The sequence below is a fragment of the Nerophis lumbriciformis genome, linkage group LG10 (assembly GCF_033978685.3).
Source record: "Nerophis lumbriciformis linkage group LG10, RoL_Nlum_v2.1, whole genome shotgun sequence".
Taxonomy (NCBI): Eukaryota; Metazoa; Chordata; class Actinopteri; order Syngnathiformes; family Syngnathidae; genus Nerophis; species Nerophis lumbriciformis.
In genome coordinates, this window is record NC_084557.2 from 21,569,392 (window position 1) to 21,641,480 (window position 72,089).

Genomic DNA, 72,089 nt, shown 5'->3' on the forward strand with positions numbered 1-72,089 from the left:
CCGGCAACGCCAGAGTGGAAGAGAGTCCAGCCCCTGTCAAGAGAACTGGTTCCAGAGCCCTTGCTGTGCGTCGAAGTGAGTCCGACTATATCTAGCCGGAACTTCTCCACCTCACGCACTAGCTCAGGCTCCTTCCCCCCCAGCGAGGTGACGTTCCACGTCCCAAGAGCTAGCTTATGTAGCCGAGGATCGGACCGCCAAGTGCCCTGCCCTCGGCTGCCGCCCAGCTCACATTGCACCCGACCTCTATGGCCCCTGCTATGGGTGGTGAGCTCATTGGAGGGGGGACCCACGTTGCCTCTTCGGGCTGTGCCCGGCCGGGCCCCATGGGGACAGGCCCGGCCACCAGGCGCTCGCCATCGTGCCACACCTCCGGGCCTGGCTCCAGAGGAGGGCCCCGGTGACCCGCGTCCGGGCGGGTCACCGGGTCACCGGGGCCCGGGTTTTTTTATAATTGAATCACAAGTGATTCAATTATAAATAAAGATTTCTACACATAGAAGTAATCATCAACTTAAAGTGCCCTCTTTGGGGATTGTAATAGAGATCCACCTGGATTCATGAACTTAATTCTAAACATTTCTTCACAAAAAAAGGAATCTTTAACATCAATATTTATGGAACATGTCCACAAAAAATCTAGCTGTCAACACTGAATATTGCATTGTTGCATTTCTTTTCACAGTTCTTTTTGACAGACATTTAAAAAAAATCTCACGTACCCCTTGGCATACCTTCAAGTACCCCTGGGGGTACGCGTACCCCCATTTGAGAACCACTGCTCTACTGCATTCAAAGTTACATTGGGAGTAAACGAAAAAGTTTAGCTAGATATTGTTCGGGTGATTATCGTCCTTTTCGGACATGTTGAGTCTGTGCCCAAATGTAATCTGATATGCATGTCCGGAATCAAATAAACTGAACTGAAAGCCTGCTCAGTGGACTTGTGGTTAGAGTGTCCGCCCTGAGATCGGTAGGTCGTGAGTTCAACCCTGGCCGAGTCGTACCAAAGACTATAAAAATAGGACCCATTACCTTCCTGCTTGACACTCAGCATCAAGGGTTGGAATTGGGGGTTGAATCACCAAAATTATTCCTGAGCGCGGCCACCGCTGCTGCTCACTGCTCCCCTCACCTCCCAGGGGGTGAACAAGGGGATAGGTCAAATGAAGAGGTTCATTTCACTACACCTAGTGTGTGTGTGACTATCAGTGGTACTTTAACTTCTTTTAACTTTAACTTTATCGTGGGGTTATGTTAAACACCTTCACGATGCAGCGGTTGGTGAAGTTTTGACACAGTTGTTACTATTTCTTTGTAAGTGGTTGTGAATGCACTAAAAGACACGCCCCAAGCAGTTCAAAACAGTTTCCATTTCTGGGGCCCAAACGTCGTACGTGTCGCTTCAAGACTTGGAGAGACAAAAGGAAAGTCCGCTTAAAATAATGATCAACACAAAAAAAAATGCCGTTTATGAGTCATTGATTCATGACACTATTGTCCTTTTAATGTGCAGTTGGTTAAACTGTTATTATCATGCACAGACCTTCATCTTTAACTTGGTCGCATGTGAGCTCCTGGTGTTTGAAGACCACCATGTCGTCATGTATCCTGGAGATAAAGTCTTTATCCACTGACTGCAAACCTGACCTGATGGGTTCAAGGGACCCTGTGGTGCTCTAGTCTCATGTCTGCCTGGTTAATAATCCTAGTCATGTTTTTCCATGAAGGAAGTTGCATCTGTCATCATAAATCATCCTTCTTTTCCTTTCTTTTAGGGGCTTTTTGGGTTGCCTGGAGGTGTGTGTGTGTGTGTGTGTGTGTGTGTGTGTGTGTGTGTCTGCACCTGGTGTATTTTAATTTCAGAAATCGTTGTGGTGAAGGCATGCCCAGGATCTGTGACTCAACGTCTGCTGGAGCGCACTTTGCTTGCCAAGGGAGGACCTTGTGACTCATCATGATGTAAGTGTGTCAAAGGACTAACTGCTCATACAAGTACGTATACTTATACACTGAATTACATTCCCCAAAAAAAGTCTGATTCCTTATTATTTTTGGCCTGTGTTATGATTGAGTCCCTATAAACTGAGCCTTGCAACATGGGGCCATTTAATAATTCTGGTAATTTCAAGAACAATCCCAATTCAGCGAGTACATTGGTACCTTGGTTTTTTAATACCCCACTTTTCGTCAAATGAAAGGTCTCTGTGCTTGTTTAATTGAGTACAACTGCAAAATCCACCATGTGGCCATTGAAATTTGCGAGTGTCAACACTTTGATAAAGGTGACAAACACAACTGAATTTAAAAAATAACTTGTAGTTCGCAGGAAAAGTGAAGAATTTGAATATCTTTAAAGCTAACTACACATATTGCTAGAATACACATACGCCTAATATGAATGAAATGAATGAATGAATGAAATGAGTTTATTTCGGTCATCTAATCAACCATTTTGTGCGATCAATTTAACAGCACAGATGATACATATCAACAATCATACACATACACACACACAAAAACAAAAATAATGACCAAAAAAGGAATAGGCTGAAGCCAAGGCTTATATTTGCCTATCCTATACATTCACTGAAAATTAGATTGCCTGAAACATCAACGTTCAAAAAAATCAATGGGATAAAAGTAATCGTTGCTATATTTTATAATTTTCCATTATTTCACCTTTAAAGGCTTTCTTAAACCTTAACAAAGAACTACATGTCTTCAACTCATCACTGAGCTTGTTCCACCATTTAACTCCTAAAACTGAAATACATTTGTATTTTTTATTCGTTCTTGCTTTACATATTTAAAAAATCAATATCCCCCGTAAATTATAGTTTTCTCCACTTTATTTAAATAACCTAAGAATACAAGCTGGAAGGCTTTTGTTCTCTACTCGAAACACAATTTCTATTGTTTTTAAAAACTACAATATCTGGAAATGTTAACACATTAGAATTTATGAATAATGGATTGGTAGGTTCATAGTAGCACGCATTGTGTATTATTCTAATTACCCTTTTTTGAAGTTTAATTATTGGGTTTATGTTTGTTTTATAAACATTTCCCCAAACTTCAACACAATATGTTAGATATGGAAAAATAAAAGAATAATATAACATATGCAGACATTTCTTATTCAGCATGTGTCTTACTTTATAAAGAATAGCAATGGATTTGAATATTTTTCCCTTTATATATTCAATCTGCGGTTTCCAACATAATCTATGATCAATTATTATTCCCAAGAATTTAGTTTCATATACTCTATCAATTTCCACTTGATTTGTAATACAATGAGTATATTGATCATAACATCATATTTCTGCATTATTAGTACCTAATGATATTACATCATTACAGTACATGGTTAATTCTAAAATAACACAAAAAGAGACACACAATAGAGCCCTGACATGAGGCTGTCTGGTATTTGCGAGCGGCAATAATCATCAAGATAAGCCTGCGTAGGAGCAGTTACCATGGAAACCGTAGTCAGATGGGACATGGACAACCCAACTCCCTTTGAAACAGTTTTTCAGACTTTGTGGCGAAGGAGAAGACAGACATTTTGCGAGGAGCCAGCGGAAGCAGGATGTCTCCCTTTACCTGCTTGTGGCCATTAGGGAATTGTATTTCTCTGCTTCCAACAATCACACCGTAAAATAAACATAAGACGGTGAATCGGAAAATTGACAACGACTTGGTGAGCTTTATTAGAGAGTAAACCAATATGTGTAGGAGAAAAAGTTATCCTCCCTTCAATTTGTAGACCTGTATGATCTCTAAAGGCCGCAGCTGGACGACTTCACACCACTATATATATATATATATATATATATATATATATATATATATATATATATATATATATATATATATATATATATATATATATATATATATATATATGTATATGTATATATATATATACAGTATATATATGTATATGTATATATATGTATATGTATATATATATATATATATATATATATCCATCCGTCCATTTTCTACCGCTTATTCCCTTTGGGGTCGCAGGGGGTGCTGTATATATATGTATATATATATATATATATATATATATATATATATATATATATATATATATATATATATATATATATATATATATATGTATATGTGTATATATATGTATTTATATATATATATGTGTGTATATATACATATATATATATATATATATGTATGTGTGGGAAAAAAATCACAAGACTATTTCATCTCTACAGGCCTGTTTCATGAGGGGGGTACCCTCAATCGTCAGGAGATTGAGAAAATCTCCTGACGATTGAGGGTACCCCCCTCATGAAACAGGCCTGTAGAGATGAAATAGTCTTGTGATTTTTTTCCCACACATACATATATTGCGCTCTACTACGGTATCGAGCACTATTTTTTGGATAACCTTATTAAGACATATATATATATATATATATATATATAATCCATACATTTTGTCCTAATTGTCCCTCTCGGGGTATCGGAGGTGCTGGAGCCTATATATATATATATATATATATATATATATATATATATGTATATATATATATATATATATATATTTATATATATATATTTATATAGATAGATAGATAGATAGATAGGCCATTCTATCGAATTGGTTCGAAGTGAGGTTAGAAATTCTCAAAACTTTGTTGCCATATGTATTGTACAGTATCTGAAGTACACAATTATATAAAAAGAACTGTCAACTTGTATTTTGTATTTTCAGAACATTAAGCAATGTTTGTCCTCTCCCCAAATTTGTCACTACCGAATCGTAGCCTTCAAGTATGAATATTAAATATTATGTTACTTTGTTAATATCATGCTTACATACGTTGTGCAAAGATTATTTTCAAAAGTAATTATTAAGGTTTTTCACAATATTAGCCATAAAAATGAAAAACAATTTTTACCACATTTTCTTACTTCAATATATGAGATTCTTCAAAATTGACACGTAATCTTTCTTTTCAAAGTGCATAACACTGATGAGATTGGTTTCAGAGTTAATGATTTATGAAATTGAACATTCATTTAACCAATCAGTATCATAATATTTTAGTTGGTACTTTATTTTCTTTGTAAACACCCAGTGTTTCAATAGTGACCATTATTTTAGTTTGCATGATTGTATCATACTCCTTCAACCTTTTTGCTTAATATTTACTTGTAACATGCTTGATGTTGGAAATATTGCAAACACATATGTTGTGTGGTCAATAAAATGATTTATTTTTGGAGAAAACTGTTATTATCAGTTGAAAATAAGTACCCACATGGGTTCAGTATTCAGTGGCAGCATGGTGAAACAGTGGTTAGCGCTCGTGCCTCACAAAGAGAAGGTCCTAGGTTCCTGTGTGGGTTCTCTCCGGGTACTTCGGCTTCCTCCCACCTCCAAAGACATGCACCTGGGGATAGGTTGATTGGCATTACTAAATTGGCCCTAGTGTGTGGATGTGAGTGTGAATGTTGTCTGTCTATCTGTGTTGGCCCTGTGATGAGGTGGCGACTTGTCCAGGGTGTACCCCGCCTTACCCCCGAGTGCAGCTGGGATAGGCTCCAGCCCCCCCACGACCCCGAGAGGGACAAACGGTAAAAAGTTATTTTTAAATTATTTCAGAGAAGAAGAAAACATCATCACTTCATATTACTGTCAGGCGTCTGAAAACTAATGTGCATTACTTTGGCTCCGTTTACACTGCACACCAAACCAGATTGGATCATATTTGCAAGTCTAAACGCCCCAAAGTGCTTCAAATCTAATATTTTCATATCATATCGGGCCACATCAGAAGGTAGTTTGAATCTGATCTTTTCAAATGTGACTGCAGTTTAAACGGCAATGCAACCAGTTTGCGACTTTTTGCGTCATCTTTGGTGGAGCTACGTCATTCGTGTGTGCAGCACCATCACTTTCATTTTTTCAATGATTTTCTTCCTTCTCCTTCAGTTGTTTTCCATCTTCTGACTACTTCCTCTCCACAACAGCCACGGCACAAACCCACCAACACGCTGATCTGTGGCGTCCGTGTTTTCTCTTGTATTAGTGACTTCCTTGCTCATTTAAAGAATCCGGTCAACTTCTTTAGTTTTCACATAAATGATGCAGACACATTTGTTACTGGATACTTTCTAATACACTTCTGCCTTGAGGACTACAGTATGTGTCTGTAAGAACTATGCAGCTATAATTATTTAAAATACTCGCTTACATTGACGAATGTGTTGTTTTAGACTGCAATATTGTTCAATTAAGGACTCTTACAGCATTACATATGTCTAGCTTGTGTGCTATTGTGTGCTTAGCTGTTGTGTAGCCGCCTAGTAGCCTATAGTCAACCATGTTAACTTTTTTTAAATGACTTCACTAAAATACAGGACCAATTTTGTGTGCTTGTTGCAGGACATGTATATGTTAACTGGCTGCTTGGAGCACTTACATCAAATATTTTAGAAGCAAGTCGATATAATCCGATATTTCTCTTTTCCTGGTATCAGACCGATATCATTGTCAGATCTGGACACCTCTAAAAATGAGGTTTGTGTCTTTTTCATTCTAAAAAAACCTGTGTTTATGAAAAGTATGCATTTGATTCACTTATACTAAGATAAGGCAGTTGCTTATTTGACCAAACTGATATGGTGACATTATTTGTTGTAGGTAAATAGTAACAGTAGCACACAAACCGCATTGTGGGACTGCTGAATAGCAGCACTCATAAAACCAAAATGTGTCACTGCTTGTGTTCCTCGGGCCTGCGGGAAAGAACAACTGTTTCTTCAGATGTTCTTGTGCATTAAGGAGGTGTGTTCTTCTTCTGCTGGCCTTGATTTAACATCAGCTCTGCCTCTGCGTAGACTAAACTAAAGCCCCCGGGACATGCGGAGGATTGTAGTCATGACATTATAAGACAAAAGAGTAAACACGTCGCTGTCTTTACTCATTAGTTTTGCAGCCACATACACACACACACACACACACACACACACACACACACACACACACACACACACACACACACACACACACACACACACACACACACACACGCACGCACACACACACATTCTTGTATTTGTTACCTTGAGACCTGAGAAAAATGCCTACCTCTTTAGGACCACTCTTTCTAGATATATAAAGATTTGTATTTACAACATTAATATTATATACTGTACATACTATGCCAATATAAAAAAGCTTCTTGTGAAAAATGTGTTGGAATTTCACAAGAAAAAATTAGAATTTTGGCAGTATTATAATAAAAAGTTGTCATTTTACTCAACGCAAGTCCAAATTTTACAGAAAAACACAACATGTGTGCAATATTACGATAAAAGTTGGAATTTTACTCAATATCAGTCGCAATTTTACAAGAAAAAGCTTTAAATTTTGGCAATTGTATGAAAAGAGTCATAATTTTACTCGACAAAAGTCACAATTTTATAAGAAAACTTTAACATTTTGGCAATATTATAATAATAATCGGAATTTTACTTGGCAAAATTATGACAAAAGTCAAATTTGTCATATTTGCCAAAAATGTCACTATTTTACAAGAACAACAAAAGAATTGGCAATATTGTGATCAAAGTCAGAATTTTATATGATAAATGTCACCATTTTGCACTAAAAAGTAATAATTTTACATTAAAAAAGTGATAATTTTACGAGAAAATATTGCAATAACACAGAAACAGAAAGAATATGAGAAATTGTTCCCAATTTTATAAGAAAAAAGTCGACAGTGTGAGAAATAGACTGCTTTTAGTAAATTCTTTTTTTTAGGATTTTTTTGTCTGTAATTGGTTTTTAATCTTCATTATTTACTTCAAGTAAATGATATACATGTTTCTTTTTAAATACATTTTGGCCAAAGTGGGTGGATTTCAATTTCTTACACACACTTGTTATTTCATATGTTGACCCTTTAAAATCGACACACAGTCAATTTGAAAAATCCCTTCTTTTTGGGACCACCCTAATTTCGATAGATTTCACTACCAAGGGTGCTAATGAGACATTCTCTATTAGATGTAATGGTTTTCCGTATTGGGACCATGATTTATGTCCTAACTTGTTCACCCGTCCTCATATGTTGATGTCCCAAGAAGGGTATAAATACAAGAACACACACACACACACACACACACACACACACACACACACACACACACACACACAAACACACACACAAGGTGTGACACAACATCAAGTTCTTCGTTGTCATGTTGGGACATGAAGACGTTTCATGGTTTATTTTCAGTCACAACATGCAAAACAAACAGCTTTATTTAGCAGTTTCTTTTTTATTAGCGTCAAAGATGACTCTTACGGGTATCACCGTGTCAGAGCAGTGATTTACATACTCTTACTATTCTAGGACACACTATTTACATACACATTTTACATTAGAATAATAACTCACAGCACACAAACAAACACAAAATGTCACAAAAAGTATTCACAGTAGATCCCAAATAACACATAAGCACACCTGTGAAGTGAAAACCATTTCAGGTGACTACCTCTTGAAGCTCATTGAGAGAATGCCAAGAGTGGTCAAAGCAATAATCAGAGCAAATGGTGGCTATTTTGAAGAAACTAGAATGTAGAACATGTTTTCAGTTATTTCACCTTTTTTTGTTAAGTACATAACTCCACATGTGTTCATTCATAGTTTTGATGCCTTCAGTGACAATCTGCAATGTCAATAGTCATGAAAATGGCCTGTACTGTATGTACAGTAGGAATGGGATTAATATGGGCCCCATTCGTCGCAGTTTACCTGACACATGAAACCTGACAAATTAGTGCACTATCCACTTTAGTGTTGAATATCTTAAAATGTGTGTTGTGGCAATTCCAACTTTGACCACAGTGTCAGTTGCTATGTAGAGTGGCACTTTCCATCATTTTCAGCAGCCTGCGTTGCAAAATAATTAACCCCCACCTTCCTCTCATGCAAGATCCACCTAGGAATGGGGTCGTATTAATCTCTTTCCTACTGTAAACGCACAATCCAAATTAAGACCTAAATATAAGTGAACATTGTCTGATTGTATGACTATATACATGTACACTACATACAATAAAATGGAACATTTCTGTTACAGATTTTTTCAGATTCTGGAAGAAAAGTTCTGACTAAAAAAAAAATTGAAAACGTAAAGCCTTTAATGACCTTGACCAGATCTGGGCAAATTAAGGCCCGTTAGACTTTTCAATCTGGCCCGCTGGACATTCCCAAATAATTATTTTAGATCTTTAAGATGGAAACTGTAGCTGTTATAATGATGTGCAGTGATGTTTTCAAATTACCGTAAGTCTTGAACTATGCAAAGTAGTTCAATGGTTGGAATCTGCGCTTTTGCATGATATACTAGTTACTATGGTAATCTAATTAGTTACTATGGTAATCTGATTAGTTACTATGGTCATCTAAGTCACAGCAGCTCAGACGAGACACCAAGCAGTGTGGGTGGGGAGCGTTTCCACAGAGTGTTTCCAGAGCGGCCAGCCTGAAATGTGGGTGTCAGGGACAGACGCGGAAGGAGATGTTTAGTTTTAGTAGTTTTAGTTTAAAGTTCTAAAGCTTAGTGATGTATCAGATATATCAGACTGTAGGTGTTTTTTTTACCGTTCATATTTCGCTGTTTGTTGCATTTCGCTTGATTGTAAAATATGTTGATCGAGAACGGGTGTGATGTTCATATGTTGTCAATATTCAGTGTTTTATCGTTCATAGTTAATATTGTAAATCCCACATTCTTTATTTTCATGTACATTCGGGGTGTCTCATTCAGTAAAACAATTTAAAATTCCATTCCTTTTTTTAAGGCGGTCTGTCATAACGTTTTTAGCATTCAATCAGATATTATTGTGAGGTTTTGTATTAGTGTTCATAAAAGTAGATAAAACGGCCCCCAGACACATTTTTTTCTCCAAATTTGGCCCCCCAAGTCAAAATAATTGCCCATGCCTGCCTTAGAGGAACTTTTAACTTTACTAATTTGTTGTACAAGTGCAACAATTAGTATATACATGTTAGTAGTATTATATTAACATGTTTATTACTATTAACAGAGTCCTGGTGGTGCCTCCTGGGTAATGCAAACGACAGAGGCCAAGCTGGGACAAGCCTAGCAAGTCGATGGTGAATAAAACTTGCTCAAGAAAAGAGACGCACCAAATGGACTTGGACCAGACCTCTGGATGTGCACATATTAGAACAATGAATGCTGGGACTTACAGTATGTGCAGAGCGCAGCTACCTGTTTGCTCACCTGACTTTCTGCTCATTAAAATGCTGATACAGCATTTTTGTTGGAACATATCTGCTTCAACAATATCGTGCATTTCCCACCTAGTCCTTCAGTGATGTCCGACTTCAATGATTACCTCTCAAAATACCATCATTGGTGTCACCACATGACCATTGCTGGAGAAATACTATACAGGAACACATTTACGCACTACTGCGCATTGATTCACATCAACAGTGTACAAAACGAGTTATTTTCGGGCGCATTTAAAAATCAATAAACCTGCATCAGCAATTAAAACATGTCTTATGTGGTATTGTCAAAATTAAAATTGCAAAAAAACATATTAAACGTGAAAAAATTAAGAAATAAAATATTTGAACTCACAATTTGTAGCACCCATTCGACGCCATATAAGCCAGTGGTACTCCTCGTAGTCGGTTGATTCGAGTGGAAATAGCGAGCATTTCCACATTTCATCGCTCGAACAGCTGAGCTCGCTTCTGGGGTTTAGCCGACATCGTCTCACAAGATGTAGTTTCTCTTTAAATATCCCACATATATATATGTGGGCTTTGTACCGAGGATGTCGTTGTGGCTTGTGCAGCCCTTTGAGACACTTGTGATTTAGGGCTATATAAATAAAGATTGATTGATTGATTGATCCTTCTTGAAAATGGCCTTGCAAATATATATCTGCCACCTAATCAACGTTTTGTTCTCCTTCTTTGTGGGTCAACACTTCCCGCTTCCTGCTAAATTGCAACTTGTGATTGGATACTCAGTTTCATAACTGAGTATCCAATTACAGCCTCGTAAACATCAGGCTACCTCGATAGGCTACTGTCAACAACTTGTGATCTGATTGGCTATCGCAACTGTCTATCAACTGTATGTGTCCCCAACCTTTTTTGCACCAGGGACCGGTTTAATGTATGCATTATTTTCACAGACCTGCTCTCTACGTATGGCAGATAAAAACAGCAACAAAAAAAATAGCATGAAAATGTTGCCTTTGGCTACAATCTGGCACATTAACATTTTATATTGGCCCATGTACTATAACAAAGGAGTTGTAAAATACATCTATTAACAATCTTATTGGTGTGTTTAGTGGGACAGCTGAAAGTTAAGTTGGGGAAAATGCGGTAGTTTTTAAATCAATTACTGTTTCTGTGCCGCCCGGTAACAAATGCGTCACGGACTGGTGCCGGTCTCCGGACCAATGGTTAGGGACCACTGCGCTAACTCTGCTGATCTGCATCGCACCGCCGCGGCTCAACCAATCACAGGACGCGTAAATGTCACTTTCAACGTGAGGCCAGCTGGGAGGCCTTACTGACAACAACTCGTAATCTGATTGGCTATCGCAATTATCTATCAACTGTATGTGCCCGTTCACTTACAGTGCATAGACATATAAAACTCTAACCTAAAAACAACAGCACTGGAAGGAGCATAATATGACACGAAGAGAATATGATTAATTTTAGATATTTAGTAAATTAAAAAATTACTTTTATCTTTGACTATGATCATGATTTCTGGTTATGTTAGGCCAGCAGAGAAGGCCTTGCTGGCCCTGACAGCACACCACTGAACAACAGGCAGCAGTGTGGAGGAGCATGCTGCAGAGGCCGCAGGTAACAGCTGCATTGTCACACGTTTACTACATACACCCACACACACACACACACACACACACACACACACACACACACACACACACACACACACACACACACACACACACACACTTGGAAACCGAATGCAATGTAATAACTGTGCCTTTGCTCTTCGGTGACATGCCCTCATGATGAGACTAGCAGCTATTTGAAGCATTGTTCTGATAAGCCGTGTGTGTGTGTGTGTTGGCATTCAGCAGCGTGGGAAAAAGAACAAATGGTTGCTGAGTGTCAAACATAGCGTTGCCAAAGGAACAATTATCAGTAAAAAATGCTTGTCATGCATCAGTTGTGTCATCAAACACATCCTGTTTGGTATTCGAAATATCTTTCTCAACATCTGATATTGCTCAACAAACACAATCCATAAAGTCAAATATATATATTTCCAAGTGGACTATTTTGGGCGTATTGGTGACATCAAATAATGTTCCTTTCCAATTAGGCAGACTTCTTCCTCAGGAGCACAGTGTGACTCGTCCTGCGTGTTCCACTCACTTCCTGCAAGAATGGCAGCAATGCAGGTCTGCTGTCTGTCCGCCTGTCATACAATGAAGTGTCTGCAAAGCCTCAGAGAAGCTCATGTGATCAACGTGGACTATTTTCATATTATTGAAGGTAATCCACGGTGGAAGCGAGGCCATGGGAAGGATTTGACACTTGACAACTTTAGGCCTCGTGCCTAACCTACGGCTACAAGACAAGACGTGCCATGGCCACATAAAAGGTATTAATAACTCATATATTTGTCAAGGGAGTGTTCACTTTTTGTAAAAAAAATGTTTTATTTTTTATTTTTATCAATATGGCCTTTGCAGAGGTTCAACTTACAACAATCCTATATTTTCTGGAAGGCAATGAAGTCAAAATGTAATGACAAAAATGTCTGAACATTATGATATTATCTGTTTATCTAATTGTATTTATTTTTTAATTAAAGGTGTAATATTACAAGAAAAAAAACAATAATTTCCTATGGATGCAGACACAGTAAATACTAAAATATAGTGCAGCAGGGGAGTGCACACAAAGCAATGCAGGTGCAACGCATGATAAATAAAGCAACAATACACAAGCAATGATCCAGCCTTGACTAAGGCATGAGACTGGCTTATACATTAGTGATCAGAAGCAGGTGAGTTTTCTGATCACTAATCCGAGGCAGGTGGGTAGAAGGCCACACTGAAGCAGTGGTAAAGTCACTGAAGGATGACACACACAGGAAGTAGAAAATAAATTATGAGCACAAAACCGGAAATGAACACAGAACATAGGAAAACCAATGCGTTATAGCGAAGTCAATTACAAAAGATAAACATGGCTCGAGACTCCTGGGAGGTAGCAGCTTCACAACAGCTAAGTGCGTGATAGCACACAAGCTAGACATACAATATAAGTGTTCTTAATGGAACAATTCAGTCTAAAACACGACATTCGTCAATATAAACAAGTTTCAAATAATTATAGTAGCATATTACTTCTCGATACAAAGTCTCCAAGGCAGACGTGTATTAGAAAGCATTCAGTAACAAACGTGTCTGCATTATGTGCTTGACTTAATACATTATTGTGACCACTCGGTGTTGCAAAAAACAATACCACTCTACTTTAACTTAAAGACAGCATAAGTCCTTCCAGACGGTTAGTAATAAATAGGTTAGTGTGCTTCATACCTGGACTTATTCTCAGTTTGACTAATTTCACTTGCTCAAACCTTTTCTAACATTCCACACTACAAAATGATAAAAGTTTGTGGGATTTGTGCTGATATCGTCTCGGATCAATAACTGTAATGGCCAGTTCCCCAAGGCTCCATGATTGGTGTTGTATTGGAAGAATAAAACGCCCCAATTACAATAAATAGTTTTGTAAAAAAAACGTAATATCACAACAAAAATATACAATATTACAAAAAACATGTTATCATTTAAAAACTTCATTATTATAATAAACACCTCCACAATTTTATAGAAATTAAGTTTTTTTTATATTTTTTTTCATTTAATTTTCGGACACAACAAGCCAAAATTACTCTTCATTTACACAATTCAAAGAAGAAAAAATTATTTATCCTTAAATACAATATTGTCATTTGTATAATGACATTATAAACAAACATAGTTTAGAGAATATTTAAAAAATAAACATTTGTCCAAAAATAAAAACCAGCTCTATACTCTCGGCAGGGTCCTTGAGGGTGCATGGGAGTTTGCCCAACCAGTCTACATGTGCTTTGTGGACTTGGAGAAGGCATTCGACCGTGTCCCTCGGGAAGTCCTGTGGGGAGTGCTCAGAGAGTATGGGGTTTCGGACTGTCTGATTGTGGCGGTCCGCTCCCTGTATGATCAGTGTCAGAGCTTGGTTCGCATTGCCGGCAGTAAGTCGGACACGTTTCCGGTGAGGGTTGGACTCCGCCAAGGCTGCCCTTTGTCACCGATTCTGTTCATAACTTTTATGGACAGAATTTCTAGGCGCAGTCAAGGCGTTGAGGGGATCCGGTTTGGTGGCTGCAGGATTAGGTCTCTGCTTTTTGCAGATGATTTGGTCCTGATGGCTTCATCTGGCCAGGATCTTCAGCTCTCACTGGATCGGTTCGCAGCTGAGTGTGAAGCGACTGGGATGAGAATCAGCACCTCCAAGTCCGAGTCCATGGTTCTCGCCCGGAAAAGGGTGGAGTGCCATCTCCGGGTTGGGGAGGAGATCTTGCCCCAAGTGGAGGAGTTCAAGTACCTCGGAGTCTTGTTCACGAGTGAGGGAAGAGTGGATCGTGAGATCGACAGGCGGATCGGTGCGGCGTCTTCAGTAATGCGGACGCTGTATCGATCCGTTGTGGTGAAGAAGGAGCTGAGCCGGAAGGCAAAGCTCTCAATTTACCGGTCGATCTACGTTCCCATCCTCACCTATGGTCATGAGCTTTGGGTTATGACCGAAAGGACAAGATCACGGGTACAAGCGGCCGAAATGAGTTTCCTCCGCCGGGTGGCGGGGCTCTCCCTTAGAGATAGGGTGAGAAGCTCTGCCATCCGGGGGGAGCTCAAAGTAAAGCCGCTGCTCCTCCACATCGAGAGGAGCCAGATGAGGTGGCTCGGGCATCTGGTCAGGATGCCACCCGAGCGCCTCCCTAAGGAGGTGTTTAGGGCATGTCCGACCGGTAGGAGGCCACGAGGAAGACCCAGGACACGTTGGGAAGACTATGTCTCCCGGCTGGCCTGGGAACGCCTCGGGATTCCCCGGGAGGAGCTGGACGAAGTGGCTGGGGAGAGGGAAGTCTGGGCTTCCCTGCTTAGGCTGCTGCCCCCGCGACCCGACCTCGGATAAGCGGAAGAAGATGGATGGATGGATGGCATTTGTCCAAAAAGAAGCAAGAATATCACTCGAATAATAATCTGATTGTTGATCAATACAATACACAATCACCTGATATATAGCAACATTGTAATAAGTTGTCATAATACTAAAATATATTGAAATTAAATTTAGTCAAACTATAAAAAAAAAAAAGTCTGAATTTTGTGACAGAAAACTCTTTTTTAACAAAAGGATTGAAAGATTGTGAGAATAAAGTGAAAATTAAATACAATTAGTTTAAATTGTATCACTATGACTGCTGTGATGAATCTGTAATCTGACTAAAATAACGTACTCATTTTACTATCAAAACACTGCAAGCTTTATTCAGTTAATACAAATTCCTAATCTATTTTTTGTGGTCAGTGTGTACAACTTCTCGCAGGCTAAAATCACATTTATTGATTGGATATTGAAAATCGGATGTCCATCCTTCCATTAATGTTTTGCAAATGATCTTTGAAGTTATGAAGTTATTTAATTAATAATTAAATTATTAATCTTTGAAGTATACATTTTGTCACAGCATCAAGCACAAACCCTTCAATCTTTCTGCAGAAGAGCATTTTAAACATTTCCGAAGATCATACAGTTGATGTCGTCAGTCAATGAGGAATCACTCGTGCTCTAATTAATATTCTCCCTATTAACGTCCCTGCAGGGCGTGCACACAATAGCGTTGTTGTTGTTGTGTAATTGGCTGGTAAACAACCTTCCTGCATACCAATAAGTTCTTTGCCTCCCTATTGGTAAAACAACTTGTTAGAAGACAATCTTTGGGATGTCCGATATCAGAAAAAAAAAAATTTAAGCGACATGCCTCTTGTCTAGTTTATTCTTCTCAAATCGTGCAGGCGGTGGCTTCCTGTGCTAGTGAAGCTTCAAAATAAAAGCATGGCAGTGTTCTAGCATGTGTGTGTCGAGGTGATCATGACCCTGTGAAGACCAACACCATGTCAGCGGCATAAAGCAGCGTTTATTCCCTCACTGCAGAGCCACAAAGGAGTCTACACATCACGAGCTCTCTGCTACCGACATCACCTTCAGAGCTGAGTGTGTGACTGCAGCTGTTTGATGAAGAGACTTCTGTTGGAGGAGGAAGAGACGATTAGAAGGTTAATTGAACACGTCTTTGTCATACGTCTGTGGACACCAACTTTCTTCCAACATAAACACTCTTCAAGTAGTTTTTATACTTCTGCTTTCACAAGGGCTGTCAAAGTTATTAACGCCTTAACTATACATTTCAATAACGGCACTCTTTTTTTTTTTTTAACAGGCGAATAACGCAAACTCTTCCTTTTTGACCCTCGAGCCGTGCCGTAGCGGGGGGGGGGACTTGGCTGAAGTTCACTTAAGTTAAAATTTCAAGTTAAAGTACCAATGATTGTCACACACACACACACTAGGTGTGGTGAAATTTGTCCTCTGCATTTGACCCATCGCCTTGTTCACTCCCTGGGAGGTGAGGGGAGCAGTGGGCAGCAGCGGTGGTCGCGCCCGGGAATCATTTTTGGTGATTCAACCCCCAATTCCAACCCTTGATGCTGATTGCAAAGCAGGTGCCATTTTTATAGTCTTTGGGGTTTGAACTCACAACCTACCGATCTCAGGGTGGACACTCTAACCACAAAGCCACTGATAAGCCAAGAGCAAGCAGAAAGGGATAAAACAAAGTCTACCTTATGGAAATGTGAGGTTTAAAGCCATGGCAAGTTGTTCTCCCGACAAGAAAGGACTATTTTTCGCCGTGAGAAGAGACCACATCTCTGCAGCAGACGCCTGCTGCGCGTGTCGTTCTAGAGGTGGGTGGTGCTTCACTTCCGTGTTCAGATAATTGTTAAGGTGGAGTGATAACATAACATTTACATTGTTACTGTGACTGCTTTAGTATGTCAGATGACATAAAAGCTCAACATGGTACATGGTAATTGTTATATATTGTATATACCAGGGGTCACCAACCTTTTTGAAACCAAGAGCTACGTCTTGGGTACTGATTAATGCGAAGGGCTACCAGTTTGATACACACTTAAATAAATTGCCAGAAATATCCAATTTGCTCAATTTACCTTTAACTCTATGTTATTATTAATAATTAATGATATTTATCTTTGTGGAAACACTGATCATCTTAATGATTTCTCACAATAACTATATATAGAAACAGATAAATATCAATATGCAACACTTTATTTTTATATTTTCTCTAAGTGCACATTTTTCAAATTGAACATTTTCAAATGATCACTTCTAAGACAGTCTTGTGAAATCACAATCTCCCATTTTAACTAGCTAGCCACTAACATTTTTTAACAAATCATGAATTACTTTGTTTGTACAAATAATAACTCATGTAAAATACAAAAGTCAACTCTCAAATGTTTAAATAAATCTTGTCACACTTTGAACTGGACACCAAATCTGTTATCTGTTTCTTTGTCAGTTAGTGAAGACCAAGTCTTTAAAATATTTTCTTGGATTTTCAAATTCTATTTGAGTTTTGTCTCTCTTAGAATTAAAAATGTCGAACAAAGCGAGACCAGCTTGCTAGTAAATAAATACAATTTAAAAAATAGAGGCAGCTCACTGGTAAGTGCTGCTATTTGAGCTATTTTTAGAACAGGCCAGCGGGCTACTCATCTAGTCCTTACGGGCTACCTGGTGCCCGCGGGTATCGCGTTGGTGACCCCTGGCATATATGATATAAACATATAATATAATATATCAGTATATATCATATACTGTACATATATTATGTAAATAATACATATATGTTATATTTTATATTGCTACTGCAGTACATTTTTAGTCTATTTTATACCTGCATTATCCTTTCCATCCTTACACTTTCCATCCTTTGTAACTGAGCTACTGTGTGGAACAAATTCCCTTGTGGATCATTAAAGTTAGTCTAAGTCTAAGTCTAACAGAAAGGTGGTCAGAAGGATGTCGAAAAGAGACTGTTTTTATTGCAAACCGACGTCAAGACACTTTCTCAAACCAATCACACACCTTTCCTGCTTCAAAATAAAAGCGCTACACTATACATCCGGTTTAACTACGTTTATGGTTTCTCCTTGTGGGGCGGTATAGCTCAGTTGGTAGAGTGGCCGTGCCAGCAACTTGAGGGTTGCAGGTTCGATTCCCGCTTGCACCATCCGAGTCACTGCCGTTGTGTCCTTGGGCAAGACACTTTACCCACCTGCGTGCCACCCACACTGGTTTAAATGTAACTTAGATATTGGGTTTCACTATGTACAGCGCTTTGAGTCACTAGAGAAAAGCGCTATATAAATATAATTCACTTCACTCCTTAATGTACGGACTTCATATTAGTCGCTACACCTAACAAAATAAAGTAATATAATGTATTGTAGTGTCCAGAGGAAAACAAACATTTTTTTTTTTTTTTTTTTTTTAGCTTTTATTGCCAATTTTATGATAACATATGATGCCAATTCCAACAAGTATTTCCTCCGTGCTTCACTTCAAGACACACACTTGTTCATTCTCTGCAGACACGGTGTGTTCACAGACCATGGGGAAAATGACCATCATAACACTCTAACACACACATTAACACCATCAGGTAGTTACAGTATGAATGGCTATATCCATCCATCCACTTTCTACCGCTTGTCCCTTACAGAATCGCGGGGGGTGCTGGAGCCTATCTCTATAGTTTGTCATTTGCACACTATTGACTAATGATGCACCAGAAATTTGGCCGTAAAAAGACGTACTTTAATCACCGAAGAGTGCTCCCGAAACCGATGTTGTGATAACGTAAGCTACACACACGGGGGTTGTCTGCGCTGTGGACGCACTTTAATATATTGGAGATATACCCGCGAACAGCTATCTTCACAATTTAAGATGACATTCGCAGCTTTTAATGAGAGAAAGGCTCCCAGCAACGCGAAGCAAGTGTGACGTCAGGCTCTACGCGGCTCGCTTTTCGTCACAGACATGAGTCTCTAAACACGAGTACAGTCTCCAATAACACCAGAAATAGATGGTAGATTTGTTGCCCATCGTTTTTATTCAAGAAAAAGTGACTAAAAGGATTGGAGAAAATCTTTAAAAAAATGTAAAATATCTCAAAAAAGTACCGTATTTTTCGGACTATAAGTCACAGTTTTTTTTCATAGTTTGGCCGGGGGTGCGGCTTATACTCAGGAGCGACTTATATGTGAAATTATTAACACATTACCGTAAAATATCAACTAATATTATTTAGCTCATTCACGTAAGAGACTAGACGTATAAGATTTCATGGGATTTAGCGATTAGGAGTGACAGATTGTTTGGTAAACGTATAGCATGTTCTATATGTTGAATGACTCTTACCATAATATGTTACGTTAACATACCAGGCACGTTCTCAGTTGGTTATTTATGCCTCATATAACGTACACTTATTCAGCCTGTTGTTCACTATTCTTTACTTATTTTAAATTGCCTTTCAAATGTCTATTCTTGGTGTTGGGTTTTATCAAATAAATTTCCCCAAAAAATGCGACTTATACTCCAGTGCGACTTATATATGTTTTTTCCCTTCTTTATTATGCATTTTTGGCCGGTGCAACTTATACTCCGAAAAATACGGTACATTGTACAATAAGCAGCCACAATTTCAGGCATGTGATCTTTCCGTTTATAGTCGGAAATCCGTCTTTTTTATCTCTGTAAAAATATAAAAAAATATTATCCGTTTTTCCCGACCTACAATGTGTGTTAAAATCTTGATCCGTCTCTTTGCCACACTTGCCAACAACTATGGTTTTCCCGTAAGGAGTACAGTTTTTGATAATCCAGTGGTAAAAACTACGGTTTTCCATAAAAAATTAACTTAAAAATCGAAGCTACGTAGCGAAGCAATCATCACTGATTATTGGTTGGTTTACATATAAGAACATCTACGATTGGTTGGTGGTTTACTATGATGAGGCAAGATAGGGTGGGTCATCAAACCAGGAAGGGAAATCACAACATATCTTAAATGACGACGAGAGTCGGAGAGGAGAAGAGTGAATATTCAAGCGGGCGATTTATAAATTTAAAAATCTAGTGGATGATGGCAGAGGGATTCTCTTCTTTAGATTTTTCTTTTAACGACGTCCAGGAAACCCACAATGCGTCTCCTTGGCCACATTTGGACAAATATATGCGTCTGGATAAAACAATGCCCAAAACATTAATTTTAGTTGTTTACCATGTAAGCCCAAATCAAAACTGCTCTCGACATGGAAGACGGGGAATACACATTTAAGAACACAGGTCCAGGCACCTGTGTTCTTAAAGCCCTGGACCTGTGGCCCCCAGACCCCCAGTTTTTTTTCAGTCTTTTTCATTGAGTTCAAATCGCATGCCTGCAATTTAAAAATAGAAAATAAGTTAAAAAAAAAAAAAAGTATATACTTAACAGATTTGTTTTAAATGTATATTCACATTGTTTTGCCTTTTTAAAGAATGTATGCGTCATAGCAAATCATGTGATAACGTCATATCGACCACACCCCTAACCACGCTCCCACCGCCACAGGTATTTTGGCAATTTAGGGGAAAACCTGACATTAACAAAATAAAAATGTCTTACATTACGGTCATGCTTTGTCAGAGATGTTTTGTAATGTTATTCTGTGAAAGCTGACCAACACACCAGATTGTAGTCACCTGGAGGCGTGTCTAAATGAAATCGAACAATGGATGTCCACTAACTTTTTGCATCTTAACGCTAAGAAAAAGGAAATGCTGATTATCGGTCCTGCTAGACACCGGCACTTAAACCACCTTAACATTTGACAACAAAACTCGGTAAAGAATCTGGGTATTATCTTCGACCCAACTCTCTCATTTGAGTCACACATTAAGAGTGTTACTAAAATGGCCTTCTTTCATCTCCGTAATATCGCTAAAATTTGTCCCATTTTGTCCACCAACCCTGAGATCATTATTCATGCGCTCGTTACGTCTCGTCTCGATTACTGTAACATATTATTTTGGGTCTCCCTATGTCTAGCATTAAAGATTACAGTTGGTACAAAATACAGCTGCTAGACTTTTGACAAGAACAAGAAAGTTTGATCCTATTACGCCTATACTGGCTCACCTGCACTGGCTTCCTGTGCACTTTTAAGGTTTTACTACTTACATATAAAATACTACACGGTCTAGCTCCATCCTATCTTGCTGATTGTATTGTACCATATGTCCCGGCCAGAAATCTGCATTCAAAGAACTCCGGTTTATTAGTGATTCCCAAAGCCCAAAAAAAGTCTGCAGGCTATAGAGCGTTTTCTATTCGAGCTCCAGTACTCTGGAATGCCCTCCCGGTAACAGTTAGAGATGCTACCTCAGTAGAAGCATTTCAGTCCCATCTTAAAACTCATATACTCTGCATTTAAATAGACCCCTTTTAGACCAGTTGATCTGCCATCTATCTTTTCTGCTCTGCCCCTCTCGTGCGTGGAGAGGATATCAGGATCAGTTTCCACAGAGGAGGCACTAGCTGTTCAGGACCCAGGATGGACCACTCCTCTGCATCAGTTGGTGACGTGTCTCCATACAAGATGATCCCCTGCTTGCCTCACTATGAACTGTACTCTCATCCACTGCGGCCCCTTCCAAGGTTTCTCATTTACTTTTTTTTCTTGCCCTGATGTGGGATCTGAGCCGATGATGACATTGTGGCTTGTGCAGCCCTTTGAGACATTTGTGATGTGATAAGGCAGCTGTATACGATCACAAAAGCTTTGTTGCTAGGATATGGGCCTTCTCCTCCTTCACAGATCTCGAGCTCTCCCATCATGCATCACAAAGGTCTCTCAGTGGACTGGACAAACTCCCTCTCTATCTGCAAGACAACATTCCTGAAATTCTGGTGAGCCTGCATGATGCTTGGCAGAGCTGCAAATTCTTCCCACCTCAAGTCGCCTTGGCTGTTAGTGAGGAAGCCCATGATCCTTTGGTCAGCACGCTGTACGCAAAACCTACTTTTAAAATTGTCCACAAGGGAATATTTGCCAATATGTGATTGACTGGTGACCAGTCCAAACTGGTATATGCTTCAACTCAGCCTAAGACTGAAAAGCTAGTGGTTGTGTACGTGTTGCCAACTGAATCAAGCCATTTTAAACTAATCTGCTTCAAACTGAACGGGTTACTGTTCCAGTTGCATAAAAGAAAAGCCTGGAGGAGTTTGGTCTGGAAGAACAGGCACTGAGCATGAAGGGAATACAATCAGCCAAATCTGCAGAAGTGTCACGTCACACATAAAAAAAAAAAACCACCATTACACTGTGATTGATAATACAAAATAGCAGTGGTCCCCAACCTTTATGTAGTTGCGGACCGGTCAACGCTTGAAAATATTTTTTTATGCTTTTTTTTTTCCATAAAGAATTACAATCATGTGTGCTTACGGACTGTATCCCTGCAGACTGTATTGATCTATATTGATATAATGTATATATTGTGTTTATTTTGATTTAAAAAAATAAAAATAAATTATTTTTTTTTTAATTTCTTGTGCGGCCCGGTACCAATCGGCCCAGTGGTTGGGGACCACTGCACTATAGTAGCATGTCATTATTTCATATCATCCGTACACCCTCTTTCCACTTTAATAAGAACATTCACACACATTTTAATGGTGCACAACTTTAATAGAATATTTGAAATCTGTACAAATTGAAGAGAATTACCCAAGTTAATTGTGAATAAACCGGTAAGGCCATTGCTAGCACAGGACGCCATGTGGTACATTACAGGATCCCACACATGGCTCAGATCCTTGCAACCAGATAGTAAAGAACATAGTATGAGGAAAGCGGGTCGGTTAGTTCACTACTTAGCTGACCTCCTAATGTCGGCGTTACAACCAAACGCAAAATCCAAAAATGTTGGTACAAAACGCATTGGCAATGTGTTTTCAATTAAACACACAATAACAAACATGTTTGAACGCGTGAGCAGTATTGGCAAACAATCAATTTGGCTTTGTCGAGATCCAAACAAGCTGCCAGCAGTCACATCCAGATAAGTGACATCACAGCTAAAGGGTCAAGGTTCGTGTACATCAGTCATCGATGCGGCGAAATATTCGACATAACCAGGAAAGTCAGGACGTTGGAGGACGCTGAAAAAGCTTCCGTGTGACATTTTTGTCCATTCAAGTGCTCGTTAAATGCTTGTTTAAGCGCCATTAAAAGTGTTGAAGAGCATCCCTTAACGGTTCAAAACCAGAACGTGACAGTTCCCTTCCCCCCCGAGGAGAGGCCGTGAGACTTCCACGAATGCATCGCATATCACACCAGAATAAATACATGACCAGCATGGCATGAGAATGACAACAAGTGTAAATTAAAGTGATACAAACTATAACTCCCATCAGTCACTTTCCTGGTCAAGTCAATTCTTGTGTTGATGTGAAAAAACCCTGAGTAACAGATTTGTTTCCATGGCAACTAAAGTTTGGATTTTGTTGTTATTCCTATGACGTGCTGAGGTTCCTGGCAGTAATGCACTAACTCCACCTTTCCAAAGACAGCAAACTGTGTGACCTGGTCACCTCTACTTGGAGGTTCAAGGAGGGGCAACGAGGGTGATCACAGAAAAAGAAAAAAAAAGTCATGCACATAATAAAAAAACGCAGTTTGGGGTGCATCCTATTGCGTTCAAATGAGAGTTCGTAGAAGAAAGGACGACTGACTGGACAGCAGGTTTTCCATGTCCACTGGTCGTCGCGACTACTGCTGCTTGCATTCGGCAGGGTGGGGCTGTCCTTTCTGCGTGCGAGAAGGCAGACACAAAGGCAAAAAGTCAGACATGGAGGGAAAACCGACCAACACCGAGAAGCGGCGAACAGGAAATGCGGCTCGGTTTGGTGCAGCGCAGGGGGAGAGGGACGAAACGTTAGCACGAGTCATGGAGGGGAAACCCAGGATGTGAGTTGAGGACCGCCAAAACACCCGACTCCAAAAAGAAGCCCAGTGCAAGGCAAAGAAAGAGCAAGAGTAAGGGGGAAGAATCGTCAAGGGGGTACAGAATGGATTATGAGGGTATCCCTTAGTTCTCCCTTACCTAGAAATGCATGGGGTGAGAATGATTGATTACGCCTGTAAGTGGGAGGAAAGACAATGTCATGCACGTGTTTGACAAGTCACACCATCATTCATATTTCTTTTACAAAGGACAAAGATACATAATTATGGAGGCAATTCACAAGGACACTTTGGCAATAGAAGCAAGGACAAACTCGCCACTACCATGAGACGATTGGAATCAGTTCATCTCATTTGCATAAAAGAGATAGAAGAGTCATTAAGCATTAACCGAGCAGGCATAAGAGGAGCCGGAGCATAAAACGAAGAAATCTGATTGGAAAGTTTATGGCTTTTTATTTCTTGTATGTTTCCCACTTAACAGCAATGTGTGGTGGTGACTTGCTATTATGCTCAATTTGCACAATTGGTAATGACTACAAAAAATTTGCAAAAAACAAGTGAAAAGCACAACAAAATGTCTTTGTTCTGTCGCATTTGATCTTTTTGTGAGTTGCGCTCTGTCAGTCCCTAAAAATGTTCTATGAGACCATTTGTCCCTACTGCTCAGCAATATGCTTTAAAGCGCATTTTGTAAGGATGTTTTCATCAGGTTTTATGCCGACGAGTCCCATCTTGCATGAATGAAAAAGGCCAATACCATTATGGTGAGTGCTATTGCCGGTTTAACACTATCAGCAAACTATTGTAAGTAGTTCCTTATTTTAACTTTTTTTTTTTAAACATACAATTTAATGTTTGATCAAATCAAAGTCAATAATACACAAGAACAACAAAAGCAAAAACTACCATCTACTATTCATTTAAAACCTTTGTTTTTTTCCCTTAAAAGTCCTCCTGAATTATCAGATTTTGTAAATATCAACAAATGCAAAAATGCATTTGGAGGGGGAAGCAGTGCACTGTCGAGACCGTGTATGGTGGGGATGGTGTGCTGCTGACCTCGACTCAGCATGGTGTGGATCGGTGGAGGAAATACTTCAAAGACCTCCTCAATCCCACCTACACATCTTCCTGTGAGGAAGTAGTGCCTGGGGAATCTGTGGTGGGCTCTCCTATTACTGGGGCTGAGTTTGTCGAGGTAGTTAAGAAGATCCTCGGTGGCAATGCCCCGGGGGTGGATGAGTTCCAGCCAGAGTTCCTCAAGGCTCTGGATGCGGTCTTGGTTATTAACAAGACTTTGCAACATTGCGTGGACATCGAGAACCGTACCTCTGGATTGGCAGGTTTCAGATTGGTGGATCCTCTATTTAAGAAGGGGAACCCGAGGATGTGTTCCAACTATCGTGGGATCACACTAGCCTTCTTGGTAAGGTCTATTCAGGTGTACTGGAGAGAAGGCTACGCCCGATAGTTGACCCTCGGATCCAGGAGGAGCAGTTTGGTTTTCGTCCTGGTTGTGGAACTGTGGACCAGCTCTTACTTTCGGCAAGGTACTTGAAGGTGAATGGAAGTTTGCCCAACCAGTCTACATGTGCTTTGTGGACTTGGAGAAGGCATTCGATCGTGTCCCTTGGCAAGTCCTGTGGGGAGTGCTTAGAGAGTATGGGGTATCCCACTGTCCGCTCCCTGTATGATCAGTGTTAGAGCTTGGTCCGTATTGAGAGCAGTAAGTCAGATCAGTTAACCAGAAAGGGTTGGACTCAGTCAGGGATGCCCTTTGTCACCAATTCTGTTTTCAACTTTTATGAACAGAATTTCTAGCTGGTGAGGGTGTTAAGGAGATCCAGTTTGGTGGCTGCAGGATTAAGTCTCTGCTTTTTGCAGATTATGTGGTCCTGATGCCTTAATATGGCCAGGATCTTCAGGTTTCACGGGATCGGTTCACAGCCGAATGTTTAACGACTGGGACAAGAATCAGCACCTCCAAGTCCAAGGTTCTCACCCGGAAAAAGGTGGAGTGCCATCTCCGGGTTGTGGAGGAGATCTTAGGGAAGAGTGGATCGTGAGATCGACAAGCGGATCTGTGCGGCGTCTGCAATGACCCTGTATCGATCCGTTGCAGTAAAGCAGGAGCTTAGCCGGAAAGCAAAGCTCTCAATTTACTGGTCGATCTACGTTCCCATCCTTATGACTGAAAGGACAAGATCACGGGTAAAGGCGGTTCTCGGTCTGGGGGCAGGGCTCTCCCTTACAGGTAGGGTGAGAAGCTCTGCCATTTGGGAGGAGCTCAAAGTAAAGCCGCTGCTCCTCCATATCAAGAGGAGCCAGATTAGGTGGTGTGGGCATCTGGTCAGGATGCCCCCCCAGACGCCCCTGTGATCCAGACGCCCGGTAGGCCACAGGGAAGTCCCGGGACACGTTGGGGAGCAAATGTCTGCCGGCTGTCCTGTAACACCTCGAGATCCCCTGGAAGGAGCTGGACGAGGTAGCTGGGGAAAGGGAAGTCTGGGCTTCTCTACTGCTACCCGACCTCAGATGAGCAGAAGAAGATGGATGGATGGAACAAAATGTTTTGGAGAAAATAAAAATATAAAAAATATCGACCTAATCACTCCAGTATTGATCATAAACTGATACTACCTTTGGTGTTGGCACCACCAACTTATTGATCAATCTGCCCTTTTGCATGTTGTGTACCGACCAACAATGTTGACACACCAGTTAGAAGAATACGAGTCTATAGAGAGGATAATATATTTGTTAATTTCCTGTTAATAACTTTCTGTTGTAACACGCTTCAACCTACTCTTCTTTAATTAAAGTCCACTAAGCACTTATTTCTTGGTGTTCCAAACTAACTTAGCAGCTAACTTTTTAGATGCTTATTAAAATGCCTGCTCCTGCTTTCGCTCAGTGTGTAACATGTTTATAATACTTGATACTTAAGAATTCTAATTTAGTTTTTTTTACAAAGCAAGTATTCAGATTGTACACATCCGAAAACTGGGGGGGGCAATACATACTGGGTTGTAAAATGATATTTTTTAAATGAAATTAATCATATTTTGTCATTTGATTTAATCACAGGTGACTCGCTTGCATAATTAAAATGTGCTTGGAGGGGTCATATTATGCTTTCTACATTTAAAATGCTTCCTTGTGGTCTACATAACATGTATTGGTGGTTATTTGGTCAATCTCTTCAGGATGCGCCGTTTTGTGGGCTGTCTTATTTATGAGCCTCCACTTCAACTGCGTCTTCTCCCCGACATCCATGTTGTAGTTTTTAACGCTTCCATGTCGAGTCTACACGTTAGAACTATATGCTACTTTGTATTAGAAATGGTAAAAGCGGAGGACGCATGTGCATGTACAAGCAAGTCTGCCCCACAGCAAGAGAACAGAGAAAAAGGAGCTTATTGACTAAAATGGCGGACTCACGCAAAGCACTTGAGTAAATCTCTACCATATATGGATCATTCACTGGTGTCACCCTTGGGGCAAATTCCAAACGGCTCGTTTGGAAGAAGTATAAAGGAAGGAAGTAAAGTTTTTTTTATAAATATATCCGCCATGCCTCCATGGTTTAATTTGAAATTTATGGGACTTCTACAGATCCCAAATGAATAACGGGTACCAAAAGGTAAGAAAAGTTGTTTTTTTTGCATAATACTTGTACACATATGCAATTTTATTGTCAGAATGTCATTCAGAAATTATTTGAAATGTTTTAATTGAATGCATTTCATTTATTTGCACACACACACACACAGTTTAATCTAGTTCTTTCAGGCTGTATTTTGGAGTGAAATTTGCCAGCGGGCTCACCAGTTGGAGTCTCCTCACTCATTGTACTGATGCATGATCTGATCACTGACCGTATAGCGGTTAAGGTAAAGGAGCTTGAACGGTTAAAATAAATTGCATGATTGTGTGTTCTTGATCAATTAACTTTTTATTTATTTTTATATATATATATTTTATTTATTTATTAATAGCATGAGTTTGACAGCCCTAATATACTTACACATACATCTCTATATCTATATAGTTATAAAGACCTCGGCGGATATTTTCAAAAAGTCGATTAATAGAACTTTAAACTTGCCAGCTTCGATAAATCACCATGTGCATGCGTGCCTACAAGCTGGAAGGAAGAGCTGTCACTCATTGCATTGGTTTCAGCAGCTGCGAGTGTTTGTGCTACCTGCACATAAACGGTAATGACACTTCCGATGCTTAGTATTAAATTAAAATGATCAAAAAACCATGACTGATAACCCCAAATTGATAAAATTACGGACAGACTAACGTTAACTTGCTAGCTAGCTTAAATGCTAACTTGAAACAAGAGACATTGTTTTTACCGATTAACAAATGTCATACCCAATCTAAACTTGTATAACACATTGTGTTATACAAGTTAGATTGGGTATGACATTTGTATTATTGTATTGTATTTGAAAACTTCTTTTAGTAAAGCTTTTAGTTAATGCACCTTTTAACTATTATTTTTAATCCACTGTGTATCCTTTTTATGATGTTGCCCCTGTTTTAAATTGAATTGTTGTTTTACTTCACCTATGTTTTGTACAGCGCTTTGTGATTTTCTGTGAAAAGCGCTTTATAAATACTATTTACTTACTATTGTCTCAACAACTAAGATACATTCACATTGAACATTAATAAAACGCCAGTGTCGCTTTGAAACGGGTACGTTCAACAGGAAGTGAAATCCTGTGACATCACATGAACCGGAAGTGAAACAAAGTGATCGCCCAACATTCTAGAACTTTCAAAAATTAAAATAGAAAATAAACATTTAAATATGGCTGATGAAGCTATAAAAATATTTCATGTTTGTTCAGCCAAGAAAGTAGTGTATCTACCGTATTTTTCGGAGTATAAATCGCTCCGGAGTATAAGTTGCAACGGCTGAAAATGCACAGTAAAGAAGGAACAAAACATAAGTCGCACTATAGTATAAGTCGCATTTTTTGGGGAAATTTATTTGATAAAACCCAACACCAAGAATAGACATTTGAAAGGCAATTTAAAATAAATAAAGAATAGTGAACAACAGGCTGAATAATTGTACGTTATATGAGGCATAAATAACCAACTGAGAACGTGCCTGGTATGTTAACGTATTACATACATATAAGAGTCATTCAAATAACTATAACATATAGAACATGCTATACGTTTACCAAACAATCTGTCACTCCTAATCGCTAAATCCCATGAAATCTTATACGTCTAGTCTCTTACGTGAATGAGCTAAATAATATTATTTGATATTTTACAGTAATGTGTTAATAATTTCACACATAAGTTGCTCCTGAGTATAAGTCGCACCCCCAGCCAAACTATGAAAAAAACTGCGACTTACAGTCCGAAAAATACGGTACTTTAAAAAAAAAAAAAAATTGGTAAAAAGATTTTAGTATGTGTTAAAAGTATTTTTTGACCAGATTCAACAATCATGCGATAACTGATAATTTGCCACAATAACTACTTACCTATTTTATTTAAAAAGTGCTGTTTGCAACTTCTTCACACTAATAATTTTCTAAGAAAAACACCACCGGTGAGCTTATGTTACCATTAGTGGTTTAACAGAACACATTTGTCTATATTTTTCACAATTACAAAGTTTATGTAATAAAATATTTTGGTTTACGGCAGTCACTCACCCGGTCTGGTCAACATGCATGCGCAAGGACCGCGTGCACGTACAAAAGCAGTCCAAGAGAAGCAATTTTAGTCAGTCTTGTTATGATAGAAAATACATTCAATGACAGCTATCCAAATTGCTATTATTAGCAAACAACACCTAAAGCTAAAGCATGTGTTATGTAAAGATGTAATTACGTACAATAAGCAGTGAGATGGTGGGATATACTGTGTAAAAAATACATTGGAAAGTTGGCGCCCTCTAGCCATCTGCATAAAGGTTGCAAACTTCCCCTTTAATGTTTTGATGGGTACATTTGAGGGCCCCCCAACCACTCCCTAACAGAGACAGAACTTATTTTATTGCTTTTGGTGGTGATTTTTATAATGTAGAAAATTTTTCTGACAAGTATATTTTATTTGTATTATTTGTTAGTTTTATTTAACTTTGATATGTAAGGTTACAAGCCAATTACGATAATAAAATATACAAGAAATACAAATTAGTTGCATTTGAATGGGTGTACTACCATTATTACATCACTTCTGTCAGAATGAACATTGCTATGACGATCTGTTTGTTGCAGCCGGTCACTCTTAATTTTACGTGACACGCCTAGAAAGTATTAATCAACGTGTATTATTGCAATAGGGCGTTAACATTTAAATCTCTTGGCCCTTATTTGTCACTACATGCTTTTTTTTATTTTTTTATTTTTTTAAAGAGGAGTCTGAAACCCTTGCTTAATAGAGTGAAACAGTGACAACACTGATCCATCCTGCTAAGTCTTATTCTCTGGCAGACCAGGTGCATATGAAGTGTGTTAAAGCAAAGTTTCACTGTCATCTACTGTAAAGAATTGTAATGAGAAGGTACTTTCACAGACAGTCCCATTTGAATGTGTTTATCAACAAGGGCGTGACAAGTTGGGATAGGGCTGGATCATTATTGCAAAAAAAAAAAAATCATTATTTTGATTGATATTGTAATCACGATTAATTACACGATTATTCAACCGCAAGTATTTTTAGTACCACCAAAACCCTAATTAATATTGTTTTAAAAAAGCTGTATATAAAATAGTAACAAATGAACCACTACAAGTAAAAATCAAATAGTAATTACAATACATTTAAATAATGGCAATATAAAAACTTTCCCATTTTAATGGGGTTTTTTTTAGTTTTTTTGTTTACCTTTTAGTTATTTTACCACCATTTTAGTGTGTGCTTTTGTGTAAAATAAGTTAATAAAATGTTTAATTAAATACCAAAATCCTCACATTTATTGGTGTAATACATTTTTGGACAATTTTGACCAGTATTTTAGGTCTAAGCATAACATTGCTTTAAGTACATTATGCTTGTGCAAAGTACCTTTATTTTGTTGGTGCTGTGAGACCGGATGTGGTGCACCGAGCTCGTCAGTAAAGAGGAAACTCTCATGAGTTTGTTAAAAAAAGAGCCTCTCAAGTTGCGAGTGCTCTTTGTACATTATTGTAACATCGATGGGGTCGTTCACAACAACCCAGGCAGATGAGATGTGTTGTAGGTGTATGGATTGTTCTTGCTAGCTTTAGCTTCATTAGTTTAGTCGCTATTTCAAGTAACTGCATCGATTTTGTTTAGTTCAACACAAGGCTGAGGGAGTGTTTCACTGATAAATGAGTGCTACCGGACATATTTTCTCAAACAAATTTCTCCTCACAATGACAACATATCTTACATTTATTTCAAATTCCCTGATATTCTGCGTTAACAGCGGATTCCGTTTTATTGGCAACTATGCGACTCGGTCTGCAGTCACATTAACACGGAAATCATATGCCCTACTTGCAGAGTTCATTGATTAGGCATACCAGCATTGTGTCAAAAAAAAAAAAAAGTAGCAACTATGGTGACATCCCAAATTTCTAGGAGACCTGCTCTTTTTTTCCGCTCATTCGCTCCACCTGTTTCACGGTCACAAGCTCCAGAATTTGCATGCACATTGCATGGCCCATTATTAATTTCATTTTGATTATTATATTTTCATAATCAAAACTAAAATTTGATTAATTGTCTAGCCCTACGTAGGGTTAACTACAGAAACTCATCCATAATGGCATCGATGCTAATGTCAATGGTAACCAGACGGAAAAAAAAGCGGTGCTAAATTAACGCAGACTCAGCAACCTGCAACAAGTGCTTGAACGATACTAGAGTGATACTGTGCAAGTAATGACTTAAGTAATGTTACTTCCTGATAGAGGCACAGAGTCTGATGCTCGTATTAAACTATTGCCAACTTAAACACAACAGTGCTTGAGTCTAAAAACAGCAGATAAACACATTTCGCCACCCAGTCCATGCCAACACACAACATCTGTCATGGCGAGTGAGATGAATTCACAAATGAGTGCAGAATTCTGAACTGAACTGATAATGTCTCCTAAATTACAATTCCATTCCACGATTTTGAATTGAGGTGACATACAGGAAGTAGAATTGCAATTCCAATGTATGATTTTGGTGTAATACTGAATCAGCGACACTCATTTCTCAACCAATTTAAATTTTTCCAAAGTCAAAATACTCCACTCATTCAGGATGGTAAATGGGTTATACTTGTATAGCGCCTTTTTACTTTTTTAAGGAACTCAAAGCGCATTGACACTATTTCCACATTCACACACACACATTCACACACTGATGGAAAACATTTAGCCCTCTCTGTAATCATTGCTTATTATGATCAGATTATATATTCATACAGACCCGAGGGTCAAAGTCTTCCTCGTCGTCGTCATCGTCGTCATCACTGTAGTCATCACCTTCACCATCTTGCTCCTGACAGACAAAACAAATTATACAAATAAGTATAAAGTTTGGTTGTGCAACTGTAATCAAGTGATTTAATGTCACTGGTCAAAATTTGCTGTATGTCACCAGTTCCAAATTAAAACATTTTTAAAGCAAGAAACAAGACCACCAGTAACGACCTAACAGTTGAAGAGAAAATATTTACAAATAAATGTCTATTTGACACAAAGTTAGCTGTACAAAATGCATTTGTGTTCCTTGCTGTTAACACGGCTGCCACACGCTGATGTGCATGCCCGCCACAAAACAAATATTTAAAAGCAATAATATGTTGGCTATGGTGTTGAACATGTGAGTGAAATCATAACCTTTTCCAAAAACTGCTTTTGTATAAGGTGTTGTCCTTTTCCTGCATACATGTAGCGTGTGGGTAGCCACTTTGCCGTGTGATACAACTTTAAGCAGGTCCTAAACAAACAAACCCATGACCATGCCCCTATAAATACTGGTAAAACAATAATAAAATATTTGTTTCCCTATTCCTACAGAGCACCTTTTTCCCCAAGGAACTTCCGCTGTTTTCTGCCTGCTCTGCCCTCGTTTCGTTAGAGATGCACACAAAGCACTTGTTTTTTTGTTTGGAGCAGCAGATGTAGAACTGCACAATGCAACATTTACCCCAAGCCCACCGCAAAAAATGACAGTGTTTGTTGAGGGTATACAAAACAGCTACAATAACAAATTCCTGCTAAAGAGCATTTTAGTGTGATGAGATAGTTTACACACAAGATACCATGTATAGACAAGGGCATGATGAAGTGGTCAGGAAAGCTTTCATTTGAATGTAAAGTCTTCATTCAAACTACAGTGTATTTTTGAAACAAAGAACAGCTGGCACATTGTCTACAGGAGGAAAATAGTTTACTTGTGTTAACTTTTTAACCAAAAAATGTTCTGAAATTTTCTTGGTATTTTATTCATAAATATTGTTTTTAATAAAATAAAATAAAGAAGCGGATCATTACTGTTGTCACACTGGGACTACGACTTAATAAGACTGCTGTGCCTATGGATTTTGCTTAAAAAAATATATATATTCTAGCGATATTCAATGTCCAGTCGATGCTCATGCCCAATTGTTTATGGGACAATATGGTGGCTTGGTTGCAATATGAGGGCACAGTAGAATTATATGCAATATGATTGTATGAAACGCTCAGAATGATTGAAGGGCCAGAAGTAAACCACCTCTTTCCTATCCTCTCTACCTCCTACTCTCGCAACCCAACTGGCTGAGAAGGAAGACTGTTGCAAAGTGTTTGCTCATGTGGGGTTCAGTTGGTTCTCTTTAATGAGGAGCATGGTTCTAGATAGACCTGCTCAATGTGAGAAGCGCCTTGAGATCATTTATTTTGTGAATTGGCGCTGTATAAATATAACTGAACTGAATTAAGTGACTTAACATTGGTAGTAAAAGAACCAACCTCATCGCCTTCTTCAAGCTCTTCATCAAACTGTATGAAGAAAGAAACCATCATGATGACACATCAAGCACACATCAGACATCACATCCTGAAGCTTACACTCACACTGTCATCGTCTTCCAGTGCCTCTCCAGTAAAATACAGCACTGCTCTGGGAACTATTCTCTCACGGAAGAAGTGGCCAATTTCAAAGTCAGTGTTGAGGGTGATCTCGGAGTCTTCGTCCTAGAAAACAAAAAATCAATCAAAAACCCTCCCAGTGTGACACATGCCGAGAAAACTATTCAGAGATTTCATGAAGGTCATTAACTCACCATTTCACCTTCGGGCAATGCTGTGGGGAAAAAAACATTCAAGTCAAAAGCAGCTCAAGGAATGAATAATTATGCACAGTTAAGAGCTGGAATCCAAACAGTCACTTATGCTTTGCTCACACTGCAGTAGTGTATGATGCCTAATCAGATTTTTTTGTTTTTAATAAACAGGGCTCCAATTCTAGTTTCTCAGTCCTAGCGCATTTGAAAAAATTATTGACATTGCCACAAACTGCGTCAACATTTATCAACTGAATTATTTGCCATAGGAGATTAAGAAAGAAAATGTAAAGCATTTTGGATCTCACAATTTGAGGGGCATTTGCATCGGCGAGCAGTTGAAGACCCAGGAGTGGTGGAACATTGACGAGAGTTCTAAAACTTTTAGCCTGTTTTCTGTGAATTTGTGAACTGTTTTTGCGACCGTCTATTTTGTTGGGTTGTGAAAGATACTGATGTGACCAGATATCCGGTTTGACGTGTTAGCGATTTGGCTGCGTCAGTAGCAGCCACCTCAATTGATAAGAATTGGCTGTAAATTTTTAGATTAATCGAGGGTAGAAGCAGACTGCGCATTACGCAACACTAGAAATCAGTTGACTGTTCGGTCTTTAAAACAACACGACAGGCACAGAGATGCCAGCAAAAAGATTCAAGCGCTTGCTAAATTAGTTTGCATTACTGAAGACAAGAATGGATGCAAATACATGGACTGGGTGTCGCGCGGGACTAGCTATCAGTGGACAGTTTATTTTCTTTAAAAAACAATGCGACAACCAGGGCTGCCCACAAAACGATTACCCCGGATTTCCACAAGATAAGTAACGGTTGCACAACGGCAACACCGCGGAACATCTACAGCTTCACCGTCCATTAATACGGGAAATTGGATTACCCCCTAAACACCGCCAGGAAAGACAACACCATTGTGACATTTCAGCCTTGTTCACACTGCAGGCCAATTCCGATTTTTTTGCCAATATGCGACCTGCATTGTATTTTTTTATGTCAATGTGAACAGTGCAACTCCGAATTTTTCATATCCAACACAGGCCTATTTCACATGTGTATGTGATGCGACTTCAGTGTGAACGCTCCTTCGCTCCGGGTTGCATTTATCTGACCAGAACGTCATTAAAAAGCGGTAAGTGTCAAAATGATCTGCCATAATAGACTGTTAAAAAATTGTTGACAAATAAGCAGAAAACAGGTGAAAATAATATATTTTAGGAACTCACTTCAATGTTTCACCACTCTTGTCTGAAATTGCTAGCCCACACGCTATCGGAGCAGACGTGGAAGTAAAGTGTCCTGCAAACTGCCACAGCCAAAATACTTGCACTCTTCCTTCTCAAACATCCATGTACAATAATTTAGTTCAGAAAATGTTACTTTGATTGCACAAAATCCTTGAAATTGCCACAAATGCGCCAGGGTTAAGACTACTAGAATTGAAGCAATGTTTACTTGCATAAACACTGCAGCACTCGTGACATGTTTATATGTAGGTCCGGTTGCATTTACACTTTTTTTTTGTTATGTGAACGCTTAGATAAAAAGATCAAATTTGACAAAAATATTTGAATTGGACATTGACGCTGCAGTGTGAACATAGACTTCTACTTGGTCAATAAGAGATGTAGGATTAAATATTTTCATCTAAATCTTGGCACGCGCACAACCACCATGTGGAACATACAGTGATTGTTCACACTGCAGGTCAATTCAGATTCTTTTGACCATAGGTGACCTGTATCAGATTTTTTCATGTCAACGTGAACAGTGCATTTCTGATTATTGAAAGTACTTGTCCACAGCCTTCTTAATCTTCTACGTGCAATAATTGGGTTCAGAAATTGTTCTTTGATTGGACAAAATCCTTGAAATGGCCACAAATGCGCCAGTAATGAGACCGACTAGAGTTGAAGCCATTTACTTCCGTAAACACTGCAGTGCATGGGACGTCAAGTCCGCATTAGGGTTGTACGGTATACCAGTACTCAAATTACAACGGTACTAATTAATTCAAAACGATACTATACTGCCTTTGAAAAATACGGTACTTTTTATGTCATCCCCATGCTGCCATGCAGCTGTGACGTAAAGAGACGATCGAGGCGCATGATGTGTCAGCATACACGCACGCACAGGAATAGCATGAAGAGGAACGGCAAAAAACTGCATTTCTACTGGTTAATTAAAAGGGTGCGTGAAGCGCAATATGGAGGTATTTGGGCTTCAAAACTACCGATAAGGGTGACGGAAGTGCCACTCTTCAAGCGGTGCAAGCGCTGCTTTAAAACCTGTATGGTCAAAAGGTGGCAATAAAGTATTACAATCTTTGCTTCAAACTTAGATAAACATTTATATAAAAAGTATCCAGACCTGCACACAGAGTTTGAAAGGTAATGTAGTTAACCAGTTCCCCTGCTGTGCACACAGCTGTTTGGCTTGTTGCGAATTAACAGTCAAAACCGCCCACGTAGCATACACTAATGCAAGTGAAATGACTGAATTTAGTTACAAATTCCTACAATTTGAGAGTTATCTTTAACAATGTGTTTTACCTGTGACATGTCTTAGCTGTGTACTTTGTGGTTTTAGTATTTAGTTATGATTTTTTCACTTAAAGCACAGACCAAGAGTGGCAAACAAACCATGAAGCACTTAATACAATGTCAATAAAGCTTTCTATTCCATTCTTACCTATATGTAATAAAGAACAATTTAGTTTTATATGAGTGCAATCATTTTAACTACTTTTAATCTTCTAATATTGTTTCTTTGAATGCAATAGGAGACATGTTTATTGTATCGTAATATTTTCTGTTAAATGAAGCCAATAATGACATTTGTTTGTGGTCGCCTTTAATTTGAAAAGTATCGAAACACATTTTGGTACCAGTATATTACCAAAATTTTGGTATCGGGACAAACCTAGTCCGCATTCAGGTCACGTTGCGTTGACATTAGAAATATTTTTTTTTGTAATATGAACGACTACATAAAGATTATTTGACAAAAATCAACTCAGTATCAATCTAATCTTGTGACCGAGTGAATCTACATTCTATTTATTAAGTTTATTTTCAATAGTGTCAGGGGAAAAAAAAAACAGCGTTGACGTTCGTCTTCAGGATATATATTTAAATGTACATTTTCAAAAGATAATTTGGATACTTTGACGAATTAATACCAAACACATTGATAAGTAATTTACTGTTAAAGGGAAAGCCTCCACAAATGAACAGCTTTCAGACATCAAGTGGGTTATAAATGTGACTGTTGAGCAAGACTAACCCCACAGAAACTATATATACCCCAGACCACAAGGAAGTGTTTTAAATGTCGACACATATCGTCACAGGTCCCCTTCAACATAGATCCATGTTTACATAATCTACAATAGATTGTGTCAGCATCAGTCATGTTTATTGCTACTTAAAGGAGGAGACTTTATTATGCAAAAACAACTTTTCTTACCTATTGGTATTTGTTTTTGTGCATTTCGGATCTAGATAGGTCGTGAAAATCTGAAATAAAACCGTGTAGGCATGGCAGAGATATTTAAAAAGCAATCTTGCCTTCCTTTGTCCTTCCACTAAAAGAACTGTTTGGAATTTGCCCCATTCGGGACATTTTCCCCCTTAATCACAAGTGATTAGGGTGGAAGCTGGAGTCAAACATGGAACCCTCAAGTTGCTGGCACAGCCGCTATACCATCCAAGCCACGCAGCCCCAATATAATATTCATACATATCAGAAATGTACCTAAAGTGCTTGGCACGAGACTGCCATTTTAGTCCACGCTGTAGTGAATAAGCTTTTTTTTCCCGCTATCCTCTTGTGGGGCAGTCTGACTTGTACATGCAAGCATCCATCCTTCACTGTTGCATTAGCGTATGGTTCAAACTAATATCTGACAGGAGACACCATATGAAAGCACTAACATTTACAATATGGCTGTGGGGAGAAAACACTGTCAGTGAGGTCTGTAAATTAGACCACCCACACAACCGCACATACTGAAATGAGAAAGCAGCTTCGAAACGGTCTGTAAAATATTATCAATGTAAAATGTTGACCAAGAACTACCATTACATGTTGTGGACCACACAAAAGTGTGGTAAATGTAGAAAAAAATACATAATATGACCCTTTTAAGTGATGACAAAGACCAGAATATATATATATATATATATATATATACACACCGGTAAATAAAATAAAAAAATATATGAATTCAAGATTTTTCCCCAGAGAACAATAACTGTATAGCACACATCTACATTGACAAACTACAATGGGAACTATGTCTTGGAAAATAAAGTAGATATATTTGCATGTATCAGCATGATTTTACCCCAGAGAACAATGACTGTATAGCACACATCTACATTGACAACTATAATGGGAATTATGTCTTGGAAAATAAAGTAGATATATTTGCATGTATCAGCATTTGCACTCAAGTTCAACCTGGGCAGTAACATAATAAAAAGTAAGAATCTGGCGACCTCTGCTGATCTGTTTAGCTTAAAGCAATGGGCAGCCATGGGAGCCAGATTGCACAAATAAGCCAACCATTGCACTACCAGTGTAGCATTTAAATGAATACAAATATATATGTGATGAACATGCACATAAATCTGCTCCGCACTCACCTTTGACAGGGTTGAAGAAGTTGAAAAAAGAGTCGTTGGGAACTTGTTTAGTGACTGTACGGACAGTACCGCGGCCTTTGTGCTTCTGTTTTTTCTTTATAGTTTTTACTGTCACATCCTTCCCCTTGTGCCAATCTATCTGACACCTAGAAAGATAAGGAAGAGGAGATACTATTTACTTATTAAAATGATTCCTTCCTTTATAAACTTGCGTATTTAGCGCAAAGTGTTCAAATGTCAGACACCAAACTCTGATTTCTTTCTTAACAAGCTGAGCGGACAATAACGGTGCAATCAACCGGTTGTTGCCAGGTAGCAAAATTGAGTGTGCATTTATTGCTGCAAACACATTGTAAGCCTGTCTGCTGGTGAGTGCATTGTCTTACCCCTCACAGTCAATAATCTCTGGACCCTCAAAAGAGAAAGGATCTGAAGTGTCAGGCTCGTTCTTCATCTTGTAGACTTTAGTGAGAACTGCATTGTTGAAGTAGCCATTGGACTCAAAGTGGAACTCTAATGTAAAACTCTAAAACAAAATATTAGAATTATAAAGTTAACTTTCATTCCAATTTAAAAAATACAAAACTTACCATAGGCTGTCCTGGCTCAGAAAACCTGACTTTAATATCTCTCAGGTGCTTGAGGATGGGCTCGTCGTGTTCCTGACAACAAAAACATTAGGTAAGGTCTATACACCAGTGTTTACAGATGCGATGTACAGTTTTGTGGAGTGAGAGGTATCAATGAAACCTACTTGGATCATATCGCTAAGCATGTCTACACTCTTGAATATGGTGAGCCAGAATTCTGGGATGCCTTTCGGGTCTTCCACTGGTGCAGCATCCTCCTTCTTGGTGGCATCAATTGCAATTTTTTCCTTTATTTCCTCCTACAGAAAGATATAAATTGTCAGTTAGACATAAATATGGCAGTAGGTCCCAAACATTTAAGAAAAAAACAAATAAAAACTAAAAGTGGAATAGGAAGCTACACTTAAATGAACTAATGGTGAAAATAACTCAAAATGTGACAAACATTAAAACATGCATTGCAGTAGGTCTAATTCTTTATGGATGTCACAAGTGTGTTTTTTTGCAAATAAGGCATCGAGGTGTCGTTCTTAAGGGGCTACATGTTGCAGAAATGTATTTCTCATAAGTTGTTTGAGGCGGCTCACACGGACTGTCACAAATTCATTTTGCGGAAACTGTTGCCTCTTTCAAAAAAAGAGGCTGACAAATCTGATTTTTTTGGCAATATTGGACACTTTGAGACTAACGTGAAAGCACATATCCTCTCCTCAACAATTAGCAGGACCTGCTATGAGCCTCCTGTACTGTATTGCACACATTGTTTATATTTTTTATTGTGTGTATAAGGATGGACACATTAATTTTTTTTATATCAGTCGCCTTTGTTTCTTTACTAACAATGTAACTTTCTAGTAGTTTAATAAATCATAATGGTAATCAATTAAACTTGTGTTTTTAATTACAAATACATTGTCTTATACCTGAATTAAAGATTCATGCCCAAAAAGGTTCCTACCCATCTTGAGAAAAAAAGTCAACCCTACTTACGGAAATCTCAGCTTCCTCATCTTTGTCACTGTGCCATTCACACTCCTCTTCTGTTGGTTCCACTATGCCAGTGACGAAATCTTGACGCTGTGACAATCAAAATTGACAATGATAATTTGTGACTAACTGAAAAGGAGTGAATATGAACAGGCACAAGCAAAATTAAAAAAAAAAGTCACAAAATCATTGTTAGCATGTCAACTGAAATAAAAAAAAACTCGAGACTGTGTGGTGCACACGAACAGGTGCACATACATACAGAATAGTACTGTGCAATATAGGTCTTGTTGTAATCGTAAAATGTAATCCTTTGTATAGTAATGTTATCATGTGGGCTGTGGTTTAGCTTGTTTAAAAGGTAACTGCAGCAACCATACTGCTTTGCGGTACCAACTGAAAGAACTTCACTATGATGCTACTGTTTTGATACAACCATGCCAGCAGGAGCACAGACGTTAACATAGCAGAGACGGAGGGAGACGGAGGGCACAATGGAAGCTCAAATAACAAACCCAAAGAGCAATTGGTGCTGAAAAACGGGAGGAGTACTTAAACTTAGTTTGCGCTTTAACAAGTCACACCGTCTAAATGTTAATTTGGAAAACCTGGCACTAACAAGTCGTTCCTTGTGACTCAAACACATCTAATCTTATCTATTACACATACTATGAATACAGAGACACTGTTAAAATACAACAAAGTACAGTGGTACCTCAACTTACGAGTCATTTGAGTCGTCTCTCGGCTTTTTACAAGGCTTTAAATTGCGAGCATAATTTGAGTTAAGCATTTTTACTGCCGATTGAAGAAAACATTTGTCCACAGGGGACACATGAAAATGTGCTTGTTCTGTAGCTTTATTCTGTGCAATTTATTGCGCAATATCCCTATCAAATAAAAAATAAAAAAACATGATAATGTAGAGAAGCTCCTAAATGGTTTTGCCCGACAGTTAAACTTTTTCATTCTCCTGACTCTACTAACTGGACTTAGCTTTGCTCACTGAGTCTTGGCCAGACATTTGTTGCTGTCAAATTATGTCACTCAAAGAGGGCCGTATACAACATAACCAACAATTTCCTGGTTCATACTGTTACATATGATGGAGACGGGAGACAAGTGCTGTCAGATTTCACGAAAGAAACAACCATCGTGAAAAACTAGCCCAAAGTCGCTTATAATATAATAAGAAGACTTGGCAAAGCTGGACGAAGCAGCAGCCCAAAATGAGACACCTAATAGTCCAGTCCCCAAAATAAATGCTGTACAATATAACATCGTTTCATAAAACTGTCGGTTTGTAGTACATTCGATTGTATTAATTTTCAAACAGTATTGCTTATTTATAAGTGTGTACCTCTTTTACATGTTAAAATGGGGGTGTTTTGGGGGGACAATCACAAATTATATTGATTTTAAATTTATTTCAATGAGCAGAGGCGATTTTGAGTGAAATTCGTAATGTGAGTAACGAGCTCGGTGATGGAAAAAATTGTGCTCAAAAGTTGAGGTATTTCTGTACTATCATTACCTCAAAACCACAAAGGGATTAAAATAAAAACACACCAACAAGCCTGAGAGTCATTGTCCAAACCAATGACAAGCAGTCACAGACACTGGCACAAACAAGTTTTTTTAATTGTCTTCTCCTTTAATCTATAAAATGCATCTTACAAATAGAAGATACATTGACATTGATTTCAGGTATACACATACAGCTGCACGATTAATTGATTTTAAATAGTAATCCGATTTATAATGACACTACAATCCATGCGGTCCTCATTTCTGCAAAAAAAAAAAAAGAAAAAAAAAGTGCAAAGACGAAGGGCTCTGTGGTGCCAATTCTGCGACCAACGTTATATTTAGCAAGTAGGAGTATGTTTTGACCTTGCGCATTTTTAAATCAGTAATCAAGACGACAAGCGATCACCAAAGTTAACATATTCGGCGCGTGAGCGGAGCGCCTACTCCACTGCCTAGACAGCATTCAATCAACCACATGCAAAGAGTGCATAATGTTTACGTTTGTTTTAATTATGCAAGAAAAGCAGCTTACAGCAACACAGGAATTTAACTTTCATTTTAATACTGCAGGAAACTTGTCCTCACTCGTATCTCAACTAGCCCTTTAGTCTATACTCCTGGTTAAACTCTACTACAAAGACTTCTGGGTAAAGTAGTTACTCCAAGTACCAAACACAGAAGTAACCCAACCTCTATCGCTTCCATAAGTGCTAAGAACTTGAAGACAAAGTTTAGAGACACTGTCTGGTGAAATATGTACACCAGTGAGGTTCAAAGTGTGGGCCACGTGTACAACTTTTTAAAATGGACCCATAGCAAATTATAAATAAAACTTGAAAAACATCAGATATGGAAAAAGAGCAAAAAGGCATAATGTAGAGAGTAAAAGTTGAAATGTTGATACAAATAATGAAGACAGAAAAGGTGCGTCTTTACATTTTAGTATAACATTTATCCTTTTTATTATACTATTTCATTACAAATAAAATGTCAGCAATCCACACCTTTCTGTTGTCTTTTGTAGATTTATTATTTGGCCAAACTAACTAATTTGTTCAGGATAGAAAAGTTACCCATTATCAGAATATACGTTTTTGCCCATATCACAAAGCACTAACACAGGTGCAGCAAAATCTCAGCTGCCAATCATTAGTGCAACTGAGAATGGCAGCTTCTTGTCACTAGGTCTGGAAATAGCCTTGACCGACAAAAGAACAGTTGGTGCTACGTTGAATACTAGAACAACGAGTAGCCAACGATTAGGCCTCACTGACAGCAGGCTGGATCAGAGCCTTGCACAGCCTAAAGTGCACATACCACACATGTCCAAAAATGTGTATCAACATCACATATACAACAATGTTAATAGGGAAAAAAACATTCCATCACAGACACGTGATGAGTACCTTGTCATAAAGTGGCAGATAAAGGGCAGCATACTTCCTCTCCAGTTCATGGATCTCCTCATAAAATTTGGCTTCAATGTTGGCATACTGCACCTGAAGCCTTTTCAAGGCATGTACTCGCCTCTTGACTGCTTTGGGAAGCATGCTATTGCAGAGGAAGAAATGTGTTGTAGTTTGTGCATAGAACTGAATTATTTTATGTAAACTAAACCAAAATAGTTTGAGTAATAGTAGTCAAATGCATATAAATTCTAAATGCATAACACCATAATGACCTAAATTTAAGACTATTAATACTCTTAAGAAAAAATTAAAAAATTGTTTTGGATTTTATAGGCTTGGGCCGATATTCGATATGTCAATCAAACAAATGAAAATGAAGTCGATACCTTGCTATGTCTGTGTTTTCGTCTCTTCGAACACAGAGGTCTCACTATGTGCATCGCCTTCAGCACGTTTAAAAGAAAAAAAACAATTTTTTTTTATTTTGCCTTTCGTTCAAACATAAAACATGTCTCTTATTTTTTTGTAGGATTCTAAAGATGATAAACGCTTGCAAAATGTGGCTAACGGGAGTTACCTTTGTAACCTTCAACGTTCTATATACAAACTGACGATGTCTAACAATGCAAGATAAAAAAAATAAATAAAAATAAAAAGTTCCTGTATTGGCTTTTACAATAACAATGTATTGTTTATAACATTATGTCATATGTTCAATATTGACCGTATTTTGGTAAGTTTATGGATTGCCTGAACATCTTTCCTCTGCGCATTTATTTCCGTTTCCGTAGCAGCGCACTTCCGACAACAAATGTGTTCCTAGTTCCGGAAACATACACGGCTGTGTTGTAATCATGGCCGACTTGGTAACAGACAACAAAGACGACTATTTTTGGACAAATGAGGACTCAACTTTATCTTTTTGAAGCTGAATATACAGAGGATGAACTGTTGGTTATAGAAGCGAACACTAAGAGGGTGAAACGTTGGGGCAGACAGAAGTCTAGAAAATGAGGCCGGCCTGAATCCCGGGTATAAATGTGGAACTTGGAGTCTAACTGTGTGGACATATATGGCGTGCTTACCCAATGTCAATTTGAAAGAAATTCCTCGGCCAGCTGAACCAAACAGACAACTGTCCATCAAGTGGGTCACTATAATATCAATCATGATACACGCAGCACACTATGCCTGTTATTACAATTACGATACATACGCTGTTGAGCAAGATGTGTAAAAACAAAAAACAAAATGTGGGCTAATACTTTACAGATAGTAGCTATGTGCACATGGACACAATCGGAATAAAAGCCTAACCGTAATAAAAATGCTTCATGTAAACATGCCATTCGGAATATTCTGGCCATCACACATGTTCGGATCAAAATTTCCTTCCGACCGAGATGGGTCGTTTAAAGCAATAGTAATTCGGATTGGAGCGCATGAAAACACTTCTTCAAAAATCCGTATTGAAATTATCTTTACTACGCATTTCTTTGACGTCAGCTATATTTTTGGTGGTGGAGCCGGGACTAAATTTAGCGGCAAAATAGATTGTTCCCATTAGCTGCATTGCCAGCCATCAAGAACAAGCAGATTTTTGGAAATTAGAATGCAAAAAAAACAACAACAAACTGTTTTGTCTCATTAGGGTTGTGAATGATAGGAAAAATTGCGAAGAAAAAGTGCAGTTCCTTTAACCGAATGCAGTGAGCCCTCTTTTCAGTCATCCACAATCTTTGTCTTGGTGAGCAGAGAGCAGGACCACTAACACGCACACACAAGATTCACCGACATCGACTTGCTCGTGAGAAGTTACGCAAACACAATTTAGGAGGAAAAAAATATCATTACAAAGCCAAATGTGCTGTTGTGGGAATATTTCAGCTTTTAACGAATGATGTTATAATGGCAACAACAATTATAAGGCGCACTACCGTTGAGCGGGTTATTTTCATCCAAAAAGCGCACCGGATTATTATAGGCGGAATAAAGGGGTCAAATTATGATTTTTTTCTATATTTCAAACACTTCCTTGTGGTCTACATAACATGTAATGGTGGTTCTTTGGTCAAAACGTTTAATAGATTATGTTTTACAGATCATCTTCTAGCCGCTTTCTAACCGTCTCTTCAGGATGCGCCGTTTTGTGGGTGGGTCTTCTCCTGTCATCTTTTGTTGTATTGGTAGTTTTTAGCGCTTCCATAGCGAGTCTAGTGACAGATACAAGTTAGAACTGCATGGTACTTTGTATTAGAATTGAAAACAGCAGAGGATGAATGCCCCACAAAACAAGACGCATGTACATTTTCAGAACTTATGTGGATCCCAAATATACAACAGCAGGAACCAATAGATAAAAAAAACTTGGTTTTGCATAGTAGGTTGATAGCCAGATAATGTCTAATAGTTGCCATTTTGGGGTCCTTATACGCTCATAATACTCGTATGTTGAATCACAGTACGTCTGACTACGGCAGCTGTAAAGCGCCAACAATTTATCAGGCGGTGCGGCTTCTTAGCTTACTGAAGATGTACTAAAACATTGACAGATGAGTGCTGTGTGTTATGTTCTATATTATCACTTTCTTGCGTCATTTATTGAACAAGGGTCGCAAACCTGCAGTCCACACATCTCTGAGAGGGTATGGTCATCTCGGTTTTAAAGTTGGCCTCAAAATTGCGCAGTTTAGTTACGTGAGGAGCTTTGGACCAATCATTCAGGAAATCCTCTGGCTATACTCTGATTGGTCAAAATCCCCTCACTTGACTACATGGTGCCATATTGAGGCCAACTTCGAAACAGAGTTGACCATACTCTCTCTATACATAGCTACGGTTATGTGTGACTGCTATCTACTGGTCACACTTACTACACGATGTACCCAAAAAAATTGCTTCAAGGTCAGTAAGCACAACCATAATTCAATCCGTACATTTGGTGCACATGGTTATAAAAAGGTACACGCTGTTGATTTTTGAAAAAAATTTCAGGATTTTAAAGTGTACCTTATAGTCTGAAAAATACAGTACTTGCATTATTATTATTATTATATATTATGATTACATTAGTTCTTAATTTAGTCACAATATAATGCTGACAATAACATCGTTTTTGGCAATCATTTGTGGGACAATATATCGTCCATCAAAAACTGTTATCGGCCCAGGCCTAGATATATAGATCAATCATCAATAGAAAATATCAAAGGCTCAAGCGCATTTAAAATATGGTATATGTTCTAGTTATTAATTTTACTGATATTGAAACATGTGATTTTAAAGCAATTTTCCAAAAAACTTCATTAAAAAGTGAGATTGTCTCATAGGGTAGTCTAATATCCTTGTTAATATAGTTTTTCCTTGACTGACCTTTCCAAAGTCTGGAAGTTTGGTTTGTCCATCTGCCCGGTGGGATTTTGCAACCCCGACTCCCCTTTACCTGCAAAATGAGCATAGCAGTTAAACTATTGCATTAAAAAACAATGTTAGGGGATAAGCGGTAAAAAAAAAAAATGGATGGATGGTGTTAAGACTTAGACAAACTTAGATGATCCACAAGAGGAAGTTTTACAGTGGCTCAGTTACAAAGGATGGAAAGTGTAAGGATGGAAAGGATAATGCAGATATAAAAGTAGACTAAAAATGTACCGTAGTAGCAATATAAAATATATGTAATATTTACATACTATGTACACAGTATGATATATACTGATATTTTATATTTTTATATAAACATATTATACTTGTATAGTGCTTTTCTACCTTTTAAGGTACTCAAAGCGCTTTGACACTATTTCCACATTCACCCACACACTGAAGGCGGGAGCTGCCATGCAAGGCGCTAACCAGGACCCATCAGGAGCAAGGGTAAAGTGTCTTGCTCAAGGACACAACAGACGTGACTAGGATGGTAGAAGGTGGGGATTGAACCAAGAACCCTCAGGTTGCTGGCACGGCCACTCTCCCAACCGCGCCGTCCCCAGTTATTGTTATATATACACAATTTATAACAATTACCATGTACAAGATTACAGTATATGTAACAGCTGCAGCATAAAATAGAGTAAATCCAGCAGAAGAAGTCATGTTGAAGAGGTTAATTTAGCCTACTGATGTGTATTTATAAATGATTGATTTTGCACCTGGGGATAGATTGATTGGCAACACTAAATTGGCCCTAGTGTGTGAATGTTGTCCGTCTATCTGTCTTGGCCCTGTGATGAGGTGGCGACTTGTCCAGGGTGTACCCTGCCTTCCGCCCGAATGCAGCTGAGATAGGCTCCAGCACCCCCGCGACCCCGAACGGGACAAGCGGTAGAAATGGATGGATGATTTATATAGGCTAGTAAGGTAAAGTTTTTGTACCTGACAAGTTTTTCGGCTACCTTGTCAGGTACAAAACTTTACCTTACTAGCCTATATAAATCAACCAATTATAAATAATCACTACGGCCTAGTTTCTCTTGTTATATTTGTATTTTTACTGTTATTTTTATTCTTATTGTTGCTTTTCATTTTTATTCTTATTGTAATATCTATTTGATTTCCATTTATACCCCCATTATTTACTTTTTACTTTTTTAACTCGATGTCAATTCTGTACTCTGCTGCTGGAATTTTTATTTTCCTGAGGGAACACTCCTGAAGGAATCAATAAAGTACTAACTATCTTTCTATCTATACATATTATAGAGAGCCTAGTCTATAAAATTCTCTACACCTCCCTGATACCGAAGTACATGTCAAACTACTTCTATAACGTAAATGACCACAACACCAGGGGGAGCTCCACAAACCATGTTAAACCCAGATTCCGATCTAACAAAGGTCTTAACTCTTTCTACTTCTTTGCCACATCAATATGGAATGCACTCCCAACAGGTGTAAAAGAAAGTGCATCTCTACCCTCCTTCAAAACCCCACTAAAAGGACACCTCCAGGCAACTACAACCCTAGACTAACACCCTCCCCCCCACCACATCCCACCTCCTCGGATTGTAATTAATCAAATGTATATGCTTGTTCTTATGCTTCATGAGCTCACTATGTTCACTGCTCGCTGTACATATCCTACGAAGTCAGACCTACAGTGTGTCAATGTCCATTTCTCAGATGATATAATTGTTGATGACTGAAGTGCTGATATCAACCAAACTTAACCCCCCTCCACATCCCACCCCCCGGATTGTAAATAATGTAAATAATTCAATGTATATACTCTGATGATTAACTTGTGTGATGACTGCATTATGCTGATAGTTTATATTTATACCATGAATTGATTAATGTGGACCCCACTTAAACAAGTTGAAAAACTTATTCAGGTGTTACCATTTAGTAGTCAATTGTACGGAATATGTACTGGACTGTGTAATCTACTAATAAAAGTCTCAATCAATCAATCAAATCAAAGAGCTGGATCACACATACATTACTAATAAAACACCAATAAACCACCCTTGTAAAACATGACAGGACATCAAATGGCAAAATAGTTTTTTTCTACCTGATTTGGGATCCATTTCTGTAAAGCTCCTTCCTGTGATTAGGGAAAACAGATCAATGTAACATGAGTCGAGACAGGGTTTGTTTTTTTAGGAAGTAGGCAACTCTCCGACAAGCTTAAACGTTCACTAACAATCCCCGACGCCTGTGACTCATTAGGTGTTGACTGTAGACAAAAGGACTCAAACGTAATTACAAAGGAGGTACACGCATCAACAAGGAGCTCAGGTGTGACGGATAGAAGGTGTTGTGCAAGCGCGGGGCCGATGACGCAATGACACGCTGGTGACAGCTGGGCTAGGCTACGACGAACAAAGTTAGCATTAATTCGAAAGTAAAAGCACGATTGTCAACTGTGACAGTCACAGAGTGACACCTCAAACGTCATCCCTCAGACTAGGAGCGACTTCCCCAGCAAGTAATAGACGCCAATTATGGGCGGAGCCACACGTTTGACAGCGGCTAAAGTGCTAGATGACGAACATTCACGTAAGAGGCAACGTGCGGTGCCAATCACTAACGCTACCAGCGAGTAAAATAAACAAACCACTGCAATTCGAAAATGTCGGTCGGGACGATCATCATCAAAATAGTTACATGCTAACGATACGTTGCCTTGTGTTGACAAGACGATAATTGTCCGATTAAAATACAGCTAGCAACATTGACAAGCTAGGCTAGTAGCAGCTAGCTACTATTAGCTGACCAGTTTTGGAAAAAAAAAACACTTAACTGGCGACATAGTAACTTTGAGACAGTTCATCCATGGTATTTCAAAATGTATGCGGTGACTTGGAGTACGAGCTAAAATGCGTGTTGAGATAACTTAGCAAGAAAATCTTACCTCGTTTTGTTAGGCGATAAACACACGAAGAAGTCGCTGCCCTCGAGCGTCCCTTATTCTTCTTCATGGACTTCAGAGCAGATATCACACCGGTGTACTACTGCCCTCTGTCGGCTCATATTATATAGGGTTTGGTCAATAAACAAAAACATCCATAAATAAAGTACTTAATTTTTGAGGGTAGGTTTGGGGTTACCCACAAATATACAATAATTATTCTCGAAAAAGGAAAAAAACAAAAAACAAAACAAAAAAAGATTTTCTCGAACAAAAAAGAAACTAAAATAAAAATAAAAACAGTTACATAGAAACTTGTAATCAATGAAAATAAGTTAAATTAATTGTTAAAGGTTAGTACTATTAGTGTGCTTCACGGACTGTATCCCTTGCAGACTGCATTGATGTATATTGTGGGAACAAGAATATTCATAACAAAAGGAAACAACCCTTGTGTGTGAATGAGTGAGAATGAGTGTAAAAATAAATAAATAAATAAAAAAGGAAAAACACCCTGGAGAACAATCAATCAACAATGTTTATTTATAGAACAATCTAACTTAAAAGATTTGTGTGCACAAACAACATTTAAAACATTTAGCATATCAGTATGTGGGATTAAATCATCGAGAGGAGCCAGATGAGGTGGTTCGGATATCTGGTCAGGATGCCACCCGAACGCCTCCCTTGGGAGGTGTTTAGGGCACGTCCGACCGGTAGGAGGCCGCGGGAAAGACCCAGGACACGTTGGGAAGACTATGTCTCCCGGCTGGCCTGGGAACGCCTCGGGGTCCCACAGGAAGAGCTGGACGAAGTGGCTGGGGAGAGGGAAGTCTGGGCTTCCCTGCTTAGGCTGCTGCCCCCGCGACCCGACCTCGGATAAGCGGAAGAAGATGGATGGATGGATGGATTAAATCATGGAATAGATTAAGAAAATATGTCAAACAATGTACTAATATGATCAAGTTTAAGAAACGGTTCAAAACTAAGTGTTTATAAAGTACAAGAAAGAATAATCCTTATTGGAAATGTATGCGGTTATTTGGCGTACAAGCTAAAATGCTTGGAGGGAGGACGGCGGGTGTCATAAACGGGGGCATTGTTGTGTGTGGACAAGGATAAGGTTAGGTGGGATTTACCCTGGATAACCTTACTGTAAACGGGGGCCTAAGAAACAGTTCAAAATTAAGTGTTTATAAAGTACAAGGAAGAATAATCCTAATTGGTAATGAGATAATCTTATGCATTTTATTATGTGAATCATAACATCTACTTATTTTTTTAGAACATTTGTATTCATTATTAATTGATTTAAGTTGTGTTATAAAATGAGAACGTAAGTGAAAAAAAATTGTTAGTAATTGCTATAAAAAAGAAAAAGGGATAGTTAAAATTCCAACATAAGTCACACACACACTAGGTGTGGTGAAATTATCGTCTGCATTCGACCCATCCCCATGTTCACCTCCTGGGAGGTGAGGGGAGCAGTGAGCAGCAGCGGTGGCAGGGCTTGGGAATCATTTTGGTGATTTAACCCCCAACCCTTGATGCTAAGCGCCAAGCAGGGAGGCAATGGGTCCCATTTTAAAGTCTTTGGTATGACTCGGCCAGGGTTTGAACTCACAACCTTCCAGTCTCAGGGCAGACACTCGAACCACAAGGCCACTGAGCAGGATTAAATAAGCTCTGCTCCTTACTACTTTTCAGACTACTTTCAGGTAAGGAGGAAATGAAAATATGTGAAATGTGTGATGTATCGTGTCATGACTGTATGCATGTTCAAAATAAACTTAAATCCTAACTTTAATCATAACCATAGTTTATTTGCCCAAAAATGAAAGATAACTGGTTTCGAGGAGCTGTTCCACACGGTGTAACAGCCAGTTGCTCCACACGGTGTAACAGCCAGTTGCTTGGCCACCTCTGTAGCAGGTAATCCTTCTGGTTGGCCGACAGAGCATCGAAAATAGGATTTGGCATTTCAAAATTTGGACATTCCGGAAGAATCAGAATGTAAAACCCATTTCCCATTGATGCCTGTTGCACGATACCCAACCCTAGTTGGAGGGCAGCTCAGAGACAAATTTGGTTGACAGAAATGACGATGATCGTCTAAAATGTGCGAGGAAGTTAGAGGAATTGGACAAAGCATGGTGGCACAGGGGTTAGTGCTGGTGCCTCACAAAATGAAGGTCCTGGGTTCTTGGGTACTTTCTGTCTGGAGTTTGCATGATCTCCCTGTGACTGTGTGGGTTCCCTCCGGGTACTCTGGATTCCTTCCACCTCCAAAGATATGCACCTGGGGATAGGTTGATTGGCAATACTAAATTGGCCTTAGTGTGTGAATATGAGTGTGAATGTTTATCTGTGTTGGCCCTGCGTTGAGGTGGCGACTTGAGGTGTACCCCCGACTTCTGCCCAAATGCAGCTGGGATATAGGTTTGAGTCACCCCCCGCAACCCAGAGAGGCACAAGCGGTAGAATATGGATGGCTGGATGGATAATCAAGGAAAATAAGTGGCAGCAGGAACCATTCAAAGCCGTCAATAACAATTGGAGCACAATTGAGTCATGATTGTGATTGCAGGGGATTGATCAATAAAGTATTGATTGTTTTCTTGCATAATTTATTCTGAATCATTGTTCACAAACCTGCTTTAATTCATCAGTCTTACGCAAAGTTACTGCAATAAAAGTGATAGTGTCTGCAGCCTAGTGTTTAGAGTGTCCGCCCTGAGATCGGTAGGTCGTGAGTTCAAACCCTGGCCGAGTCATACCAAAGACTAAAAATGGGACTCATTACCTCCCTGTTTGACACTCAGCATCAAGGGCTGGAATTGGGGGCTAAATCACCAAAAATGATTCCCGGGCGCAGCCACCGGTGCTGCTCACTGCTTCCCTCACCTCCCAGGGGGTGATCAATGGTGATGGGTCAAATGCAGAGAATAATTTTGCCACACCTAGTGTGTGTGTACTGTGTGACAATCATGGGTACCTTAACTTTAACTTTTAGTTGTGCTTACCTATGCTCTCACGGTATTCTAGTTTCCTCCCACATCTCTAAAACACAAGGCTCTAAATTTGTGAATATGAGTGTGAACGCTTGTTTGTCTACAGTGTTGATTTTCAAACTGCTACGCCTACCACTAATGGTACACAGGCTCTATCTAGTGGTACGCCAAAGAATAACTTGTTTAAAGTACAGTTTTATTTTCCTATATTCAAACAGTGTTGCTGTTCAAACTGTAATGTTACAATGGCCCAAAATATTAAACATACTTGTTAAATAAATATCTGCCTTGTTTTTAATGAATACTTAGGCCTACTGTGCTAGTGCTGTTTAATGTTGGTCATTATGGTGGTACTTGGAGTGCTGAGTGTTTCCTGAGGTGGTAACTTGTAAAAAAGTTTGAGAACCAGTAGTCTACAAAATATGTGTCCTGTGATTGGCAGGCAACCAGTCCAGAGTGTACCTCACCTCTTCCCAAAGTTAGTAGGGATAGGATCCAGTTCACCCACAACGCTAATCATTAGGCAGTATGGATGGTTGGACATCATTTAAGTTTATGTGACAGAAATAATTCCATGGGAGAAGTATGTTTGTAAGCGAGGATGTCGTTGAGGTTTGTGCAGCCCTGAGACATTTGTGATTAAGGGCTATATAAGAAAACTTTGATTGATTGATCAAAGCGTCCATAGCTTGGAGTCACTTTGTATCAACAGCCATCATATTTTTTTTTCCCCTCTTCTGTGGAAATTACATGTCAATTTAACACATCTGTAGCCTCTTCATATATCACTAATATATACTGTGCCTGATTTTACAATGTTCCATATACACTAGGTAGACAAACTAAACTAAATCCCTTTTCCAATATGTGGTCAGCTCTTTATAAATGTTACAATAATTATCACTATTTTTTTTGCATTGGAAATGTGCTCTTTGCAAAAAATAGCATTCAGTAAAAGGCATAAAGGCACTTAAATCAGACCGTCTCTCTGTTTGTTATCAACTGCTACAGCGTGCGCACACTTGAGAGGAAGTGACAGTACTGGGGTCCCTCAGGGTATGATTGTGGTCACCAGGCTTTGTGCCTGTCACAGTGTGACATTTACCAGAACGGATCTGTACTCACAGAAGAAATCAAATGTGATTGTGTAGCATTTGGGATGTAGCCAGGGTTCTAGACCAATGTACAGTAATCGCTAATTTTGGACATCAGGGATGAACGTGGTGGATGGGAAATTGGAAGCAGTCTAAATGTAGACTGACAAATTACAAAAGTATAAACGTATTGTAATGTGCTTCTGTGAGTTTCAAGCGTGATTATATAGAGTTCCGTGACCCTCTTTTGAAGACACAGTGATGTTCACTGAGACAATAGTAACACCTGTAGCGCTTGGACAAAGCTGCACTTTATTGAGTCCATTTTTCAGTCCCACACCAAGATAACAACCCTTGTTTCCCTCTCTCTGAGTGGGCCAAGGAAAGACTGTAGGCTACACCTGACTGTTTAGATCAGCATGTCAAACTCATTTTAGATCGGGGATCACATGGAGAAAAATCTACTCCCAGGTGGGCCGGACTGATAAAATCACGGCACGATAACTTAGAAATAAAGACAACTTCAGGTTGTTTTTTTTGTTTAAAAATGTATGTTTTTTTTTTTACACTTACATGTTGCGGTTAGAAGTATTCTATCTTTATTTTTCGTTATTTATACTTTCTGAATACATTATGTGATAATGTTCATCAGTCAGCTCACTGGTGTTAATTTTCAATCTATCAAGATACAAAAATAATATCAATCAAATACTGGATGTTATTTATGCAATTTGGTAATTTTTTCCTCGACTGGAGCACTAACATGTGGTTTATTTTTTTTAACATATGTAGCATCACCTACAAAGATACAAAGAATTGCTATTGCGACATCTAGTGCACACATTTAGAACAGCTGTTTCTTTCATTCAAAAATTTCGTCTCATTTTTATACTTTGCAAACTCATCCCACAGGCCGGATAAAACCTGTTCGCTGGCCTGATCCGGCCCCCGGGCCGTACGTTTGACACTCCTGGTTTAGATGCTTTTGTATTTCCAAATGCAGCACTTACATATGTGAATAGGTTAAAACAATTGTGTGAAAATGTTTGTTTTATAAGACAACATGTGATCACAAGCAACGTTCCCTCTAAGGTGCGCACCTGTGCAATTACGCACTGCTCAAGCGTCCTCTGCGCACGGCAAGTCTATGCCACGCACAAAATCAAATAAAAAAATAAGCGCATAACAATTTTCGACACACGGACACGACAGAGAAAACAGTTTTCGTCATCATTGTTCAAATATTGTAACATCTGTCGAGACGCTTTGAGGACATGAATTCCGTCCATCACTTTACTGAGCAAAACTCTTTATTGTCGGCCATAAACACATCACCAAAAAATTAGTAAAAAAAATGATATATAGCAAAACTGGTCATTTTCTGCAGTACAAACCAGAACAAAAGCAACTTTGTTATATCAACAGCAGCCGCTCGCTCTTTCTCACTTGCGCCAACACATGCACATATGGCACTTAGCCAGTGATGCGTTTACAGCCACACAAAACGTCGGACAACTCCAACACCACACATAAAGTGTCATTCCAGGTCGTTACACTATGATTTACCAATCAAATGTGTGCTTATTCTCGTGTCATTCATTAGGAATCTTAATTTATAAATATTAATCATGAAATGCTGTTAGTATATTAAATAAATACTAATAAAAATATATTTTTTACAAACAGGAAGTTGCAGGAATGTACACATGATCCCCTGCTTACATCTCATTGTGCAACATGTGAATGTTTTAATGGGAACTAAATGCAATGACTGAAAGGGGTACAAACTATTTCCAAAGCAGGACCTCCACCCAGACAAACAATACAAGTACACAGTTCATGAAAAACAATATTTTTTGTTATTGTCATTGTAAGTGGGCCTATACACTTATATTAGAAAATCATCTCATGGAAATGACTGCTGTCATTTGATTATAATAATAAGAAAATGTTGTCTGTCTATCTGTGTTGGCCCTGCGATGAGGTGGGGACTTGTCCAGGGTGTAACCCGCCTTCCGCCCGAATGCAGCTGAGATAGGCTCCAGCACCCCCCGCGTCCCCGAAAGGGACAATCGGTAGAAAATGGATGGATGGATGGAGATTTAAATTGTTATTTAGTCAGGTTTGGGACAGGTGTGCTGCTGGTGTAGCCACAGTGTGCACGTCTGACCTCGCTCACATGGGCTCCACTGAATGCTCAGGGAGTTTTTACGTTTGCTCACACACATGAAAATTTAGAGGGAACATTGATCACAAGTGCATACATACATTTTGTCTGTAATAGCAGACAGACCCTTAAGGCAGGGGTGTCCAAAGTGCAGCACTTGTTTTATATATCGGCCCTCTGCATATATTGTAAAAAAAGAATTCATTATGAATGAGATTTATAATCTTTGGAATCTTTAAGGGAATCGTTTGAAAAAATGCCAAGCGAAATTGTTACACTGGGAACTTTTTGATTCGCATCCCTAGAAATGAATTAATCTGTGAAATATCGGTCATCTGGACGCTATGGGTCCTTTACATATCCTCCTTAGAACCGGTTGTTTATTCTTTAAAACAATTTTTAAAGGTTTTGTGCTCTGAGCTTAGCGGTCAGCATTTCCACTCAAAGTAAAAGTGCAAGGTGTAATGATCTTGCACAAACACAAGCACCAGGCAAAGAGAAAAAAATGATAAAGTGTTAGCACTTGTCTTCTTCTGGTGATTGACCACATAACAAGAGCGTGCAGCATGGCCCACCTCATTCCACTAGGGTATTGGTTTTGTGAATAAAGTGGCCAACCTCCCAGATGGCACGAATCGTGTTATTGATATGGCCGGAGGACAGGGCATTGTTTACTGGCTGCCCTGCCCCTGCATCCTCTCTTATCCATTAAGCCTCCGTCCTCCAAACGCATGGTTAATGGTCTATTTGTACACCATAATCAGACAGACCCACACTTTCGCACTGACTGTAAAAAGCCATCAAAAAAAGACACACAAACAAATGCACACACTGACAAACGCCACATTGACACAGCTGCAGTCATTATTCGCAAGAGGAAGTCCAGGGTGGGGGTTTGAATGATGGCAAACGGAACTACTACATCTCGTTGCTGCGTCACACAGCCCTACATGCGTAACAAATTCATATTCATTGATCCAACATGTGACAGCCTAAGATAACTGCTCATGCTTTGTGCAATTTAAGTGCAATTTATATTTGTCTGCGCCAGTAAGCAATTGTAATCATAACGTCTTTATTTTGCTGTTTGGTGCAGCGTCTGTCATTCGGATTTTATGAATGAACTTTTGAATGACAGAGTTGACAAAATGTAAAAGACCATCGAGTCTTTCCCTGTAATTTAAAACTGATGCTTTTGACAGGAAAACGTAAGTTTATCCCAGTTTTGACAGTCAGGGATTCTCAAAGAAGGACAAACTAACTGATGCATAATTGCTCATATTATCACACCAGATAATACAAAACAAATATTGGGATGCATCATTAAATGGGCTAATGAATCAAACAGGCATTTGTTGACTCTAGTACCCTTGAAGCTTGCTGCTGCTGTTTGCCTCCCGAGACATTTTGGACAATTCTATTCCCCAAATACATGGGGACAGTTTAAGGAATTTTAATGACAACAACAACAACTTTGCTAGCCCGCTGTTATGGTCTTGTTGGTCTGGACCCCTGGATGCAGAGCAAGGAAGATGAAGGCAGGTAAAAGCCTTTTTTATTAGGAAATAACAAGGCAAAGCAAAAATAAATCTAGTGCAGCATGGACAAATACTCATCAAGGTACAAAGCACATGATCCAGCCCTGGCAAAGAGCAACAGGTGAAACTGAGGTGCAGACCAACAATGAATCCAAATGGAAGTAGAACCAAAACAGGAGATGATACAGAACACAGGGAAATAGCAAACAAAGTCAAAATGTGGGATCATGACACATGCAGTCTATACCACATAAAGATGATGTTTAAGACAAACCATTGCAATTATGTATAAAGAAGTTAGCATAACAATGTATGCTGAGTGAGACAACTAAGAGTAAAATGTCATGTCTAAGAATTCAAAGAACGTTAATTTAATTTTTTTACAATTCACACATGAAGGGAGCATTTGCATGGGACAATTTTTATTTTAAAACAAGTAATTGAGGAAAAAAATACGAGTTACAGTCAATCATGATCATTTGCCTTCAGCACCACTTGTTAAAATTGCTATTTGGGTGTTTAGTTAACTTAAAGTGGGCCTTGCTCAATGGCACATCAACTGTACTCAGGAAGTATACACATTGTGTAGTAAGCTGCAGTATGATTTGCAATGTATTTTGTTGAAGTAATACCTACTGTAGTATTACCGTATGAATACAAAGCCCAAGTCAGAGAATGAAGGACCCACTTTGTGTCAAACTGTCAAAAACCCATCAATCAAAATGATTTATGACCTCTAAGCCCCGCCCCCGAGTATCTGGTGTGTATGTCCCACCCCCCTGGCTTCCGGTGTGTATGTCCCGCCTTCTGGCATCGATGATTTGATAAGATATGATTTATATTTCCTATATTTAATTTGACAGGTCTTCGAAAGATGTGTCTATGTCATCTCTATATATTTAATATAGTTTTGATCCATGCTTTGTGTAAATACCGTTAATGTATAATACACCTAAATATTGTTTTAATTATTAACACAATGTTTTTAATTGCCTGTCACTAAATTGTAGGAATATTGATAGTTTTCTTCTTTTTATAATGTCCACATGTTTAATATACATATTGTGGATTTAAGTTGCATTATAAGTGTATCTCTTATTGTCATAGTACAACAATACAGCAACAATTGGATGAATAGCTGCAAGTCAACTTTAGCTTCTTGATTTTACAATGTTTCGTGTAGTGTGACTTTTTTGGTGCTTTTAGACTACCATCCACCACCATGCTTTTATCATTGCTTTTTCCTGCTTTTTGTGCATTTGTACACATTGTAAGTTATATAATTTTAAGATATCCCCAACTCGTCGGTTATGCTTTTAAAGCAGTGGTTCTTAACCTTGTTGGAAGTACCGAACCCCACCAGTTTCATATTGGCATTCACCAAACCCCTCTTAAGTGAAAAATAAAATGTTTTTTTCTTTAATTTAATCTTAATTTATAAATATTAATCATGAAATGATGTTATTATTTTAAAGAAATACTAATAAAGATATATTTTACAAACAGAAAGTTACAGGAATGTACACATGATCCCATGTTTACATCTCATTGTGCAACATGTGAATGTTTTAGTGGGAACTAAATGCGAACTGACGTCGCTCACATGTGCTCTACTGAATGCTCAAGGAGCTTTAATGTCTGCTCACGCATATGGAAAATTAGAGGGAACATTGTTTGGGTGTATCTATAATACATCAATAGGGAGAAGTTTTTATTTACACGATTAGTCGGGTGTGTCTTGACCTCCACGGCGGAGCCTTCGCCGAACCCCTGAGGCCGACTCACCAAACCCCTAGGGTTCGATCGAACCCAGGTTAAGAACCACTGTTTTAAAGGAAGTTCTGATTAAGTTTATGTAAGTAATGGTAGGACAACGTATACAAAGTGTTTAAAAATAGCTAAATGCGCTGCTACTTTGATAAACCATTAAAATCATATTCTAGTTTAAAAAAATAACACCCTAGTTACAATGTACAATAATTTAGTAAATTAATATCCAAATAACATCTAGTTGTTCAAATATGCATAGTATGACATCTGTTTTATTATATAATGTAGCCAAAAAAACTAATTAGGAAATAAATCATATTTGTGTTATATGTAATATTATTTACAGTAGTGTTAAAACTAGTGTTGAAGAAATATGACATCTTCTATTGTTGGTGTGTGTAGTGTTTAAAAACAGGACAATGTTTAAAAACAAAAAAAAGCTTATTACAGTAACTTATTTCCTTGTTTATTAGACTTTTAAAGTAGATACTGTAGATAGTGTGTAGTAGTTAAAATAGGTACAAAGAGGAACTTTTACTGTCAAGAACGGGTGTGCAATCACCCTAAAATTATTTACTTATTCAATATAGAATTGTTGAAAACACACAGCTTTTAGGCATATAGCATATTCATACCAAAGAATAATAATAAAAACTTAAAACATTTAAAATACTTTTGCATGCAGTCTGAAATAAGAAACATTTTAATCAATCAATCAATCAATCAATGTTTATTTATATAGCCCTAAATCACAAGTGTCTCAAAGGGCTGCACAAGCCACAACGACATCCTCGGTACAAAGCCCACATAAGGGCAAGGAAAAACTCACCCCAGTGGGACGTCGATGTGAATGACTATGAGAAACCTTGGAGAGGACCGCATATGTGGGTAACCCCCCCCCCCCCCTCTAGGGGGGGGGGGGGGGGGGTGCATTATAACATAGTACATAATGCACATACTGTATGTACATGCACTTCGATGGTTTGCAGTCGTTAAAAGCACAAATACAATTATATAACATATCCGTGATGTGTACATATGCACACATGTGCCAGGTGTACAGGTTTGTGTAATAAAATCCATTAAACTAGGAATATGTGACATGAAAATAAACTTTGCAAACGTATAAAATGTATTTAAACACAGCTAAACACATGGCTAGTTTAATAAACCATTAGAATTATACTAACATCAATTTGTTGTTTGGGTGTCATGATCATGACCTCAGTGTGAAAACACTGTATTGATTACCTTTAAAATAGACTTGCGTGTGTACATGAATATGTGGCTATAAGAGTTTAATGCTGTCTGTTTTATATCATAAGGAGAACATAGCCCCGGACTATAGCAGTAGTACAATTACATTGCAATCTATTTATTATTAGAATGATTACACGGTAAATGGAGAGATTCATCAATGTTCCTACAAAAAGGAGTAGAAATCACTTCCCACACAATTTACCTTTGTTCTAATTAGAACAAAAGTAAATGCATTGTACAACTTTAGCATTATTATTAGTTTTAGACATTGTTTCATCCAAATAACAGCCAGTTGTTTATATGTTAGCTTTTTTAAGAAATACAACTGAAAATCAGTTGAAAGTGTTGAAAGCAATGATATGTTTGTAAATTTCAGCCAATATTAATCAGTAATGTACGTACACACGAATAGTTAAAAAGTAACACAAGTATTGACCTTAACCTAACCTCAATAAATAGATATACAAGTGCAGTAGGGTTGTGGGAAACATTCTGCTCTTAAACATGTAAAATATTGCTACCAAAAAATAATAAAATCCTAAAATGTTGAACATTTTGAATAGGTTTTGAAAAACAAACTTGCTAAAACACTGACAAACTGAGTAGTGTATAAAAAAGAAACAGAAAAAAGCGATTGAAAAAAGTAATTGGGTGAGCAGGTTTGGGTCTGGTTTAACATAACTTTAATGAATAGATGTACAAATGCAGTAGGAGTACCCTGCTTATCCAACATCTGTACTAATGCACAAATGTGCATGGTGTACAATTGTAATACAAATGATTAAACTGGGAAAAATGAGATACACATACAAATATAGTTTGCATTATTATTGTTGCGAAGACTATTATTAAACTCACCTTGTATTTCCGCCGTCTGTTAGTTTTGAAAAAGAGCCGTTCTTAAATACAAACACACACGAAACTATTATCTGCTGGTGAAGAACATACACGTAAACACGGTTAGATTTAGGAAAAATGATAAAAGCATGGGGGTGCATGGTAGTCTAAAAGCACCAAAAAAGTCACACTACACGAAACACTGTAAAATCAAGAAGCTAAAGTTGACTTGCAGCTATTCATCCAATTTTTGCTGTATTGTTGTACTATGACAATAAAATATACACTTATATTGCAACTTAAATCCACAATACATATATTAAATATGTGGACATTACAAAATGAAGAAAACTATCAACATTCCTACAATGTAGTGACAGGCAATAAAAAACATTGTGTTAAATATTAAACCAATATTAATGTGTATTAAACATTAATGGTATTTACACAAAAGCATGGATGAAATTTCTTGTCATCGTAAAAAATAAATATGACAAACCAAGTACTGATGTCAGAATGGTGCCGTTTTTTTCGTCAATGTTGACAAAACTGTCACTTGTAAAATATCATTGAAACATTAACGGGGAAGTAATTTGTTTGACAGAGATCAGAGCAGGAGGGATAGCATGAAACGAGAAAGAATAACGGAGATGGTTGCTACGTTATACTGCTATGGTTACAGGGCTGCTGCTTTGTAAAGACAGTATGTTAATTATACAATATTGGTCCATTGTTAAAGATACCGGTGTAAATGTTCAATGAACCAAAAGCAAACGTGTGTGATATGTATGATTTTATGCTTTGGTTTGACCCAGACAGTTACCAGTTAGGGAACGTGAAAAGTTGTTAAGGTGTAGAGTTAAGCTGCACAGCAGCAAGAGGGGGACATGAGCGTGTATCTGCGACCCCCAGCTGCTTGATCTTTATCACACTCTACTTCAACGCTCCAGGCTGGTGGATGACAGCGGAACATTAGGGAAAGGTAAATCTAATCAAGAGTCTCTCGATCCACAGTGCTTGTGTGTCACCGCTAAAGGGGAGATGGACAATATTACCTTGTCATTGTACTGCTGCTACTGCTTTGACCCTAGAACTGTGCACACTTACTTTGTGTAGAGATATCAGAAGATTTTATAACACTGATATGAGCTGAATTGAGTTGTAGGGCCAGACATTAAAGACTAGATTATTCCATCAATTGCTTCTTAAGAATTATTTCGAATGGGCGGAATTGTGTTCATTGTCACAAGATGCAGAGAAGGCAGGCTTTGTGTGGGAAAACATGATTTAATGTCCAAAATAAATGTAAAACACAAACCAGGAACTAGGAATAGCCAAACTGAAAACAGAAAAACTGGAAACAGCTAACGGCTAACAGGATAACACAAAACAGCAAACTGTAAATAGCTATTAGGAACAGCTTACCGCAAACAATGAGAATGACAAGTAGTAGCTCCAACGACAAGTAGTAGACATTGACAAGTATTAGCAACAATACATCGACAATACTCCAGCACAGACTGGCTGGCAAGGCAGGTTTAAATAGCATCTGGCTGATTGACACCAGGTGTGGCCAGGTGCCAATAAGCCGCAGCTGAGGGAACACAGCGCTCAGGGAGACAAGCAGGAAACAACCAAAATAAAAGCGCTGACAGGAAATAAAGACAAACAGGAAAAACTAAAACATAACCAAACTGTCAGGGACAAGCCTGACAGTAGCCCCCCTTCACATAACGGATACCAGACGTTCTAGAACCCCCCCCCCCAAAAAAAACAGTCCAAAGTCACGGGAGGGTGGAGGGAGGACAAGGCGGTGGGCCTCCAGGCCAAGTGTCCTCGCAACCAGCGGGGAAGAGTCAGGTGGCGACGGCGAGTTGAACGCCGCCGCAATTTGCGAGGCGGCTTGTCCGCCGGCGTGGGAGGACCCACCAGAGAGGATGGTGGCGCACTCTGCTGGCCCACCGGAGAGGATGGTGGCGTCCGCTGCTGGCCCACCGGAGAGGATGGTGGGGTCCGCTGCTGGCCCACCGGAGAGGATGGTGGGGTCCGCTGCTGGCCCACCGGAGAGGATGGTGGGGTCCGCTGCTGGCCCACCGGAGAGGATGGTGGCGTCCGCTGCTGGCCCACCGGAGAGGATGGTGGCGTCCGCTGCTGGCCCACCGGAGAGGATGGTGGCGTCCGCTGCTGGCCCACCGGAGAGGATGGTGGCGTCCGCTGCTGGCCCACCGGACTGCATGGCGGCATCCGCTGCTGGCCCACCGGACTGCATGGCAGCATCCGCTGCTGGCCCACCGGACTGCATGGCGGCATCCGCTGCTGGCCCACCGGACTGCATGGCGGCGTCTGTTGCAGACCCACCGGAGTGGATGGCGCCGTCTGTTGCAGACCCACTGGAGTGGATGGCGCCATCTGTTGCAGACCCACTGGAGTGGATGGCGCCGTCTGTTGCAGACCCACTGGAGTGGATGGCGCCGTCTGTTGCAGACCCACTGGGTAGAGAAGTAGCTGTGCAGCTGGGGAGGCACATAGCCCCCCCCCCCCCCCCCTCAAGGGACGGATCCCAGACATCCCCCGAGAAGCCAACACAGGACAGGGATGGGTGGGAGGCATTACAAAAAGAGGCAAAGCATTTCCTCTATTCGGCCATCAATGTTAAGGCATTGTTAAGCCTCTCTGCCATAGAAATCTCCGTGGGGTTCGTGTTAGGCTGGAGTATTCTGTCACAAGCTGTAGGTGACGAACCCCAAGATGCAGAGAAGGCAGGCTTTGTGCGGAAAAACATGATTTAATGTCCAAAATAAATGTAAAACACAAACCAGGAACTAGGAATAGCCTAACTGAAAACAGAAAAACTGGAAACAGCTAACGGCTAACAGGATAACACAAAACAAAAGAGCCAGGAGACAGCAAACTGTAAATAGCTATTAGGAACAGCTTACCGCAAACAATGAGAATGACAAGTAGTAGCTCCAACGACAAGTAGTAGACATCGACAATACTCCAGCACAGACTGGCTGGCAAGGCAGGTTTAAATAGCATCTGGCTGATTGACACCAGGTGTGGCCAGATGCCAATCAGCCGCAGCTGAGGGAACACAGCGCTCAGGGAGACAAGCAGGAAACAACCAAAATAAAAGCACTGACAGGAAACAAAGACAAACACAGAGGAAAAACTAAAATATAACCAAACTGTCAGGGACAAGCCTGACATTCATGGAGCATTCATATTAATAGAGGTCGTTCAGTCATCTACATTTTGGAGCAATGGTGGGGGAATTGATTGCATTAAAAACAGAGAGTAATCTTGAAACAATCCCAACTAGTGTTTTGAAGAAGCTAAAAAAGACCCGTACTGTCCAGGTGGCCGAAATTTCACTACTAAATTTCTGCTCCTGAAAATGAATCTGACAGTCATTTTCCAGAATATCAATTAGATTTTCAGTAATTGGTAGATAACTAGCTGCACTTGTAATGCACCCTTTACATTGCCGGATTCGATATGCTGTCCTCTCTTGGTGTGAGGTCATCTACAGAACTGGAGCCCATTTCCCCAGATAGACAGTGTCTAAAAAAGGCATGTAAAACTATTATTTTAATCAATTAATTGAATGTTTTTGTCGCCTTGGTCCGTGATTACTTCAAAACTAATATGGTTACCATGAGCAAAAATTAAATGTAAAATAATTGCCATTTCCGTCTTTCTCTGCTCTTCCATAGACATCACGTTTTCTTCAGCTTCTTAAAGAAAACGTCAGTAGATGCAAAATAGAATACCCGCAAATTACCTTTTTTTTCTCTCTCATATTTGATCGCTGGGTCTGCACATGTTTCTCTGTTTTCCCGCAGATTCTAACCCAGTCTTTCTCCCCTCAAGGGTGCTCCTGATTTATGGGATCACATTTGGCTTGAGTCTTTAACATTTGTTCATCCAAACTCCAACCATAACCCTTCTTTTTGGAAGTAAAAGTTATTAAATAGAATGCTACAAACTATGCTCCTTTAGCTTGGCTCGTCCCGTTTTGCATGAGTCAGTTTGACTGGAGAGGTCCATACTTTCCTCATATTTCCATTATTTGGAAATGTATGCAGGCTGACCCCTTCTTTAGCTGTATTGCTACAATCTGCAACAATGCATCCGGCAGACATATTTGATAATTACTTCAAGTTCTACACAGAAATAACGTGATTGGGGATGAAGATGCTACCAAAACACAAACTACGCAATAAGACATTTCCTCCGGTCTTTTCTAGATGACATCAGCAGGCTGATGCAGGCCCACCCACATTTTGGAACTGAGGCGCTTGTTCCAAAATGTGCTGATGTTTGTTAGAAAACAAGTCTAAAATTACTACTGTATCTATTTTGGGGTACACACCATCTTTAGTTCCAAAAATATGCAATAAGTGCCAATGTTGTCAGTATTAGAGGGCCCTTTTAGTATTTGTGTCGGAGAATATTGCTCCCCCACCACTGGCACTAAAACTGAAGCTCAGAACTCTCTGAATGAGAATTTTTCAAATATTTGTTTGCAATAATTTTTAAGTTCCTATCATGCTCATATTGCTTAACACACCCTAGTAAACCAAAGGTTGTTTTTTTTTAAATCTTGGTTATTTCGGCTCATTGGCAAATTATTACTTACCAATAGTAAACCAAATACTTGCCTTTTTTTGTTTTAACTCAGCAATTTAAGTGGAATAATTGGGACAATTGTAATCTATAGTCAAAATAACTGATCTTTTTTACTTAAAAAAACCCAAAACACTTTCTTTAGTTTTTCTGCACTTTTATGGGCTCTTATGAACAACATGAACTATTAATTGAGGTTAATTATATCCTTTTTTTATTTTTCCTTTCGTCTATCAAGAAAATTTAAGCAAAAATCCATTCCTCGTAAGTTGCAAGTAGATAAGCCTGTTTTGTCCCTATGGCTAGGTTTTTATAGGTTCTGTAAATACTGTATGTATGCACAACAAATGCTTATGCAAGTAATCCCATACAGCAATACTTTTTTTTCTGGAGCGCTCACACCCAAACTAGAGGGAAAAAGTGTTATATCTTTCCGGTGGGCTCCAAGCCCACATGATCACGGAAATATTAATGGAATTACGTTCTAGAAATGGTCCAATAAAATGTTTGTCACCCTGCTGGGCATATATAACATGGAAAATTTGGTAGATATATGTGCACATCAGGACCTCAGCAAGGGTTATCAGATGTGACATTTCGCTGTCTTGTGAAACAAAGCAAGAGCGAGGCACTGCTAATGTTGCCTTAGGCACCTAAAATGTATGATGGGCAGAATCAGCACTTCACTTGCAACCTCAGATCTTTATTTGAATAAGAAAAAAAACAGTTGTTTGACATTTTCCTAAGGTTAAAAATTATTTCATACTTTTTTTGGATGACCTTTGTGGACTGCAAACAATAAGTGAGAGGGCTGGCTCAGGGTAGAGGACAGAGTAAAACAACTTGCACTGAGCCTAGACTATAAAATCCGCTACACCTCCCAGATACCGAAGTACATGTCAAACTACTTCCTTAACGTAATTGACCGCCATAACCACAACACCAGGGGGAGCTCCACTAACCACGTTAAACCCAGATTCCGAACTAACAAAGGTCTTAACTCATTCTCTTTCTATGCCACATCAATGTGGAATGCGCTCCCAACAGGTATAAAAGAAAGTGCATCTCTATCCTCCTTCAAAACCGCAATAAGAGTTCACCTCCAGGCAGCTACAACCCTAAACTAACACCCTCCCCGGATTGTTAATAATCAATTGTAAACAATCAAATGCCGATATTTTTTCTTATGCCTTCTGATCTCTTTCTCTCTCTCTCTCTCTCTCTCTCTCTCTCTTTCTCTCTCTCTCTCTCTCTCTCTCTCTCTCTCTTTCTCTGCCCACTACTTGCTGTCCATATCCTACCAAGTCAGACCTACACTGTTTCAATATCCATTTCTCTGTTCTCAATTGTTGATGACTGATGATAACAACCAACCCCCCCCCCACCCCTCCCCCCTCCACACCCCGATTTGTAAATAATGTAAATAATTCAATGTGAGGATCTTGTGTGATGACTGTATTATGATGATAGTATATATCTGATAGTATATAGCTGTATCATGAATCAATTTAAGTGGACCCCGACTTAAACAAGTTGAAAAACTTATTCGGGTGTTACCATTTAGTGGTCAATTGTATGGAATATGTACTTCACTGTGCAACCTACTAATAAAAGTCTCAATCAATCAATCAAAGAGAGTGCAGACTTCCTTAAAGGCTTTTACATTCATCACGTGTAGGAGTGTAACAGTAAGCCACGGGTTGGAACTTACTGTACCTCAGTCCAGTTCCTTTTCGGCATACAAAGGGAACAAAATGCAAATAAACTAAAACTGCTTATTTTTGTGGAAAAACTTTTAACTATTTTTTGGGTAACACTTTAGTATGGGGAACATATTCACCATTAATTAGTTGCTTATTAACATGCAAATTAGTAACATATTGGCTCTTGATTAGCCATTATTAAATACTTAGTAATGCCTTATTCTGCATGGCCTTATTATACAACAACCCTAACCCTAACCCTAGCCCTCTAACCCTAACCAAAAAACTATACATTAAGTCTTTGTTACTTACAATATGTTCCTCTAGTGTCCAAATAACTCTCAATTAAGTCTTTGTTACTTACAAAATGTTCCCCATACTAAAGTGTTACCATTTTTTGTTATACTGAACACTGCTAGGCAAGACGGTGATGCAGTGGTTAGTGCTCGTGCCTCACAGCCCGAACGTCCTGGGTTCGTTTCCTGAGCACGGGGTCTTTCTGTGTGGAGTTTGCATGTTCTCCCCCGTTATTGCGTGGGCTCTCCGGCCCTAGTGTGTGAATCAGTGACGTGCAGTCACTAGAGGCAGGTGAGGCGGGGCCTCACCTGCCATCATGGAAAGAAAAAAAATGTAAAAAGAAAAAAATATATATTAAATTGTTAAATGTATCAAGTGATTATACTATAAAGTTATTTTCCATTTAACTTCACCAGTTTTAGATTATTTTTATTCAAAATCGCTGAATTTTCACATTTGCCGTTCAAATACTGAGAAGAGACGGTGCGGTGAACAGCAGCCAGTTGAGGCACGTCACTCAGTGCCTCAACATGGACGGACTCGGCTAACTGCTGGTCTGCTGTGCAGTGAGACTGTATTGCTATATGAACTATATTATACATTTCCATAGTATAGTTAGCTGAGGTATATAATGGACAGTGTATTTTGTCAACAACTGTATGTGTGTAAAGTATTTCTTGTGCTGAGCGATCATAAAACGGCTGCAAAAGACGCACTGGCTGAGGCTCCAGTAGCCCCGCCTCCTGCACACCCGCCGTAGAATTGTTATATCAACTAAAGCCCACACTTAAACTTTCCACGTGCAAGATTGAATCTATTTAAAAAAGTTATTTCATAAGAAGCCAAAAAGTGAAAAAACAAAAATGTTCGTGTTGGAGGAGTTGTGAATGACTGCAGGGCCACAACATTAGGTACACTTGCAGACTGCAGGTGTATCTAATTCACAACTCCTCCAACACGAACATTATTGTTTTTGCACTTTTTGGCTTCTTATTAAATAACTTTTGTAACCTATTTTTATGGGCTTTCCTCTTTGTGATGTTAAGTTCCTGTTATGCGCTGTTATACAGTATATGCCTTGAGCTCTTATTTTGAAGGCGCTAAGAGCGGAAGTGATGTCACGTTGCGGAGGTTTTTGAAACAAGGTAAATAAAGTGGTCCTCGTGTAAACTGGAGCCTCCGTGTTTGTTATTTTGTAGTTTCATACAGTATAGGCGACATTTATAAACCCTCGGTTGCACTTTTTTAAATAGATTCAATCTTGCACGTGGAAAGTTGAAGTGAGGGCTTTAGTTGATATAACACTCCTATCAGGGGGTTCATTAATCCAGCACAACAGCGGTGCATTTATAAGTAAAGGTAAGACCATAATAACGTTTTTTTATTAAATGTGCTTTTTTGTGTGCTACAGTTTGTATGTGTAAAGTTAAAGTTAAGTTAAAGTACCAATGATTGTCACACACACACTAGGTGTGGTGAAATTTGTCCTCTGCATTTGACCCATCCCCTTGTTCACCCCCTGGGAGGTGAGGGGAGCAGTGGGCAGCAGCGGCGCCGCGCCCAGGAATCATTTTTGGTGATTTAACCCCCAATTCCAACCCTTAATGCTGAGTGCCAAGCAGGGAAGAATGCTGGTATGAGCTTTTAAACATAACCCGTTAACTGCTGCCAATCAAATGGTGAATAAGATACTCTTTAGGGTTCATATGTTTGTAAATCTGACTGTGATGAAGTCAGTGCCTCACCAGCCATCAACCTCACCACACGTCACTGGTGTGAATGTGAGTGTGAATGCTTGTTTGAATGTGTTGGCTCTGCAATGAGGTGGTGACTCGTTGAGCTGGGATAGGCTCAAGCCTCTCGCCACCCGCGACCCGCAACGCCAAGAGTGATAAGCGGTAGAAAATGAATGGAGGGATGAACACTGCTTTCGATTAATCCATAGGGCAGCCTAGAATGCAGTTGTCAAGGTAACAACCGCACAAGGTAGTACAACCTAATTTAAAGACTTAGTTTAAATGTTTTAATTGACCATATTTTGACTGTCCATTTTTGCGAATGTTTGAATGGCCAAAAGAAAAGTAATGCAGCAGTGCTTTGGCAGACTGTCTGAGGTGTTATAAGTCAAGGCCACAGCTGCAGGTACCAGATGATGGCCGTTTGAACATTCAGTCGCCCACCTCTGTCAAATTACACATGCAGGAAGAAGCAATGGACGGGCACTCTGTGTGATTAGTATTGTCGCTTGGCAGCTGTATTTTGATACCTGCAAACACAATCAGTCTTTCATTGCTCGTCACAGATTGCGGAGGACAGTACGTCTAAGAGAAAAAAACACAAGCTTTACTTATGTGAAGATACGAATTTGTTGAACCGTCTATTACAGCCACCAATATAGATAATTCCAAGACATTACGGAGGGACTAGCACTAGAATAATTAGTAGGAACTCACACAAGATTTGAATGCTTTTTCCCAGCACATTCAGCACTTTTAATACAAAATAAGGTATTGATTGATTAATAAGTAACATTGATCGGGATCACTACGGGAGTTAAAGATCAGGCTATTTTATTTATAGGCACTGACTAATGGCCAATTACAAATTAAACACATTCTGCAAGTTGCAAACTAGAAAGAACACTAAATTGAAAGTAAAGTAACACACAGAGAGATAAAAAGTCAGGACAAGGCAAAAACAAACGTGTTTAATGTAAAAAAAAAAAGGTCGAATTGGTCTTGTACTTTCTTGTGTTAAAGGGGAACTGCACTTTTTTGGAATGTTGCCTATCATTTACAATCCTTATGCAATATAAGCAAACATATGTTATTATTTTTTTATACATTCTAACTCTTGAATAAACACGAGCAAAAGTCAGCCAACTATAGAGCCAATAGAAGTTGCTCTATTCTGCCTATAAAGCGCTCTAAAAACATTTAAAAACCTGCAAAGTGTTCTATACATGTTGTAAGGATGTATAATGTAGTAACAGGAACATTCCTAATAACATGATATATTTACGTATTTTGGTAATTTTAAGGATATGGGGACGTATTAATTTCACAGACGCATCACAAGGTTCGTTATTTCCTGCGACAACAACTAATCATGGCAGACTTCATGAGAGCCAACGATGACTACTTTGGGACACGTTATGATCTAGAACCTTATATTTTTGAGCCTGAATTTGCAGAGGATGAGCGACAACATTTAGAAGCTGAGCTATAAGCAGATTCAGCAAGTAGCAGTATTGCCATGCAGTATTACTAAAAAGAAATACAAACTACAAACATAATAACACAATCACTTACTGTACAATGTCTGCTCTTAGTGGGATACCGACTGATGGACTGTTAATATCTTCCTGTTTTGAAGAATAATTAATCATAATCCTCAGAGAGGTAAAATATATATACAGTATATATATACATATTTTTGTGTATTTTTTGCCATTTCGGTTTCTAAATTGAATGTGAAAGTTGACCAACTTCTTGGTTTATGGCCACGTCCTCCGACTATACAAGTGTGAGGCATGATTTGTAATATACTGTAGCCTTAAGTTTCACCAACTCAGAGTCGATGCAGCTGCTCACTGGCTCATTAAGGTAATGGCTGCACTGAAAAAAATGACCATAAAAACTATGGAAAGCAATTGTTAAAAAGCAACAGCAAAACACTGTAAAATCAGAAATATTTTTTTCACA

The 72,089-nt window shown here is 38.9% G+C and overlaps 1 protein-coding gene across 4 annotated transcripts; it reads right to left on the minus strand.

Moving 5' to 3' along the window:
- Positions 1–22,972: 22,972 nt before the first annotated feature.
- Positions 22,973–50,196, minus strand: nap1l4a (nucleosome assembly protein 1-like 4a). 4 transcript variants are annotated; one of them, XM_061970019.1, is made up of 15 exons: positions 50,083–50,196; positions 49,240–49,272; positions 47,103–47,172; positions 43,728–43,872; positions 40,795–40,881; positions 39,969–40,103; positions 39,805–39,876; positions 39,601–39,740; positions 39,215–39,360; positions 34,551–34,570; positions 34,342–34,461; positions 34,237–34,266; positions 32,708–32,779; positions 24,411–24,445; positions 22,973–24,115 (listed from the first exon to the last, which is right to left on the minus strand). In XM_061970019.1, exons 1-14 carry the CDS (start codon positions 50,147–50,149, stop codon positions 24,440–24,442), a joined length of 1,143 nt encoding a protein of 380 aa, XP_061826003.1. In that variant the 5' UTR covers positions 50,150–50,196; the 3' UTR covers positions 22,973–24,115; positions 24,411–24,439. The 4 variants fall into 4 exon arrangements, with proteins under 4 accessions (XP_061826003.1, XP_061826004.1, XP_061826001.1 ...); XM_061970020.1 differs by lacking the exon at positions 34,237–34,266; XM_061970017.1 differs by lacking the exon at positions 24,411–24,445.
- Positions 50,197–72,089: the final 21,893 nt, after the last annotated feature.

What these genes read in the sequence shown, in the direction of transcription:
- nap1l4a (XM_061970017.1), bottom strand. Translation starts at nt 50,149, where the DNA reads ATGAAGAAGAATAAGGGACGCTCGAGGGCAGCGACTTCTTCGTGTGTT. An exon ending in AACTTCCAGACTTTGGAAAG is followed by an intron (nt 43,873 to 47,102) that starts GTCAGTCAAGGA and finishes CCTCTGCAATAG; the next exon opens with CATGCTTCCCAAAGCAGTCA. An exon ending in CTGAGCCAGGACAGCCTATG is followed by an intron (nt 39,741 to 39,804) that starts GTAAGTTTTGTA and finishes ATTTTGTTTTAG; the next exon opens with AGTTTTACATTAGAGTTCCA.